Below are 72,089 nucleotides of genomic sequence, written 5' to 3'. Positions count from 1 at the left end.
ATTCATTGGATGTACCACCTGATATTATCGCAAGCCACTACTCTGCTCACCCAACCTGCATGGTGTGTTCGCAGAAGGGATACAAACCCAGATTAAGGAAAAAGTCTTTGCTGGGAAAATGCAAAAATTGACTTGGACTTGAAAATCAAATCCCACAATGTGTTTAATTTGACATATTACGTTTTTGGTCACTAAATTGGGTGATGTCTATTTGAAATTGTTGATTTTTGGGTCACTGAATAGGTGATTTTCAATAAATACACATTTGTTTAAAATTTTTGTTTGTTTATTTTTTTCCTCCCTCCCTCGTAGGTTTTGAAGTTTTGAGGTGACGTTAAACGTAGAATTAATTTTGAACAGCCTTATATTAAAAGGCTCTTCTCATGCCGCCTATAGAAATATTTTTCAATGAGGGTAAGAAATGCACCAATTTCTTTTCGCATAGGATGTCAGACATATCTGTGGTTAGATTTTCGGAGGCGTGGATTTAACTCAAATTCAACTTGAAGGGAAAACAGAACCGCCAGCTCATTGTTAAGGTGAATATATATATATATATATATATATATATATATATATATATATATATATATATATATATATATAATTTTTTAATTACGTACACTAAGTTGAAGAATGATGTAAAATATTTAGCTTAAGATTTGTGTTGCAAAAAAGAACAAGAGGCCCAAGGGCCACATTATTGCTTACATATTGATATGAGTATATTTCAATTAATTTGCAGCTGAGTGAATTCAAGAGAGTAGCTTCAAAGAGTTGACAAACCACCAAGAATAGCTTTTCACTGGGGACCAAGGAATATGCAATGCATATATCTACTTCTTGCAGGAGACATAAAAATGGAAGCCCCCAACATATTTTATTAAGAGGCATTGTCATTGCTCATTTTTTGTTACTGTGTTTGAGACTTGCCTGCCCAAAACAATTTCAACTTCTTGGATTCCTCCAACTATAATATTGAAGACAAGGAAAATAAGTTTGTCATGAGTCAAAATTATTTTGAAATTTGTGAACATATTTGAGGATTGTTTTCCTGGAATGAAGTTAAGGACATGCATGACATTTCCTTTAGAATAATTGTTTTTATCTTAATGCAAGTGAATTACAAGTGATGTTTGTTTATACAAGTTTCATTAGATATGGTTTTTGCTCAGTTTCAAGGAAATCTTTAAATGTATAACTATGTGCATTTAAGGAAATTGGATTGATAGAATAATATACTGGTATAAATTTCATAAGTTTATATTTTATCAGATGTCATTATTTTAATTCAGCAGAGAATATACAAGTATTTTGAATGTCTTGAACCTTTTTATGGTACATTTCACACTCCAAGTTCATAGTACTGCACAAAGATGAAAACAAGTACAAATTAACATACCTAACACAATACCTTTTGTGAAGTCGAGCACATGTTTTGGGATTTGAAGCTGGACACATGAAACTTATGGTATTGCACATACATTACTTATTCAATGCTCTTTTTTTACATTAAGTCAAGCACATATGTTTATGATTTTTTTTACATACATGAACACATTACATTAGATGTACTTTTATTTCTGTGAGACGTTGAGCACATTTGTTCATGATTTTTGACATATGGAACACACCCCGTTTTGATGTAGAGTATATTCTGTTTGAAGTCATGGCTTTTCATATAAATGCACACCGGTTTGCTCTTTGTATTACCTTAATTTCTGTGTGAAGTTGTCAGAGCACACATGTTCATGCTTTTTCACATACATCGACACACTAGTATTATTTTTATATACCTTAATTTCTGTGATATAAGTTGAACACACATGTTCATGTACTTATATCAGCATTCAATGGCTTTTATAGTAAATATCGCTGATATGCTTTAAAATGTTTGATATATGATTATGTGCATTGATCAATAAAATGTATAAGCTTCTGTTGGCATCAAAATTTACAAGAGTATTTTTTCTGGAGGTAAAAAGGAGGTAGTAGTGAAGTGTTTAGCTGTTAAACGCTTATGTGTTTAGAATCTAAACACTTCCATTATGTGTTTAGACATATTTAATTTCTAAGCACACAAGTGTTTAATTTCTAAACACTTTCTCATACGTGTTTAGAAATTTAACATGTTTAGGATCTAAACATGTAAAAAAAAAAAAAAAAAAAAAAGTGTGACAATAAAGTGTTTAAAAAGGTGTTTGAACTCTAAACACATTTTTTACAGTGTACTCTCAAGCAATGGTGACTTAACCAAGATGTCACTGGTATCACCAAATTGACACATTTTGATAGTGATTATGAAGTAATAAATTATTGAATTTCCTGCATTTTTCAAGAGAATAGCTAAAACTTCAGGATTCCTGACCAAAATTAGACTGAATTCTGAAATGACCATTTCAAAATGTGTAATCTCAAAGGTGACGTAAGATTAACAACAAAGTGGTCGCAGTTCAGGCGGACCGTAAGACTTGTCAGCTCTGAATAACTCCAATGATGGAAAGCAAAAATTTGACAAAATTTCCTAACAACAATTTAGCAAACCATCACCCAGTCCTACTGGAGGAAAATTACGTCCCATAACCTCTAAAGGATTCCGATTGATTCTGAAGAGTTTCAGCAGAAAATTCTAGAGTAATTTTGAAGTCTGAATTCCGTCAAAAAAGATCTAACTACAAGTCCCAAATACTTCCGTAAAAACTAAGGTAATGATAGCAGAATGGCACATTGCTAAATACCATTTTCGACGATTCCTAAGATAAAACAATAAACTGTAATGGATCAAACTTTTTAGACCAGAAATTCCTCATAAATTCGTCAAACTAATCCAAATGTTCCAAAGCCAGTGAGAATTAACCCAAACTCAGCTAAGAATTAAATTAAGACTGATTACTCGAGCCAAAATACGAACATTACCCAGCCCATTAACACCCCTAAGCCTCTACCCTCAAAGCACGCCTCCTCGGAGCAAGTCCTAAGCAGCACAGAGCGAGCGTCTCGAGATCCCCGGTTTAAGACGTAAAGGTTATAAAGCGTAGAACAATTGTTGAAAAAGTTGGATAACAAATTGAAACATGACACTTCCTGACGTGGTTTCTCGACTGCTGGAACCATCCAAACTCCAATATATGCCTATTGAATGAATTATGGAAAGAAAAGAAAAAATTCAACGCCGAATACATCTCAGACAAAACCAGTCAATTATTTACATGAAAATGGAATGGAGGGTGATTGACTTAAAGTTAACCAAACAATAACTTTTGGTTATGCTTGACATTGATAATAAACAACAACGAACCGATCAACAATCTGCAAGTCCGAACTGAAATTGAGATTGTGGACAATTATCGGAAACAAAAACTGCAATTAAATGCAACTAATTATATGGAACTAGGCTCTGTGCTATGGAAAGTGCTATTAAATATCCAAAGAATGACAAGGTGAGAAAATACTGCGACTCGTACTCTGTGATGCTGGTTCTAGCACAAACCTGAAACATGTGTACGAAATAGCATATAGCGCTCCACGTCACGTACGTTGTCGGAATCATCTGTAAACTACATAAATTAAAAAGAGGCAAACTGCTGAAATAGCAAGAATACCACGTAATTGCATAGGGATGTTAATAATAGTTAAGTACTATGAAGTTAATAACTCTGCATAAATTGACCGGTGAGGTCCTTGGTACCTAAAATTGTGATCGTGCTGTAGTAAAACCCGTGAACCCCTGTGGCCGTGAATAGCAATGCCTACCCTGAAACTTGGGCCTAATACTGCCTAGCAAGTAAACCTAACAAGATAATGCAGTGGTTGGCCACATTGCAAATTGAACCTCGGGGCAGGTTGAGGTCCGAGCCCCTGGTCTATGCAGTGCCGTCATTTTGGCACAATCAGGTATACCTGAACGTTACCCAGGTTCACCCGTGTATTACATGTAAATGAATAAATACAAAGTAACGCGACATAATGAACTGATTACAGAATGGGACGAATTAAGAGTAAGCAATCCTTGGAATTGGTAGCATGATCTGACTAGCTGGTGCCCTTTGCTTGACCGACTCGCTAGCCATGCCTATTGAAAGGTCATGAAACCTACGTTAACCAAGTACCTTGAATCATGAATGGCATTTTGGCCAAATAGATACAATCAAAATTGTGCCATAGGTTTGCCATTGGGATACATAATAATAGAGCACAGGCGATGCTAGATATATTAGGTGGTGTAGGACATGACCAGGATATGAATTTACATATGGCGGCTGCCAGAAGATACATACAGAAACTAAGTCTGAGTATGGTATCGCCCTACGGGCTATGTTGTGGGTGTGCTTTACGACAGCCGGTAGAATTTGAACTAAGTGAATATTAAGGAATATCAAATAAATGCAGCGACTCACCATGTTGACCTTGAGAAGGGATGGTAGCCTTCGTCAGGGATTAGACGACTATCGCCGCCTGAATAGGTACCTCCTGCCTTCAGGAGAGGACCAGCGTTGTCGTGCTTCACTGCCTGGTTGGTATCCCGTCCTTGTCTCGAGCTCCAGTCCCGTGGAGATCCGGATTAGAAAGGTCCGTGTGTGGTGGCACGATAAAAATCGCTCCCCGCAAAGCGGCCAAGCACAGGCCAAAATTTGGAAACCCATCGCCGACAGTGGTGACGATTCTATTCAGGTTGACCTTGAGAAAGGAGAGTAGCGTTCGCCTGGGATTAAACCTCCATTACCGGCTGAATGGGTACCTCCTGCCTTTATAAGGGGTGGTGGTGACCATAACGTTGCCATGCTTCACTGCCTTGCCCTCCTAGTCTCGGACTCAAGTCCCGTGGGGATTCAGGATAGAAAGGTCCACATCATCCATCGCAGTTGTAACAGGCCTTCAAATTAAACCGTGGGTCCGAGTCACAGCAGGCGGGGCGGTGGCATGATAAACATCGCTGAGGCTGAGGCTCACCGCTAAGCGGCCGAGAAAACGCCGAACTCAGGCCAAAGTTAGGCAACCCATCGCCGACAGTGGTGACGATTCCATTGTTGGAAGATATGTTTTACTGTATTGCTTATAGGAATTAGATAGGTCACAGTTCGTTATCTTCACCATGGACAAAACAAAACAAAAACCAATCGATCGGTATTGCTTCTATCTGTCCCTCCCCCCCCCCCTTTTTTTTTTTTGGTTTCATCCTGTTGCTGCACTGGTAAAGGATTGTTTGGCTGCGTATACGATTGCACGATGTTAATAAATTAGCTCGATGGCAATGGATTGTCATTAAGAAAATCATTTTTCACAATATGTGTTGAATCTAAGGTTTGGTGGCAGGGGACAGTTTCTTTGGTTTTAAAACATGTGGATAGGGGGTATACACCAAAGTCAGATTGTGACAGACTAATGAAAAATCATATTTCCCTTTTATGTCAATACTTGTATTTCATATTAGTGTAGTTAATAAATTATTACCCTACATTACATGTAATCTATAAATACTGGTGCTGATGCACAAAACATGCTCTGAGCAGGTTCCCCTTTTTTGCTTTGATTTTCTCTCATTTGGGCTAATCCACCACCCCCACACCATCACAGTACCAAACATGGGGATTTAGACACTGTGCACAATCAAGAACCCTATCTGCCCTTCTCATATGGGGCCATCCACCTTCCCTCACAGCTACAGACCTTTTGTTGGACCCTGCATGTTTTCACCGGAATTTCTTCAGCAACTGACCACGTGTCTTAGTTTCGTATTTGCACCCATCTATATGCTAGGAATCATGGTGACACCTACATGTTGTATATCAACATTTTTATTAAGCACTCAGCTACATTTGACATGCATCCTAATATTATTGTATACATTTTTACACATGTAATATCACTTCAGATTTGGGGTATTTCCATTTTTTGAAAAAGATAGTGCGAAACTGTCCCCTGCTACCTTTGAGCAGAATGAAAAGTTAACTCGTTCCCCGTTAGGCGGAATTGTAAGAGGCAAGATAGTTCGAACCAGGTTTATTTCGTAAACGGTACGAACTGTATTAGCCAATCTTAATTCATTGTGGACTATTTGATATGTATCAAATAATCTTGATTATTTAAAGCCTTTCATTAGCGTATGCACTTTTTGGGACATTGAAGTTTTAAGAATATATCTTCTTTTATACTATTGCTGAACTTTAGAATTTAGCTTAGATATTCAGAACAGAATAATTTTTCTAGATTTCATGGCCCTTTGGAGTAGTGATACTTTTTCACTAGTACTCAGGTGACCGATAAGGCCTGTGGTCCTCTTGTTATTAAGGTTTTCCACTTCAGGAATGATAGATCAGGAGATGTATGTGTAACACACAAGTTCTTTTCACCTTTTATTCACAGTTGTAGTGTAATGTGATCAATCAATGATGAATCAATGACAGTGCTCCTATAAATATAAATAAATAAAAACACATTATAATTTGTTCTAGTGACTTAACCAATGTACAAGATTTGCTTGACCTCAATCATATATACAAACATATTTCCTTTGCAAGGATTCATATGTAGTACATGTATTATAAACATGCATAATTAGCAACATGAACAAATAGCAATTGCAAATACGCAAAGTTCACAAACCTAAACAAGGCACGCAATATCCGGCCCAAAAAAATGGCCACCACGACAGGTCAAGGTCAACGTAATACACTAATCACCTACATTTAGACCTATTAATAAAATAAACACTGTAAATATACTGAAACACACATATAACTCAAACACCGTTGTGTCACCGAAGTACATGTATGTAAAACTCAATTATATTCTCCCATTAAGTATAAATAGAAAACATTAAGCTACAAACTAGTTCTCAATTCTATATGTCTGATTAAAGCAAATGCTAAATATTGAATTCTGCTTCCTAACAGCATTGTTTAGCAAAGAATCTCTTACAATACCTTGCACACGATATAGTGAATCTATGCACTCAAAATATTCACTGACAAATTATTGTGTACTTGAAAATGACAAATATATCACCAAAAACTTACACAACATCAGACACGTCTTTGTTGTTCTGTATCTCGTGCAAAAATACCGCCAATAGCAGGTTCTATTATTACACACACTGACCAATCACTGACCGTCTTCATAAGTGTGAAAAATATTACACGAAATTATTTTAACTCAACAAGAGATACTTTTACCCAAAATTAATAGAATATAATACTCTTCAAAGTCAATTATAATTAATTTTACAATAATAATCAGACACACAGAATACCAAAAATATCTACGTAGTTGCAGAGTCTCAATGGCGCAGAGGGTAATGCCTATCGTCCACCACTTCCGGTTTGCTAATGGCAAGGTGAGCACGGTGTATTTTGACTGTTCGAATACAACTGATTGTGTTTACTGTGTATAGTGAACCACTTGATTGTGTCTTCCATAGGAAGACTTAATGTATATACTTTTGTTTATTTTGCTTGTTTTGTGTATATTGTGCTGAAATAAGACAGTGTGAATAGTGATACGAACACGAGTGTGGATGGCTGCCACGTCAGGCGGCCGCCATTTTGGCGGATCCAAGAATTTGTTTGCTGACAGAAAATATTGTCGAGAAAATACTCTATTTGTGAATGTTAAAGATAATTCTTCTGTTAAACCTGAGAAAATTATCGAATTCATCCATGACAACTGTGGAGTTGGTAGTCTACTGGCATGTGTACCAAAATCAGGGAATTTGTACGAAATAACATTAGATGGGAAAGCCCCCCTACAGTACCTCTTAGAAGGGATAAAAATAGGCAACAACACTTTCGAATGTCATGAAGTAGTACCTAGCTCGATTGTGGTTAGTTTCATGCACCTGCCTGCTTATATCGATGACAATGAAATTGAGATGACATTAAGATCTATGGGAGTTGAACTTTTATCACCGATCAACAGAAGATACTATCCAGGTACGACAATAGCGGACGGCACGCGTTATGCAAAAGTCAGACTACCAGACAACATGACCTCGTTTCCCTACACAATAAAATTCCAAAAAGAGTACTACAGGTGTATCCATAATGGTCAATTAAAAGTGTGTTCGTTGTGCTATTCGAGTGAACATCTTTTCAGGGCATGTCCAGAATTCACCTGTTTTAAATGCAAGAAACAGGGACACTATGCAAAAGCATGTAAATCTACCAGATGTAAACAGTGTGAGGAATGGGAACACAGATGTTCGTGCCGGGTGAGTGACCACGGAGACAACGAAATGAGTGAAGGTGAAATAGATGCATGTGAGGTGAATAACGGGGACGACAATGATGTACACAGCGACGGAGACGCGGAGGCACCAGAAGGGGACCAGGAAATCGGTGAGCCGATAAAACAGGCCAAAGAAGATGAACAAGGTGTAGTGAAAAAAGACACAGATGAAACAGGGACCAGTGATCAGAATGAAAATGGTGATAACAAAGAAAAGGAAGAAACAACAACTGAAAACGAACCACCGGATATTACAGATACCGAAATGTGCGATTGTGAAGAGTCTTCAACCGTAGAATCGGAACTTGATACAGAAGTGACCGTGAAAAATGCCAAGAAGAGGAGAAGTAAAGTGAAAAATAAGAGCAAAGTAAAGAAGAACAAATAAAATGGAAAGCATCATTAACTTTTTCATTTTTACAATGGTTTTTATAACCTCGTGGAATTGTAACGGTTTGTGTGACGTTGATAAAATGAAAATGGTATTTAGCTTATTTGATGATAGAAAATATGACATTGTAGCTTTACAGGAAACCCATTGGAAAGACAATTTTATTGACAATTATAAACACTTATGGAATGGTGTTATATATTATGATAGTACAAATATGTCCTCCAAAGGTGTAGCATTTTTAGTTAAGAATAATATCAAAACAAACATAGAAAAGGTAAAAGGGTTTGATGGGAGGTATTTACATATCAAATACAAAGAAAATGATAACAATTATGACATAATAAATGTATATGCGCCAAATGATATAAAGGAAAGGGTATTGTTTTTTAATAATATTATGGAAATAATGCCACATTCTACAAGTTTAATTATTATGGGAGATTTTAATAATACTCTTGCAGACATAGATAGGTGTGGAAAAACTGCACACAAGTATGACCAGAGTTACAAAGCGTTGACAGATATGATGAATGAACACAATGTGGTTGATGTTTGGAGAAAAAGAAATGAAAGGAAAAAGATTTTTTCAAGAAAAGTTATTAGAGAAAATTTGCTTGTATAAAGTAGAATTGATTTTATCTTGATCACAAAAATTCTATGTGTTTATGTTAGAAATATTTTTTACGTGGAAACGACAATGAGTGATCACTCGATGATTGTTATGAATTTCAATACAGATGTGTCTGAAAGAGGTCCAGGTGTTTGGATACATAACAATTTACTTTTGAATGACGAATATTATGTAAACAAAGTTCAAGAAGTAATTGAAAACGAAAAACAGTGCATATTATTTGAGCAATCAATTTTGGTATGGTGGGATAATCTAAAGTACAAAATCAAAAAATTGTCACAAAGTTATAGTCAGAATAGAGCAAGAGAAAGAAACAGGGAGTATTACAGAATTCAAAATAGTTTACAAAGATTGTCAGAAAGAATTGCTGATGGCGACAGTATTAATATTGAAAATTATGAAAAGTTGAAAACAGATCTTAGTGAATTTGAAAATGAAAAATGTAGAGGTGCTATACTAAGATCTAAAGCAAAGTGGGCCAATGAATCGGATAAGTGTACGAAATTTTTCTTGAATTTAGAAAAGAGTAGACAAGAATCAAATACTATTAAAGAATTAGTGGATGAGAGTGGAGAAGTTATGGAAAATGCAGATTCTATTTTAAATCTGCAATATGATTTTTATTCCAAATTGTATTCATGTGTAACTATTGATTGTGATAGTAAAAACCAGTTGTTATCATTAGTTAATACAAAGCTTGATGTGAATGATGCAGAATTGTGTGATAAGTACATTGATGTTAATGAAATAGAACAAGCTGTGAAAGAAATGGCCAGGAATAAGAGTCCTGGTCCTGATGGATTGACTGTTGAATTTTATAGGAAGTTTTTACCTCATTTGAAAACTATATTGTACAAATTATTTTTAGAAATAGAAAAGCAAGAAACATTGTCACATTCTATGAAGATGGGTAACATAACGTTATTATACAAGAAGAAAGGTGATAAGAGGTTGTTAAAAAACTGGAGACCAATTAGTCTTTTAAATGTTGACTACAAAATAATAGCAAGAATAATGTCAAATAGACTCAAACAGGTGTTACCAAATGTTATTTCTAATGATCAAACATGTTGTATTGTTGGAAGAGATATTGCAGATACTTTAGTAAGCATAAGAGATATCATAGAAATGGTTGAAATGGATCAAATGGAAGGCTATATCGTAAAAATTGACCAAGAAAAGGCGTTTGATAGAGTTAGTCATGAATATTTATTAGATGTGTTACAAGTATATGGTTTTGGAGATTATTTTAGAAAATGGGTTAAAATATTTTATACAGATATCTATAGCAGTGTTAAAAACAATGGTCATTTGACAAAATATTTTCCAGTTCGAAACTCTGTTAGACAAGGTTGTCCAATATCTGCTTTGTTATATGTGTTATGTTCAGAACCTTTGAATTGTGCAATTAAATGTAACAAATTTATTAGAGGAATAGATATTCCTATGTGTGATAAAACAGCATTAGTTTTTCAACATGCAGATGATACAACGATCTCAGTATGTGATAAAAAGTCTATTTTTGAAATACTGAATGTTTTTGAATTATATGGAAGAGCGTCTGGTGCCAGAATCAATGTACAAAAATCTGAAGTTATGTGTATAGGGACAGGAAAATTGTTACTAGATGATAAAAAACTTCTCAATATAACAGAAACAAATGTCATGAAAGTTCTTGGAGTTTATTTTGGTAAAAACAAATTGGAATGTGAAAATCTGAACTGGAGAAGCAAAGTTCAAAATATCAAGCAAGTTCTTAATATGTGGAGACAAAGATTGTTGACAATACAAGGAAGAGTTAATGTTATTAATACATTACTTATGTCTAAATTATGGTATTCTTTGTCTGTAATTTCTATTCCATTTTGGGCTAGAGATTCGATTCAGAAAGAATGTATTAATTTTCTTTGGAGTTATGGTACACATTTAGTGTCATATAAGACAATTGTCGGAGAAAAAGAAAATGGAGGTTTAAAAATGGATGATATTTATTTGAAAATACTTTCTTTTCGATTAAAATTTTTAGCTAAGTATCTTTGCACAAGAAAACATCTTGCATGGAAATATTTTCTTCGCTATTTTTTATCAAGAATATGTGATTTGAAAGGAGGAGTGGAAATGTTTTTACTACAGTTGAACAAAAAAGATTTACAATGTTTACCTTTGTTCTATACAGAAATGTTTAGTGCTTGGTATGCTGTGAAGGATAATATTGAGTACAATGAAAGTACAAATGATGTGTTTAATTACTGTTTGTTTTTTAATCCCAAAATTGTCAATCAAAACAAGACACTATTGTGGAAACATTTCATAAAAGCGGGGATCACACATATCAGAGACATTTCATATGAAGTGATACCTGGATTTTTACCTGCATCTTTTATTGTAGAAATGATACATGAATGTGATACTGAAATTAGTGCAAAACGCATCAAAAATGATTACTCAACATTATTATCGATTATTCCAAAAGAATGGGAAAATGTTATTCAGCACAATGTTTATAAAAAAGAAGCATGTTTACCAATTTTTTCACTTTGTGTCGAAAATACAAAGTATGATTTTTCTTCATGCACTGTAAAAATATTTTACAAATTGTTGATTCAAAAAGTGTTTAATCCTCCAAAGTCAAACCAATATTGGTCAGAGAAATTTAAAACAAAAGATATAAAGATGCTTGACAATAGATGGATTGTACTTAAAGAAAGTGGAAAACCTCCTGATGTTGTGGAGCTTGATTTTAAAATTTTTCACAATGCAATTTTTACGTATGAAAAATTGTTTAAAATTGGTAAAACAGATTCAAACAAATGTCCACTTTGTTCGGTAGAACGTGAAGATTTAATACATATGTTTGTATATTGCACAGAAATACAAGATTTCAAAAGCGAGTTTATTATATATCATTTGGAAACATTGTTGAAAGATTGTGAAAATAGTGTATACAATGTTTTAGATTTTGATGAAATATTTATGACTGCTTTTCCAAATGTTATGAAAAATGTTAACACATTTTTTGTTAATTTTTTTCTGTCATTATGTAGATTCACAATTTACAGAAGGAGACAACTATTGTTGCAAACTAACAAAAGAATACATTTGACAAGTTTTTGCAAATATTTGCTTAGACATTATATTTATTACAATTACCATTATTTGTGTATTGAGAAAAACAACAGAAAGATGTTTTTTGAAAAGTTTTTGAGGAACAATCCGTTATTGAAAGAAACAGATGGGATATTACTGTTTATCTTTTAACATGGTTTTATTGTAAAATGTTAAACCAAATCTGAAACTGTGATATTCATTGTGATGACTGTGTAAATTGTATGTTGATCAATAAAAGATTAAAAAAAAAAAAAAAAAAAAAAAATGCCTATCGTCCATCACACGCGACCTTCTCTCGGCACCCGGTTCGAATCCCATCTGATACAACTTATTTCTTTTTTTTTTTTTTATAAAAAATGTTCTCCCCTTACATATGTATGCCTGAAATGAGTGAATGAAACAAACTTTAATTTTTTTTTCTTGTGAATTAAAACTTGCAAATGTGATTGGCTGAAACTTTAAATGCCTTTAACAATTTCTCTTTAAAAAAAACAGGATGAAATTTAGAATAGCAAAGGATAATGCATTCCTTCATTATGGTAATAATAAAAAAGAATGCATGTAGGTGTGCTGAATTAGTTTGGCGTAATACTTAAATTGCCATTATTTCTCTTTTTTCAGGGAAATTATTTAAGATTTAATGCATAAATATGTATTGCGAGTCACAATAAAAGAATATTATTGAGAACCTAAGTCAATACACATTGTATCAGATAAATCTGATTGCCTCATACTAATACGGTTATATTTGTGTTTTGCTTTGAAAAATAGGTAACAGTATGTAAAACATAAAAATTACATTTAGGGAATATCTGTAATGGTTCCAGTTACAATTAGCAATACTTTTTTAAACAGTATTCTGAATGACAACATCTTATTTCAAAGTGTAACTGCATATGGTCATGACACATTTAACACAAATGGGTTTACCTCATCTTTTTAATCAAGGTGGATTTTTACACTTATAATGAAACTAGGAAAGCAGACTCCATTTGTAATAATTTTAAGTGATAGTAATCATTATGACTGCAGCCCTGCTAGTAGGTCATTATTTTGATCCATGGAAAATTTTGTATTTGTGTAATAGTGTTTATTAATTGATTTAAATTAATAAATCTACACAAATTTGTATATAGATTTCAAATTAAACATTATCTGAATAACCACTACATTGAGATGTGTTTTATGCTCATCCAAGTAGAACAGGCAGTACCTGTTCTGATTTATTGAATTTTGCCTTAGGTCATTATAATTAAACTTTTGTAAATAGGTTTGAAAGTGTTCGAAGTTCCTATTGGTTTTAGTGTTGTTAGCTGGTGTTTTATTGGTCAGTTCTTTTTCCCTCCAAACGTTCTTGGTGGTGTTCAGTCATTCTTTGTCTAGTTGGTTTATAGAGAAGTTGGTGAAAATATATGACAGATATTTGACTGTTGACTGATCATTTCTTTAACAAGGTAAGCTTATTTTCTAACTTTAATATTATTTATAATTTGCAGTAAACGTAATAATTTGGTAGATTTAATTCCATAGCACTTGCACAGTGAGAAAGATATTTTGTGAGGCATAAATCAGTTAGCTTGAAATAAGTTAAATTTATGTGTTTCACAGATTTGGTATACTGTATTTTTAAATACATGCTTGATATTTTTATGATGCAAGTTTATTTATGTAAACTTCATAATTTACAGTCAATTTCCATGGACATTTTTGTTAAATGAGGGATTATTGCCACATCACTTATTCCCATAGAATGGTATGATGGTGTTCATGATATATTCTATGATTATAATGAATAATGTCTGTATAGTCATTATAGAAAATCATAAATATATAGTATCAGTGTTTTTAAGCTTTTATAATATCATATGGTAACATATATTTCAAAGAAGTAATTTGTGTAAATAAGTAATACTTTGATGTATATGATTGTAAATATAATTATTTGTTTGATATGTTTCAGAGTGTCATACACATACATATACATGTATATCTAAAGCTTAGATTCTGGCAATAAAATGGAGGTGATCGACATCTAAGAACCCATACAGGACTTTGTTGTTTAATTCGACAGAAACCCTGTTACATTTGTTACCTGATGAGAGGCAATTGCATACATATACATGCATGAACCTTACAAAATAAATCTTTATGATAACCATAATTATCAGGATGATATGGAATCAGTTATTTTTTTCTTATGTTGATGACTACTTTTGTTTATGTTGATAAAAAAAAAAATTTCTGTTGATGAATATTTTTGTTTTTGTTGATGAATACAATAAATGATAGAAACATGTTTATTGCTAATGCATTTGTTCTAATATTTAAGAAAATAGATACATAGACCTGTTGAAGCATTTAGAGATGTACATGTATATATATATATATATATATATATATATATATATATATATATAAAGCAGAAAGAACATGGTCTTTTACACAAGGTACATTATCTACATTCTGTTTGTAATTTGTAGTCTTTTAAGTGCTCCCTGGGCATCATTCTGAAGCCATGGATAAACATTTACATGTCCTTGACCATCTTCATCATCAGAATCCTCATTTATAATGTCATCCAACCTGTCATGCTGTATGTGTGAAGTATGCAAGTACAAACTACAGTTTTACACATATTCATTTCACTTTTGATGTTGAGATACTTTAATCTTCTAAAGAGCCTTTTTAATAATGCAAATGCACGCTCAATAACTTGTCTTTTTGAGGACAACTGCAAGTTGTAGCGCAATTGTTGGTGGTTCAAATGGCCAGTATCTCTGTAAGGCGTAAGGAGCCACTACTTCATAGGATACGCTGTATCTCCTAAAATATTGTACTGTCCATGTGCACATTTTTCAAATCCAGATTCCCAGAGAGTAGAATTTTTGAGTACTTTGGTATCATGTACCCTCCCGGGCCAGCCAACATTAATATCTGTAAACTGTAAGTCATGTTTACAAACTGCCTAAAGTATTATCGAGTGAAACTTCTGCCTATTGTAACATGAATTGGCATTCTGTGATGGTGCTTCAATTGGTATATGGCAACCATCAATGGCTCTAATCACACTAGGAACATTATATGCTCCCATGTCATCAAATTCCCTTGTAATGTTGGGAAAATCTGCTACATTTGGCCATTTTATGCAGTTGTTGAAAAAGGTATCAATCACAGTCCTTATAACATGCTTTTTGCTCTTAAGTAAACAATGTTCACTTACACCAAAGCGGTCACTTAGTTCACAAATAGTTTCTTGAGAAGCCAGATACCTTACAGTCATTAGAAGTTTTTTCTCTAATGGAATTGAGGGTCTTCCACCAGAAACAGTACGTGTTGGATGAAGAGCAAGATTTCTACACAAAAGTTCAAGAGTTTCTCTGTTTATCTTGAAAAAACGTTTAAAAGAGTCGGGCAGGTAGTTTCTGATTGTTGTCTCATAGTACCTCTTGCACTTAATGCGGTCATCTCTTGCATTGAAAAAAAAAGGATATTATGTTTAATAAAAAATCCAAAAGAACTTGTAAGGATATATACCCGATGATGTGCTTATTATACCAGAAGTTTTATTAACCTCTTACTCAAGAATTTTGAGGAATGTGAACTTCAGTTTAATGGTACATGTAAATTAACAAAATTCTTTACACAATTATTAATATTGTCCGGGTATGGTGACCCATGGCTCAACTGTCCTTGACACAAAGTCTGTAAAGATGTACATACGGAGGCACATTAGGGCCGCAGCAGGATCTTTTTTAGTTTGTTATAACGGATTAATAATTTGTTATAACAAACTAAAAATAGATAATGCTGCGGCTCTAATATGCTTCCGTATTAGCTGCAGATCTGTAACGTTATGGTTTTATATTCTTGTCTTTGACCATAACATATGGTCAAAGACAAGAATATAAAACCATAACGCTACAGATCTGCAGCTACTTCCGTATGTACATGTAGATGATTTAAAACAAGAGGCCCATGGGCCACATCGCTCACCTGAGTCACCTTGGCCCATATCTGAAGACTTTCCATATATATTTGCATGTAAAACCTTGGTCCCTATTATGGCCCAAACTACCCTTTGCAACCTTGAATCTACACTATGTCAGAAAGCTTTCATGTAAATGTCAACTTCTTTGGCCCAATGGTTCTTTTAAAGCTTTTTTCTATATTTGTATGTAAAACTTTGACCCCCCCCCCCCACTTGTGGCCCCATCCTACCCCCCGGGAACCATGATTTGAACAAACTTGAATCTGCACTATGTCAGAAAGTTTTCTTGTAAATATCAGCTTTTCTGACTCAGTGGTTATTGAGAAAAAGATTTTAACTATATATTTGTATGTAAAACTTTGATCCCCCTTGTGCCCCATCCTACCCCCGGAGCCCATGATTTGAACAAACTTGAATCTGCACTATGTCAGAAAGTTTTCATGTAAAAATCAGCTTTTCTGGCTCAGTGGTTCTTGAGAAGAAGATTTTTCCTATATATTTGTATGTAAAACTTTGATCCCCTATTGTGGCCCCATCCAACCCCCGGGGCCCATGATTTGAACAAACTTGAATCTGCAATATGTCAGGAAGCTTTCATGTAAATCTCAGCTTTTCTGGCTTAGTGGTTCTTGAGAAGAAGATTTTTAAAGTTTTTCCCTATATATTTGTGTGTAAAACTTTGACCCCCCCCTCCACTTGGGGCCCCATCTTATCCTCGGGGGCCATGATTTGAACAAACTTGAATCTGCACTATGTCAGGAAGCTTTCATGTAAATCTCAGCTTTTCTGGCTCAGTGGTTCTTGAGAAGATTTTTAAAGATTTTTCCTATATATTTGTATGTAAAACTTTGATCCCCTATTGTGGCCCCATCCAACCCGAGGGGCCCATGATTTGAACAAACTTGAATCTGCATTATGTCAGGAAGCTTTCATGTAAATCTCAGCTTTTCTGGCTTAGTGGTTCTTGAGAAGAAGATTTTTAAAGTTTTTCCCTATATATTTGTATGTAAAACTTTGATCCCCCCTTGTGGCCCCATCCTACCACCGGGGGCCATGATTTGAACAAACGTGAATCTGCAATATGTCAGGAAGCTTTCAGGTAAATTTCAGCTCTTCGGGCCCAGTGGTTCTTGAGAAGAAGATTTTTAAATGACCCCACCCTATTTTTGCATTTTTGTGATTATCTCCCCTTTGAAAGGGACATGGCCCTTCATTTGAACAAACTTGAAAGCCCTTCACCCAAGGATACTTTTGGCCAAGTTAGGTTGAAATTGGCCCAGTGGTTCTGGAGAAGAAGTCGAAAATGTGAAAAGTTTACAGACAGACGGACAGACAGACAGACGGACGCCGGACAAAATGTGATCAGAATAGCTCACTTGAACCTTCGGTTCAGGTGAGCTAAAAGAAATAAAATAGGTCTGTGTATACATGCATATACTTTTTTAAAAAACATTGTCGAAGTTTCTTCAAATATTCACTATGTTTGGGTTTAAAGTTCTTTTATAAATGGTGTCAACCTGTACTTGTAGAAATCATGAAAGATGAACCGGAATGCCCACGCAATAATTTGGCCAATACAATAGAAAACAACTAATATAGTTTGCCCCTTCGGTAACAAATTTTAATGGCTGTAAGCCTTTTTTCGGCTGTGCACCACCCCACCCCCAATCTGATGACTTCCCAACCGACTCTGGCCGATGGGGGGGGGGGGGGGGGGGGGGGGGGGGGGAGGGGGAGGGGGGACTGAATTTCAAAACCGCATGCAAATGTGTGTATTTTAATAACATTACAAAATATACTTTGTGTATATAACAGTACAGGGGTAGCCAGAAAAGTAATAAGTACATTTGCTGATCTAACATACATTACACAAGTCATGCTCCTGAAATGGCAAAAAATGTCGTCTAGGTCATCGTCTTCCTCGTAACTTGCGAGGAAATCATTCATCGCAGCTACACTACCAATAATGGCAGCCATCTTCCGGTTGAATTCTCACTTGTGTCAGCGAGACTAACCGGGTCATTATGTCATGTGATAAATGTGAACCGGGTCGTCGCCCGGATTTCTGAAACAAGTGCGCCCAGATACTTTCTAGGTAAAACAACTGTATTCCACATAAAATGATGAGGACGTTTTGTTTAGAGATGATGGGGTACATGTATCAACACCTTTAAGACTCGCTGTCTACAGTCGGGTTGTCTGATTGTTTACAGTTATGGAAATCTAAATATGGAGTGTGATAAGTAGTTTCAGTGCGTAATCCGCATATCAGTTGAACAAATATTGGTCACACTACTTTCAAATAAAATGGGGAGGAATGTAGTTATAGTCGATATTATTAAGATCGGGCTCGAAATTCCCGATAACCTAATCCGCAGATCAATAACTTGGGGAAGTCAGGTGTATACTTGTCACAGACCAGACCTCTGGAGATCAACATCTTAGATACCACACAACTAAACCGCTCGACAGCTTATGGTGAGTGATTATATATACACTAGCGGAAAAAGAAACGCAATGTCGGTTTTTTGTTGTTGATTTTTTGTTTTTTGGTAATATAACTTTAATTATATTTGACACTGAGTTACCTCCGTGCATTCTAAATATGTTCATCAATTAAAATTTAGCTGACCCTGACAACACTCGATGCTTTTAGCAGATTTTTCAAGAAAGCATGCATCCAGGGCTCTTCTGCGCCAAATGTGCTGGTAAATCATTACAAATCGAACATTGGAACAGTAGAAATCAGCTACACGATATTTCTTTACGAAGCGATTGTAGAGCGAAATGCCGCGATTGAATGAAGGGGTAGGGCCATTACTCTGACAATACTAGGACATTTGCAACTCCATGGAGCCCAGCAATATGGTGTACACGAGACAACAATATCCTGTTTAGTTGGGTGTCTCAGAGCCACAGGGAGATTTGGTGACCGTCCCAAAGAGCAGACGCCCGCGCGTTACGTCGCGATAGCAAGATAGAGACATACGTCTCTCGCACCTCCCTAACCGATTTCAGACAGAGACGGCACGCCAAGTTGTGGCAATTATGGTCTACCAGTGTGTCTAAGAATGACTAGGGATTGGCTGCGGGAGTTCCATTTAAGGCCACGACGTCCCAGCTGTGGTGCACAGGAAGGTTAGGAAGCGCGTCCACGTCCCATATAATGTCGCTTAAAGACCCATCTCATGACCCTACGGTTGGTGAAAATGTAGGCGGAGCCTAATCTAAACATGTTATTTACATGGAGTGGCCAGGGTCTACCAAGGTGTTAATTGCTATATCCCATGGCACTCAAAGAAATACACAGAGACAGAGGTGATCCAGACAGAACATGGTAGAAATCTACCTGTCCGTGCTTTTTTATAGTTTTGATATACACAGGACCTGTCTCAGGGACCTCTGTAGAGTTTCTGTGGTCATAGTGTTTGAATAATGGTTGTATTCCTAAGGGTAGCTGACACACATTCTACATTCACCCCCCCCTCTCTCTCTCTCTCTCTCTCTCTCTCTCTCTCTCTCTCTCTCTGTGTGTGTGTGTATGTGTCATTGACTCAATGAATATAAATATAGAGGTGTCATAAATTGATGACATAAATCATTTCAATAAGTTACAAGTTTTAGAAATTATTGTGCAAATTATTGTTTGATTTCTAATTGTGTAATTTATAATACATGTATATAGAGGGGGAAAATTACAATTATATTGAAATTGCATTGTTCAGGGTTTATTTTAAAAACAATTGAATTACGAGAAAATAGCAGCTCTGGACAGGTCAATGCTATCAAAACTCAGGTATACTGGGCTTCCTCAAGATCTAAAGAATGCCTGTAGATACTGGCTGTTATTGTTATCAAAACCTCTCTGGGGGTAGCTCCAGACCACAGTGTCTGCAGATGTCACTCCACCTGAGATCTATTGTTAAATGTTTGATTGACAGGCAGCTTATGATTTGGGGGTGTTAACTTAAAATTGGGTCTTTAACTCACACAGGCCCTTATTCAGAAATTGAATAATATCCCTCAAAGTACAATAACCCCCTTGATGGGATCAATGTTAAAGGACACATCTCATGTTTTCAAAGTATACAAACTTATCTGCATTTTGTCTTCCTTATGCTTATAGTAAATAATTCTCATAGTTCGTTCGCCGAAATATTACGATAATTAACCGCAATACGGACTTAAATCTAAGCCCCAATTTCAAAAAGTCTAGTTGATTAGTTGGGTAGTAACGTGGTACGTCACAAATGATGGCGCGTAAGATATCGAAGTATGTATGCATATCACAAGATTTGAATTCCATCGCTTTCAAACTCGAAAACTACATAAACCGTTTCGTTTAAAACAACATGTAAAGTAGTTTTAGGCAGGAAATGGATTAATTTTGCTGGAAAAATTTAAAAGTTTAGAGACATGCGATGTGTCCGTTAAGGAGAGTAAGAGCAGCGGAGTCAGGGGTGAGTATACACGCTACTGATCCGGAACAGGAAATGGTGTTAGGTACCCTCGTTTTAACGCTATTCACGCAAATACCGTCTATGATAAAAATCATCAAATAGTATTTAGTAATGATAAAATAATCGAGAAACCCAAACAATGAACTAATCATCAATGAATCATGTAAGATCATAACTATCGAAAATAAACTTGCATTTCTTCTTTCCGCTAGTATAGTTACATCACTAACTGGGTACTCTGCATGCAATAGGTGAAAGGTGAAGATATAACAATGATATCGATTTGCAAGGTTTACAACAGATTACTTCTTACTCCTCCTAGGCACCTGATCCCACCTCTGGTATATCCAAGGGTCCGCGTTTTCCCAACTCTCTATTTATATTGCTGATAGAGGTTAGGAGATTGATCACTGTTCGTTATCTTCGCTTTTCATTTGCTGATTTAGTGTAGATATTGTGCGGGGGAAGGGGTGTTTTGCTGTATTTTACATCTACAATTAACCTCGTTATACTTAGGAAGGGATCGTCCCGAAAATTCAACAAATGCCATTATTCGTGTCGTAAATCAGTTAAGTATTTCGATGATATTTTAAAGGAGGAATTGTGTGAACAAAATTTTTCTCAAATCAACAACATCAATACATGACTATTCAACACTTTACAAGACCATCCCTCAATATAAATTTAAGACTAGACTTTTTGACATCATAGATAGTTGCTTCTTCAACAAAAATAGAAAAAGAAAATATTCTTATTTAGTGATCAGTCTTGCAAAAACTTCTTTGTAAAATACCACTCTAATTCTACGCACAAGTACTTTGAAGTTAATATTAAAAAGATGCTGGAGTTCCTCATTGACAATATCTTCGTAGTCTTTGGTGATCAGATCTTCCAGTAGTCTGTTGGAATTCCCATGGGTACGAATTGTGAACCTTCATTAGCTGACCTGTTTTTATATTTTTATGATACAGAATTTATTCGAAAGAAGAAAACGTATTTTGCAGTGACCTTCAACTCGAGATTTACATATATCGACTACGTTTTATCTATTAACAATAATAGTTTTCATTCAGATGTTGAACTCAAAATAAAAGACACCACAGAGTCTTCCACATCTGCTTCGTATTTTGATATTTTATTGAATATAGATGTTAACGACAAACTAACATCTCGATTTGTATTCTATTTAGCAATATTCCACTATCACCTGCACTCGGTGCTTATGTCTCTCAACTGATTCGATACGCAAAAGCTTGTTCTGCATCAATCGCAAATACTCGGCTATTTCCGTAACCGCACATAAATCTTGTACGTAGATCGACGCCATCAGAGGCGGTTTCTATGTGTACTCTGTATGCAAATGTAACCATGACGTCACAGATGTATGTTACAATATGAAACAGGGGCTAAAACAAATACATCTTAGATACCATACATATCTAAGGTATTCTACCACTATCAATTTCCACTAATATATGTTTATTATTAGAGTGACTAAGACGTTAATGATACCAAAAACTAAATATGTGTATACAGGGATTCGATTCTCTAGCCATTTAACCTCATACACATACGCGCTCATGGCGAATAAATTCATCTATTTTATGAAATCTTTGCGCTGATCCACTTCCGAATCTTCTTAGCAGTTATGGAAAAGGACGAGCACGTGATCCGATTGGAATTTGCCACGATTCTACGTCACTTGTTTTCACATGTCAAACTTATGACGATCAGAATTAAAGCGCTTACGTTTTACTTGTGTGGTCACTTTCGAAAACCTTTTTTTCTATATTTCTCTCTCACTGAAATGTGACGATATCGAACAGTGATCAATCTCATAACTCCTAGAAAGCATACAAAATAGAGAGTAGGACAAACACGTACCCATGGATATACCAGAGATGGAATCAGATGCCTAGGAGGATTAAACATCCTCTGTAGACTGGTCACGCCTACGTGTATGTATTTACCTATATGAAAACAATAACAACATTTCATATTATAAGAAGAGTTTCTCCAGCTTGCTTCTACGGAAAAACTTAATGTTTTTCAACACGAATGATAAAAGTGACGTTAACTTTGGGCAATGACTGAAAATGTAAGGAGACGAATACAATTTACTCACTTTCAGAAACTATTTTAACATGCTATGTATGTATTTATGTCTCAGGCATCATCTTCCTGCTTGTTTTTAGAAATTTGTTAAATCTTCCTTCATTAGATAAGCCATACCATCCTGTTAGAGCCATGTGGCTGCATGGTATATCATTTTAAAGAATTGTGATAGACTACAGCATACTAATTATAATATACTGAGTTATAATCAGTGTAGTAAATCTGTGTCACTTTGACCTGAGTCATATACCAATTTTCATTTCAAAATATATAATTAGTCAATATTCTATAGTATATATCAAAGCATTTGTCTTGTCATAAGGAATGAAATGTGAAGAAAAAGAACACTGATCAATCTCATATATCCCATGAAGAACACAAAATTAAGATTAAGATTTTACGGATCCCGGGACACTCAGAGGTGTGAATATGTGCATAGAAGTAGTAAGCATCCCCTTTAGACCGGTCACACCCAATAATGTAAATGCATCAATCCAAAGGTTCAAATTTGGTCTTGGTAATTTGATGAAAGAGTACTATTCCAAAGTTACCATAAAAGGAACAGCTAATTTTCGTAGATCTATACGTTAAGGGAGAACTAACGCTTGAAAGCCTTTCAGTGAAATAGAGAGCATACAACACTCGAATATTAATGATGAAGCAACAATTGATTTTACTGATAATGTTAATCTTCGTATGTTCCTTCATGTTAAGAAGAAACTCTGGCATGCCGACCATTGATATTCAAATTGAATATTTACAAGCATTACTATACCTTTGTCTTAAAGCATTTCGAAAACTCGTTGCTTATTCATGTAGCTGGAAAGCTAAGGATCGTATTGATAACATGGTAATTAGTTAGAAGTTGCTTATTCATGTAGCTGGAAAGCTAAGGATCGTATTGATAATATGGTAATTAGTTAGAAGTTGCTTATTCATGTAGCTGGAAAGCTAAGGATCGTAGGGAAAAATAATCTTAGGCGGCAGTTAAACGCAGTCTGCAGAAACGAGACACTATATCGGTCAACAGGGGATGCTTACTCCTCCTAGGCACCTGATCCCACCTCTAATGTGTCCAGGGGTCCGTGTTGGCCCAACTATCTATTTTGTATTGGTTGTAAGAGTTATGAGATTGATCACTGTTCGTTATCTTCACCTTTCATTCTGGCTATTATCTACAAATCCATCCTGCTTGGTGCTACATGTAACGATCATCTGCCAATTAAACATGACCAACAAAATGATAGCTAGGTATTTCCCAAATTCTATGGCCGTTATAACAATTTATTTTACCAATACAACCTGTCATTGGGTCATATGCTGTCTGACGTGTTTCATACCAATCGTTAGACTGTTCTTTGCACACTGATTTTAGCTACAGATCACTCCGTTCATCTTATCAAGATCTAAGGATCACGGCGGGTGTGACCAGTTGACTGGGCATGCTTACTCCTCTTAGGCAACTGGTCCCATCTCTGATCGATCCAGAGTTCCGTATTTTCGCTACTCTTAATTTTGTATTCTTTATTGGAGTTTGAAATTGATCAACGTTCATCTTCACCTTTTCATATGAAAACAAACTCTGATAAAAAGACTCGCTCAAAAACATGTTTCAGTGGGAGGTTGACTTATATTTATTACGTAGTATAAAAATACAAAACATACATTAACTAATTAAACAATAACATAAAAAGAAAGCATCTACTTATATACAATTTCTACAAAAAAGATGAAGAAAACAGTCATGAAAATACTAATATTCTAACTGCTTCTTATGCATATCTTAGGTTTCACCTTAATTCTGTTTGAGAAATATAAGCATTATGAGGTGCTCTACATTGTATCCGCAGCCTTTGAACACGACTGAATATGGCGTACGTGCATTTTCTGGTTTTCATAAGCTTTCATAACGTTAGGAAGAATACAATGTTTTAGATAATCTTTACTTATGCTGAGATATTTACATGAAGCAACTTTTGATTGTTGATGGCCATGTTTGCTATGTTCAATTCTTTGATGATATCCACATACACAATAGAATTCAGGATGACAATGATAGCTTTGCTGAATTTGAAGGCTATCAAAATACGTCACAATAACCGACGTGTCATTTCATTCGGTCAACAATGCTACGGTCCATTGTGTGTTTACTTGGGAAAAAAGGTGCTTTCAAACATATTAGTTAATTTCACACTCGGCCTGCTGCAGTTCACCTAATCAAATAACGAACTGACTACCGTAATACTCAGTAAGGTATAGGTTTAAAGCGTCTGTTGTGACGTCAAACTCAGTACTTGTAGTTCATAGCGTGCACTGTAACGTCAAATTCAGTAATTTATAGTTCATAGCATCCACTGTTACGTCAATCTCAGTAATTTATAGGTTCAAATCGTGCACTTTGACATCAAACTCAATAATTTAACGTCAAATTCTGTAATTCATAGTTCAAAGCGTGCACTGTGACGTCAAATTCTGTACTTTATAGTTCAAAGCGTGCACTGTGACGTCAAATTCTGTAATTTACAGTTCAAAGCGTGCACTGTGACGTCAAACTCAGTAACTTATAAGTTTCAAGAAGCGTCTACTGTGACCCTGGAATGATTTTGTCGATTCATTAGTAATACATTTAGTATGATATTCTGTTGATGGCTTTCTCAGACTCGAATAACAGAACTCTGATGAACTCTTTTAACAGCTCGTTGCGACAGAGGGATCCTCTTGCCAAGCACTGAAGTCTAGGTCTGGAATCTCACTGCAATCAACTCGGGGATGGAATTCTCTGTGTAATGATAATCCATATATAAATAATTAGTAATAGCGTTACAAAAATACTGCTCTTATGCTTGTATTTTGCTTCATTCTTCGAATTATTTGAGTATGAAAAGAACCGATATATTCTAGCAATTTTAATTGTTCATGAACATATCGTCCAACCTTTCTTCGAAATTTGACAAGCATGCTTAAATCTGTGTCAAGAGTAAGAATTTTTATTTTGTAATTTGACCTTGTACATTGATAAATTCATTTTTAAAAATTCAATAGATACTAGATATTGTCATCTATTTGATAATACAAGTACATATCGGTCTGGTAGATAATAATTACAAATATATATATATATATATATATATATATATATATATATATATATATATATATATTAATATATTAAAATTCTTAACAAGAGGCCCATGGGCCACAACACTCACATAAGTCACCTTGGTCTTGCTGTTTAAATTTTAAAAGATTTTCCCCTCTTTATTCTCATTATGAATTCTGAATCGATGTCATGACCACACCCTACCCCCCGGGGGTCATGGCTGAACCGAATTGAATACATACAACATAGGGATTCTTCAATATCAATATATCTAAAATGGTGTCACTGTTCTGGAGGAAATTACTTTGTTCTATATTCATGTATACTGTAAAACTTTATTCCTAATTCTAGCCCCACCCTAAACCCAGGGTCCATAAAGTCAAAACGAATGAATCCACACATCCTGAAATATATGCATATTGATACGACTAATCATAGTCTTGCAGTTCTTGAGAAGAGGATTTATAAGATTGTTTTTCCCATACAGTATACTATGCAAGTCAGCTATATCTCCATTGATGATACTTTTCCTATAGAAACATATTGAATACTTTTTCTATTCATTCTCCAATGAAGTTAATTTTGATATGTTTTAAGAGATACTCGTGTACAGTTGCAATTGTTCAATGTTTACATCACACCTCACATGGTAACCCTATGGTATATGTACTGTTATCAAAATATACACATAAAAAACCGAATTATTTGTTTTTCGAGCATTTTCTCATACAACTTTTTAACATCAAGTTTTGGAAAAATCTTACATTTACTATCAAATTTCAACTGAATTACTCACACTATTAACAAAATAGTACAAATAACATCAAATGTTCATTACTGTAAAAATAAGGAAAGGGCAATAACTCTAAATTGAAAAATGACACAAACGTCTGCTAAATGGACTTGCTGAGTTATAGAAATTTTACAGAAAAATTAAAAATGGAAGGAAAATCCTGAGAACTTGGATATTTGGAAGAAATTGACGTAGAAATTTTTGATAGTGGGATGGCGGATCCTTTCTCTGATACAGATGACCTAGATAAAAGAAATCTGATTGAAGAAATGAGAAAAAAACTGAGAGAAGTAAATTCTGAAAATACTGTAGCGGCACGAATTAAGCTGATGCCTCCTCAGTGTTGATCCTCGCTTCAGAGAACATCATGTACCGGACCCCAGACTGAATTCCTGCAGTCCGAAGTAATTGACCAGCACAACATTGGTGTCAGAAGGAAATACTTATCCATATAACTTGGATATTCAGTAACTCTGCCAGAATGAAAGTTTCATGTTTTTCCCTAGTTCTTGGGTCATTAGTATTTTCATCATAGAAAACATTGAAAATCAACAATAAACGTTTTTTCTAAAAAAAAAAAAAAAATAAAAAAAAAAAAAAAAAAAAAATCTTTAATTCTCAAATTTAAATTTTTGGCAATAGTTTAATCATTTTGAGGTTTGTCATTTTGGCGTGTTTTCGTTTGTTGGTACGCAATCCCCACCATAATAAAAAAAATCCTTAGTCTCGCTTTTTTCTTAGTGTTTTGGCTATTAATTAACTACTTAATAATAATTTGTAAACAATTTTACTCATTTTTACGTTGGCCTCCTGACAAAGCGTCCAAATTTTGCAAAGTCTCATCTTTTTTTAATGGCATTGTCAAAACCAAAGATAGATACTGTAACTTCTTAAGGAGAAAAAACATCTTCCAGTCTTCACTGTACACCAGTTCTATTGTCTGATAGCAAAGGTTTTGCGATAAAATGGATAGATTTAGATTTGTTGAATATTGGTGTGAACCAGGCTGGCGTAGAGCCCCAGCTATTGATTACTGTACTTAGAAAAAAACTTTGAAGACAAATTGCAATAGAAAATATTTGTTCTATGTATGGCTGGGTACTTGTGATATCTCTGTAAAAGCAGGCCACTTCACAAGCGTTAGATCTTGGGATGATACTGTATTTATTGAATTCATTTTGTCCCAATATCGTAGACTGGTGAACATTGTAGGCCACTATCCCAACTGTAAGGTTACATTTATTGAATTGCCTTGTTATTCCGCACTTAATGTATAATACATGTACATCGAAAAGTCATGCTGACCCAGCCAATTTAAAGTGCACGACACAGAAATCTGTAGACAAATTGAAGAGCTAAATTCTGCAATCAAGGAAATCAACGCCAATTCTACCATTCAATTGTGACCTTAAACGCCGTCGCAAGGATACAAACAAAAAGAAAGTTGGTTCCCCTAGAGTGCGTGTTTCCTATATATTCGTTGCATTATATGATGGTAAACATGCAGACACACATTTAGCACTTATTTGGACAAAAAGATTTACAGACGATATTAATTGTAATTGTTTTAAAATGTCAAAGGATGACATCTTGGAGATTCACGTATCAGAAGAAGAGTTAAACTCACTCTAGGTTGCCAACATATTTCCAAATATGACAAACCTTTAAATTACGGCATCCATGGACAATCTCTTGATCCTTGAGGGAATCGGCGCTCAACGAGCTGTCGCCATTCTTAAACTTGGGGACAAAAAGGGTTATATCGCTCTCAAAGATGTGGAGGAAAACCTTCAAAACACTACTGCAACTCTACAAAAATTGCTAACAGAAGAAAAGATTTCCTTCGAAATTTCGCTTACACTGATTGATTCAATAAAAGAGATAAAAGATGAGGAACAAAGTATCGCATTAGACAATGTGTCGAAAGATTTACAATCAAGATAAAAGAAATCCATGAACACTATAAAGCAATGCAAAGAAATTATGATTCGGAAATGAAGAGGATGGCTTACATGATAGAACATATGGAAAGCAAGCCGACGGAGAGCAAATCGGACTTATTTGTAAAAGGGGAGTGTTTTGATAAACTAGCACTGCAAGGCATTTATGGAAGAGACAGTTCATCCAAAGTAGACATTCAAAGAGGTCTGAAGTCAGATACTTTTGATTCGGGACTGGTGGCCAGTGCTGAACTAACTAGAAGTGTTTCTGCTAACAGTAGCTTGACTAAGTCTGGCCCCACAAGCAGTGTAACACATACTTCAGCTACAAAATTTAACTCGAAAGGTGGAACCAATAGTGGCTTGAAATATTCTAGCCCAAATGGCTCCCACAATGATGGACCACCTAAGATGGCTATATTTCACGGATGCACTGAGTGATGCCCATTCAAAGTCCAGTTTGAAAGAATTGCAGACCAATATAGATGGACTGATGAACAGCGCCTTGAAAGACTAATTGAATCCTTATGAGACAAAGCAATAAAATTCTATTGCACATGTGCCAAACTAGTCCAAAATAACTAAAAGGACCTATGCAAGAAATTTAAGGCAAAATTTGGGCAAGAGGATTTGCCTCTTACTGTTCGAAGAAAGCTTCAAAATATGAAATAGGAGAACTAGTCGGTTGAGGAGCTTGCCGAACTTGTACCTGAAAGTGTCATAGATACAATAATCACAGATATCATTCAAATGGGCAACATTAACAGACATGGGCAAAGATCCAACAACCTTAGAAATTGCCCTACAGCATGTTAAGGCAGCTATTAACTACCAAAGACTTATTTTAGGAGCCCGTATGCCTGAAGTCATGAAAGTTCGGTTCAATGACACAGTGACAGCGAGGAAGAATCAGAATTTATTCTCGCACAATCCACCCTCAAACTCGAGTGGATAAGCTAACAGCAGATGTCGAAACTTTAAAGTTGGGTCTGGAAGCAGTAAATTTCAACATTGATAAGTTTATGAACTCACTCTCAAGCAGACAAAGATCTCCTCAGAGAACCATAGGTCAAGCAAAATCACCTTCCCCAGCTAGAGGAAGTTCCTGCTATAATTGTGAGGAAATGGGTCGCTTTGCATTAGACTGTAAACAACGGAAAAGGACAAGATCATCGTCATCCCAATCTAATGCATAGACCAACATTTGATATGAGACTCTGTAAGGCCATTGTCGACACAGCAGCACAGATTTTAGTCATGAATAAGAGGCTTGCCATTTCACTGAAACCACCATTAAATATTGGCAAAGAGGTGACCCTAAAGGTCGGCGAGAATAGTTTGATAAAAGCTCATTATTCCCATGATACAGTTCTCGAAATTAAAGGAGTTCTCTTCGAATGGCCTGTTATAGTAGCAGACAAATCATAATTGGCCTCGATTTCCTTTCTACTAATAAGGCACTTATTAGCCTTGCTGATCAAAGCATCAATATTCAAGGAATAAGAATTAAAGCATAGGTACTCAGAGCTGACAAAAAAAGCTATCAGTGTGGCTAGAGTCTTGCTACAGAAAAAAACCCTTGAGAACTCCACCCCATACTGCAGTACGCGTAGCTGGCAAATTAGATGCTACTGTGGAGGGAGGAGCCATGGTACAATCTTCACAGAGTACACTGTGGAATCATTATATTTCGTGATGGCTCAATTTTCGTGGAATTCGTGGGTATCCCTCACTCACGAATTTACATCCTTAACGAATAAAGACATTCCAGAGTTATCTTTATTACAAATATATAAACCCACGAAATTACGTCCCCATGAACCCGTAAAAATTCAACAATCCACGAAAATTGGCCCCACGAATTTAAATGCTTCTACAGTATAGGGTTTACTTTCCCCTTACTCCATCACAAACCAAGAGTTTGAGGATGTGCCTATCTTGTTGCAAAACTGTAACACCAATTGACGAAGTAATCGAAGACCACCTGGAGATTCAAAATAATATTCAGAGTAGTAAAACACTTACAGAACTATTTGATTATTTGTTAGACTTGTAAACTGAAGGAGATCTGTTGAAAACCTACCCAAGACCAAAGCGGATAAAGTCCAAGAATTGTTTCTCGAATTTCAGGTCGTTTTCGCGAGAAATGACATGGATATATGCCTTTTCAAGAGAATCACTCACAAGGTGAATGAATACTGGGGATGCTTAGCCAGTCCGTGCTAAACTAAAACGAACTCTATTAGGTTTCGAAAAAGAAGAAGAAGCATATTTGAAAAACTCAATAGATAATGGAGTTATAGTGCCATCAAAATCTGAATGGGTCTCTTCCCTTGTGTTTGTCCGCAAAAAGGGTGGCTCTGCATCAGGCACCCACACTTTGAAACTGTCAATCAACAGGCGGCAGGCGTTTCTTCAGCCCCAAATTCGAGTCAGATAGGCAGTTCTGTTTTTCAAAACTGTTCTTTTAATATACATATGTCCTAAACTGAGTTTTAATATACACATGTCCTAAACTGAGTATCATGCAATAAATCAGAGAAAACTGCAATTGCTGTTAATTTGTGCTGACGGCCGACATGCGTGTAAATTACTCCGCGGACCTGCAGCTGTTCACAAATGATTATTTCTATTTACAAATTATTTTCCTCATGGAGAAATTAATATAAAAACCGAATCGCAAACATTCTAATGAAAGTTTAATTTATATATTCAATCCTAGAGTAAAACTTTGATCTCTTATTGTAGCCCCATTCTTCCTCTGGGAAGAACACGAATCTTGACTATGTTAGGAAGCTTTCTCATACGTTTCACCTTTTCTGGCGCAGTGTTTTGAGAATCGAAGATTTTTAGTTACCCCATCCTATATTTTGCCTTTCTTAATTATTTCCTCTTGGAAAGGGGATGACCCTTCATTTGAACAAACGTGTATTCCCTTCCCCCAAGGGTACTCTGTGGCAAGTTTGAAATTCGCAGATTGGTTCTGGAGAGGAGGATGAAGTTCTGAAAAGTTTATGATGAAAAAGGACGCTGACAACAACGACAGATAACGAGCACTTTTTGGTCAGAAAAGCTCACTTGGATGTTTGGCTCAGGTGAGCTAAAAATGCATTATATATCAATGTTACTCACTCCGATGGAAGAAACATCACTCGCTGTTGAATTCTTTCGATGTTCAAATTACTACATATTATTTTAGCCAAGGACATTCGACGAATTGCACTCAGTTGTTCTGTAAAGTATATTAATTGTTAATTAATGATTGTTATCAATGATTGCTAATTATCACACCGGTACAAACTACTCAGATGTTCATATGACCCAGATCAAAATCATCAACAAAGTTAACCAATTAACAAAGCATCATATATGTATGCAATGTTAACCAACACAACATTGTGTATTCAATAAGAAGCAACGATAAACTGTGCTTGCACGTTCTGAAATTTACCACAAAAATCACAGTGAGTCGTATTCATAAAATTGCATGAGACTGGCTTGACGAGTGTAATCGTTATCAATATTTTCTTCTAAGAATAATTGTCTTACTGATCGTGAATCCTGTTCTTGGATCCGGATTTTCAAACCAGAATCGGTCTCCCTTTTTAAGTTCGCTAAACTGTAGACCAATGATGCATGCAAAGGTAGGCCCGACCTCTGTTCCAGCTTTCTTCCGCTCTGTTAACGCCCCGGTCAGAAGATCTATGTCAACTGGTGATCTGAAATGGTTCGTCATTATTTCAGAAATTAAGGTTACCATTCCCGATAGAAAAATGACAAGCTTCAGATCATTGAATTCGTTGATTAATACGAGAAAAACTAAAGCAGCGGAACTAAAACTGTTGAAATTGATAAACGCAATTTTGTTTATTATTTCAGAGTCAGTTTATATATGACATAATTAATTAACTGACTTCTGAAACTAAACACAGTACATACATGCAGGGCAGGTAAACGTTATAAGGCGTAGTAGTAACCTATTTGGCTTGCCACAACAAAACACGTGTAACTATCAAAAATCATTAAATCCCACACCACAGAATCATTTTAATTTCATGGAGATCAATGCAATTTCCGTAAACTTGAGAATTTTCTGTATTTGAATACGGGGCGTAACTCCGTAAATCAGTTCCCTGTCAAATTTGTTGAGAAGCCTAGTGGTTTGGGCGCTCGCTTCGCAACTGGAAGGTTCGCATCAAAACTTAAACGTACATCATAGATAGTGACGTTCCTTTGCTAAATATAACCTTAGAAACGGAGGAGATCGGCCGCGGTAACTCAGTGGTAGAGCGTGTGCTTCGTAACTGAGAGATCGTGAGTTAGAGCTCCGCTCGTGCCATGTCAAACCTAAGACGTTGAGATAAGTAGTTATTACTCCTTCGTCAAACGATTGACATTTAGAAGTGAGAATCACGGGTCTTTCGGATATGGCCTTCAAAACGAGGGCCCTGTGTTGCGACAGGCGTTGGCTTGATAAATAACCCTCACTCCTACATTCCTGAGCGTTAAACATAGATCTTACTTTGTGGTACTTTACCTACAGCAGGTGACGTCTCCTTATGAGTGAAAAATTCTCGACAGGACGTAAAACAATCAAACAATCGAAACGGTGCTCGTGTGTCACGGTAGACGTGATATACATACAAGCAAAAAAATAAACTGATAATGAATTATTATATCAATATTTTTCTATAGTCAATCAAAGTTTTTACTCTCGATCTCTACACGACCTGTACCTAAGTTTTTACGATGGGAAGCTTCCAGTGTTCACTTTGCTAATATGTTCCCTTCACTAACTTTTAAAAAAAGATATACCACCAAACTTAAACAAAATATTTAATATCGACGTTTTTTATGTAACTCACAAGTCCATGGTAAATAAAATCAAAATTTTCACCGCAATTAATGAAGCTATAGCGAGCCACGCTTTATGATTTGTGTTGCGGTTATTTCTGTGTAGGGCCCAAAACTTCAAACTACTCACAATATATGATTATTTAATATTGTAAAATATGTCACCAAATCCAAAAAAATTCATAACCACAAATAATGTTATCGATGTAGTGTGTACAGTGTGTATGTTATCTTACTTGTATATGTCCCTGAGTTTCTGTATCATTTCAGGCTCGTGGTCCAGCAGATTTTCGAACTTGTCTGCGATTGGTAGAGAACAGAACTTCCTCCAGGAATTGTAGGCCAGCAGTCCGTGGTCACGCCCTCTCTGTATATCTACAGCCGCCAGGTCTAAGCTACTGCCATTAAACTTCAAGTAGGAGTCCCTCACAGCAGGAACGTAAAATCTATAAATATATCACTTTGGTATGTAACGTTCCCCGCTCTCGGTAGGAGACGTTGTATCCCGTTCGTCAGTCACGTCATCAAAACCTAAAATCCAGGGGCGCGTTTTACAAAATAATTTACGACTTACGACAAACTTTACATACTGGAATTTTCCAGTTTATTGTAAGACCATTCACTCCAAATGCAAACTTTTTCTTAAAGAAAATGTTGGAAATTAATCATCAGAAAAGTTTAAATTCATTCATTTAAAGTAATAACTGTGTAATACAATCTAAACTTGCGACTTTGTCGTAAGTTGTTATGTAAAACGGGCCCCTGGTCCATAAATCAGGAGGCACTAGCATAAAGATCGTATCTGACATAAAGACCTTATATGACATAGAGACCTTATCTGACATAGAGACCATATCTGACATAGAGACTGTATGACATAGAGACTGTATCTGACATAGAGACTGTATCTGACATAGAGACCTTATCTGACATAGAGACTGTATCTGACATAGAGACCTTATCTAACATAGAGACCTTATCTGACATAGAGATTGTATCTGACATAGAGGTCGTATCTGACATAGAGACCATATATGAAATGCATTTTCCTTCGGGAATTTCCGTTGCCACTAAAGCAAACTCCCTCTTCCTTGCAGTAAGACCGGAAACTAATTTATTTTTTGCCTTATTTTACCTACAAAAACTTCTCTCATATCCCACAGTGATACAATTCATATAGTTGGCATTCGATTTTTTTCAAGCATGGAATGTAATTAGATATTTTTTCTGCAGTAATAAGAGATGATTGATATCCAGCAACATATTTGGAAAGGTTTCTGACTTTCCTATAGTCCAAATTCTAAAAATAAATAGCATTTAACAAAACATAAATTCTTCTGTGTTTATGAATGTAGAGATTTTCCCCCTCAAATTATGTTGTATACACCGTAAAACAAATCTGAAAATTAGTCGTGGTAAATTTTGAATTTAGTTTGATCTAAATACACTCTAAGTATATTATGAGCCCGATTCTTTAAATCAGCACTAATGGAAGCCCCCGGATGTAAAAACAAGTAAGTGTTGCACCACTGTGGAGCCGCTGGATAATTACTACACATAATGATTTATATACATTTAACAATGGTCTAGGTGATAACGGAAACATTAGGAAATTGACATCGCCTTCGAAGTGTACTTTAATTACTCCAAAGGTTCCATGACTAACCCGCTAATGATTAAGGATATATTCGTTACACCAGGAAATATTTATTTTGTTGGGTAGTCCGGTGATATATTACCACGTAAGTGTCCTGTCAGAGAGACTGGTGAACCTCCCCTACAGCTATTGCTACTGAAGAGCATTGAGTGGTAAACATGGATTTCAGGATTATTCTAATGGCAAGATAACAAAAGAAAATGACCTATTGGTTTCCGGTTGAGCATCATTAACCAACCATTCCATTATCTCTTCAATGCCTCTGCCGCCATGTTGTTGCGCATACCATGGTCTGTGAAACGTTCGTTCTAAATCGACGTAACGAGTTTCGTTATCGTAAAAGCCGAGCATACTGGGTATTTGGGTGTGGATGAATTTAATGGCTGCAGAAGCAAAGCTGTTCGAGATTCCTGGGTTAACATTCGGGTTATATGCAGAATAGTCATAACCATCGCTGTTGATAGTCAAGCCATATCTCCACATGCCTTCTTTTCCGAGAATAACCGGAAGGTATTCAGTATATGTTATTTGCTGGATCAGAGCCGCAATGATTTTCCTGGCCTCTTGGAAGACAAATTCCGGAAGCCATTGCGGGTTCGTGCACTGTAGATGGTCGACAAGTCGATTGTGTTCCCTGATAAATAATGTATACATCGAAGTAAGGGTAGGACTCAAATTCACCCTGTCATCACCTGCAGGAGAAAACATCTTTAATTACTTTTCCAATCTAAAATCATTGATATTATAGATACCATATTCATGATCTCTGGAAAAAAAACCCATTAGCAAATCTTTCTTAAGTTGGTGATGTTTATTTTAGTAGAAATTCTGCTTCTTGTATCTTTTAAAAAAATATCGGTGAATGTCTACATTTCACTGACTTCAATAAACCATGTGCTCTCTATTTTGTATTTCTTAGAGGAGTTATGAGATTGATCACTGTTCGTTATCTTCACCTTTCATGCTTTATATATCATAACGAACACAGATGTTCATGGTTATGAATGAACGAGGTAACCTTAGCTTTTATGTTGTCAACTTCCCATATTTATGCAGCAATATTCCATTACCACCTGCATATGGTGTTTATGTCTCTCAACTGATTCGGTACACGGGAGCATATTCTGCATAGGATAATTGTTTTAATCGAGGCAGGCTTCTGACAAGTAATTTGATGTTACATGACTTTAAACAGTCTCGTTTAAAGTCAGCATTTTACGAGATCTAGGGTTGTTATAATGATCTAACTTACAAATACAACCTGTCATTGGATCCAAGGCTGCCTAACGTTTATACCCATTGATAGGCATGCATTTCTTTGAATACCGATTTTTACTTCATAGTACGAAAGATGAAGGGCTCACAGTAGGTGTGACTGGTCAACAGGGGATGCTTACTCCTCCTATGCACCTGACCCCCACCTCTGGTGTGTCCAGGGGTCCGTATTTGTCATGCTCTATATTTTGTGTTCTTTATGGTAATGATGAGATTTATAACCGTTCATTATATTCACCTTTTTTATTGTACAAAGTAGTTCAGATTCGAAAGTATAACCAAAAGATACACCTGGCCATTTTTCACTATCAGGTTCCAAATATATTATGAGACTATAGGATAGAAAACTATTGATGAGTGGGGGTAATGAAAGTAGAACAAATCTCAAGGGTATATCATTTAGTAAAACATTGAATAACGCGGACGAACGCATTGGTCAATAATCATTTGTCAAGGAAAACAGAGACAGTAAGTGTCGGATTTTTACTTAGACTTTAGTAGGTCATGGTTTTCCCTGAATAGATGATTTGCAAAAATTCTTTAATCGTTCTAATGTTCTTTACCTGTCAAAACAGTGTTTATGACTCACCGATAATGATTCCATTATCACTAAATATTTCATAGGATACAAAGTTTCTCATATTACCGTGCAAATGGTGCAACGAGAACCAAATGTTACTGACATCTTCAAAGAGCAAATAACTTCACTTTTGCAAACTGTCGTGGATTCAGTTAATTTCTTCTGGGCCAAATATCAATGACTTGCTTAATTTAAACACTCGATGAGGACTTGGTATTCAGTATTTGTGTCTATTTATTTAGTTATGCCTGAAATTTGATGATTAAAAAGTTGAGACGCCTTTATTATTATGCGTCATTGTTCTCTTACAACTGAATGGTTCCGTCCTGGGACTTCAGCACAGCTGTAGTTTCTTCTTGTTAATAGTCTATAGCTATTATACATGTATTTACATTCACTGAAACAAACATTCACTGAATCATTTTTCTTATATTTCTTTTGAAATTGTCATTGCTTTCATCAAAGACAATGAATACATGTTTGTTGCAAACTAGTTCGAGTTGGATTTTAGTACCATCTGTCCGTGTAATCATTACCAAATAAGGAGCGTTGTCAAGGTCTAAGGTTTTAGTTGGCTGTTCCGTTTTAAAAAGTAACGATATGATTTTTCAGTACTTAAATTTAGTTTATATTTTTAAAAAACAAATTCATAAATTTTTTTATATCTTTCTTTGTTGTTTTATCGGGTGATAAAAGTAGCAATCATTGCAGAAAATAAAATTTCATAACTCTCGACGCGGGTTAAGAATTTTTCTGCAGTGCTAGCTGCCTTCATCACCCGATAAAACAACCAAGAAAAACATTTTATTGCTTGAACGTTACAGATCTATAACAAATGTAGTTCTTCTCCTTTGTACATGTACGTCACGACATCAACAAAGGGAATCAGTCTGGTTTTTGTTAACAATCCGGGATATTTTGTTGATTGTCAGGTTTTCATATACATAGGTCAATCTATTGGAATGTGAACATTATAGAAACCCGTTCATATCAAACAGAAAATTAAAAGTTGCACATTATGAGATTATTCACCGTTCGTCATCTTCACTTTTTTTTTTACATAACTGTCGATGTGTAAAACGATGCCGTTGAATTTCAACGACAAAATGAGAACACATTTCACAATACACCAGATATTGCTGCCCTTGGCAATACCCATGTCAAATGTTGATTTTTCTATGCAGTACAATATGCTTTCACTAATTTGGAAGTGGTGCATGTATTAAATAATCATAAAGAAAACGTACCAGATTTCTGACAGTAGTCAAAACCTTTCTCTAGAATGCAGTTTTCTACGGCGGGGTCAGGGGAGGGAATCATGTTCTGTCCGTTTACTTTCAGTTTCCCTGTAAATTAGATCTCCACAATATAAACTAAGACAAAAAGATATTATTATTAATAATAATATACAATTATATAGCGCTTTATCTAATTAAGACAATTACTCTAAAGCGATTTACATGTAAAACAATAAAATCAAACTAAAGCAAAGAACAATAAATACATAGAAAAAGGCATAAAACAATACTGAAACTGAGGTGGGCTTTTGTTTTTGTTAATTTTTTTAAAATAGCTGTATACCTTAACACCCAATTACAGATTAAATGCAAGTATATGCAAGATATATGTTAAGTTTGTTTTTAGGAACAGCTAATGAACCCTCGACACGAAGATCCAACGGGAACAGTTCCATAAAGTTGATGAAGAAACATCAAATCGTCTTTTGCCATACAGTTTAGCATTCTCTACCCAGAGTTCCGTGCGCTCCTCCCATTACATGTGTGTAGGTGAAGCTTGCGTAACGCGCCCTCTGGTGAGAGAATGACAGTAGTACGAGCGCGTGGCTTTAGAAGGTATAACGAATGCGCAGAACGAAGTGTTCGCTGTGGATGGTAGACTTGAACTAGTATTAAAAAACCAGTAACAAAACCCTGAATAACGACTTCAGAGCAACGTTCACGACCATCCAATGAGACATGATACTCTATCTGTCAAGTACGAATTATTTCTAGTCTAGGGAAGAAGAACAAAAAACATTGGGCAATCATAACGGGGGTAGCAGTGGTAAATAAAATATACCCTGAAACATGGACACACGTCACAAATTAAACGAAGAACATTAATTTAAAAAGTGCATCAACTGATTTTTTAAAACACCCGGAATGCTGTTATGAATTATGCTCCTACACATAGTGAACCAATGAACTGTTAAAAAAAAGGCAGTCCCGACAACACGGGCATTCCCCTATATCTTCTCATCAAACATTTTAAATCCACCATAAATGTTTGAAAAATATCTACTGAATCCGTTCTCTATTTCCCTTTGCGCTATATTAACAGCATTTATGGATTATGGAATTTATTTATTTCAGACATTAATTTGGTCGTGATTGGAGCCTGGAATTGATAACTGATTCCATGAGGATGTTAGATGTTCGGCAGTAATGGGCATTTTCATTTCCTCTCCTCTGATTCTAAATATCACACACGCGGACTATCCTCATACATTTAACCTACCCTCCTTTCCGTCATTATGTTTCATTTAAAAACAAAACAAAAAGAAATATCAATGTTTTCATCTAAACACTGCGTAATCCTTGTCAATTAGATGCGTACCAAAAGTCATAGATTCCGTTCATCAAGCTACTGTAAAAATAAACGCTAAGCAAAATCAAATACGCAAAGGTTAAAAGACATCTTTTTGTATTTGACTTGTTTCAAATATCAACTGGGAAATTTCATTTTCATGTGTGAAAATGTCTGATGATACCTCGTTTAAAGTCCACAGCTGAATGTCTAACGCCTAATTATCGCTCCTGCCGAGGTGGTCTGCATACATTCACTTGTAAAAAATCGTGCATAGGTTTAAGAACCTTGCACAAATGTAAAAACGTCTATATAGATGTAAAAACTCGTGTAAAGATGTAATAACTCATGCACAGGTGTTCGAACTCGTGCACATGTGTGTAACAGGAAGGGAGAAAATGCAACGGACCAGACCGGGATTCGAACCCGGGCCCCCTGAATCTCTAGTCAGGTGCTCTACCAACTGAGCTATATGGCCACCGGCGATCGAACCCGACTGACCGCTTCTTTCCGCCCTCCTTTTAAAATGTATCAACACTTGAAGACATCAACCTAGGATCTTTATCCCCTGGCAGGCATTTTCACCTGTCAGTTCCAGGGGCTGGTCTACGGCACCAAATGTAACAGGAAGGAAGAAAATGTAGCGGTCAGCCGGATTCGATCGCCGGTGGCCAGTTAGCTCAGTTGGTAGAGTACCTGACTAGAGATTCAGGGGGACCGGGTTCGAAACCCGGTCTGGTTCGTTGCATTTTCTTCCTTCCTGTTACAGGTGTAAAAAAACGTCTGTACCAGTTTATAACAAAAATGTCCATAGATGTACGAACTAGTGGACAGGAGTATGAACTCATGTACCGGTGTATGTACTCATGTACCGGTGTATGTACTCATGTACCGGTGTATGTACATGTGTAAAAAAAAAAAACTAACGTAAAGGTGTAAGAATTTCTGTATAGTTGTGCGAGCCAGTGTCTGGGTAAAGGAACTCGTGTACCGGTGTATACAGGTGTATGAACTCGTGTACAGGTGTATGAACTCGTGTACAGGTGTATGAACTCGTGTACCAGTGTATGAACTCGTGTACCGGTGTATGAACTCGTGTACCGATGAATGAATTCGTGTACTGGGGTATGAACTCGTGTACAAGTGTATGAACTCGTGTACCGGTGTATGAACTCGTGTTTAGGTGTATGAACTCGTGTACAGGTGTATGAACTCGTGTACAGGTGTATGAACTCGTGTACCAGTGTATGAACTCGTGTACCGGTGTATGAACTCGTGTACCGATGAATGAATTCGTGTACTGGGGTATGAACTCGTGTACAAGTGTATGAACTCGTGTACCGGTGTATGAACTCGTGTTTAGGTGTATAAACTCGTGTACAGGTGTATGAACTCATGTACCGGTGTATGAACTCGTGTACAGGTGTATGAACTCGTGTACAGGTGTATGAACTCGTGTACCAGTGTATGAACTCGTGTACCGGTGTATGAACTCGTGTACCGGTGAATGAATTCGTGTACTGGGGTATGAACTCGTGTACAAGTGTATGAACTCGTGTACCGGTGTATGAACTCGTGTTTAGGTGTATAAACTCGTGTACAGGTGTATGAACTCGTGTACAGGTGTATGAACTCGTGTACCGGTGTATGAACTCGTGTACCGGTGTATGTACTCATGTATCGGTGTATGTACATGTGTAAAAAAAAACTAACGTAAAGGTGGAAGAATTTCTGTATAGTTGTGCGAGCCAGTGTCTGGGTAAAGGAACTCGTGTACCGGTGTATACAGGTGTATGAACTCGTGTACAGGTGTATGAACTCGTGTACAGGTGTATGAACTCGTGTACCAGTGTATGAACTCGTGTACCGGTGTATGAACTCGTGTACCGGTGAATGAATTCGTGTACTGGGGTATGAACTCGTGTACAGGTGTATGAACTCGTATACCGGTGTATGAACTCGTGTTTAGGTGTATGAACTCGTGTACCGGTGTATGAACTCGTGTACCGGTGTATGAACTCGTGTACAGGTGTATGAACTCGTGTACCGGTGTATGAACTCGTGTACCGGTGTATGAACTCGTGTACAGGTGTATGAACTCATGTACCGGTGTATGAACTCGTATACAGGTGTATGAACTCGTGTACAGGTATATGAACTCTTGATATAGGAATACGTACACAGTTATAAGCCTCGGTTTTCTTACCATTACTGGGATCCACTAATTGCTTAAGTGTATCCGTATCTGTCCCATACAGATGTGAGCCATCGATGTAAGCCGTAGCCTGGTTCAGCTGTTCTCTCTTTGCTGAAATGATGTGCAAGGTACCATTAAAATCAATAGATGTAATGTAACGAATTATGATTTACTGGTACCATTAAAACCAAAACATGTAATGTAACGAATTATGATTTACTGGTACCATTAAAACCAAAACATGTAACATAATGTATGTAATATAATGAATTGATTTACTGACAATTTCTTTGTGTATTCATTTATACATTTCGATGTTATCCTTTTTTAAAAGAATATAATAGACTAAGTATATACAATACACTTTTTGTGAGCTTCAGAGTCTAAGGTTGTGACAAAGAGCATAGTTTGGTTGAAACGTAAATCTGCGAACAATTAAGTTGCATTCTCTCGCTTTCAGATTTTTATTCGTTGATCATTTAGTGCATCAACTTCTCCACGAAAACCATGAAAAAATTGTGTTCAACGAATAAAGATAAAACACGTTCTTACTTAAGAAATATTGAGACAATCGTTTCACTTGTGATAAAATGCAATACATTCCACATACATTAACGTGTGAATTATAGAATTAGAATGCACTCACTCGTGTAGCACATAGGACCAACACCTGGTGCTGAACGCGCGACCGGAATACAGTCAGTCTTGTAGAACGGGTCAGTCTGAGGGACTTTTATAGAGAAACATTCACGGCTGAAAAAGATATGTCACTTTAAAGTATAAAAATGACAGCAATTAATTGAAAGGGTAAAAATGGCAGTACTTAATTTGATTGAAGATTGATTGAATATTGTTTAACGTCCCGCTCGAGAATTTTTCACTCATAAGCCCTGCAAAATTTAGGCCTATGCTCGGCGCTTACGGCCTTTGAGCAGGGAGGGATCTTCATCGTGCCACACCTGCTGTGACACAGGACCTCGGTGTTTGCGATCTCATCCGAAGGACCGCCCCATTTAATCGCCTCTTACGACAAGCAAGGCATACTGAGGACCTATTCTAACCCGGATCCCCACGGGATGTATTTAATTTGAAATTTTGAAGAAAGGGAAAGGTTCACTTAGGGTCTTAATTGGCCCTGTGAATTAAAAAAACCACACCTCAATTTGAAGATTTTTCACTTTTCAGCATAGACTTTGGGTCAGCCGAACATTTCTTTGTATTGGAAATTGACAGAACCATAATAGACATCAGAACTTAGTTTTTGTTTTGCTTACTAGTTTCTGTGTGTTCCACAGCAGTCCAGAGTCTCACCGTTCTTGTCTGAAAATCAATCAATACAACTGAAATATATCTATAGATTATGTATCTTAATCACAGGCACCTGAAGTATGGATGGCTTGTATATATCTAATGTACATACCTCACCTCTTTCCAGAATGAAATTATTTTATACAGAACCAAAAATGTATCCAAAATATGTTACTCCCCCACCGATCACCCTCACGAGTCGTTCTGATTAGTCAGTTTGTACCTTCTGTAAGCTTTAGAGATGACCACTTGTTCTGATTAGTCAGTTTGTACCTTCTGTAAGCTTTAGAGATGACCACTTGTGATATACTAACATCACAGGGGCTCGGTTGTCAGATATTGAAGTTTTGTATTATTTGTTCTTGAATAATATGTAAATAAAATCCACCACCCAAACCCGCTCTTTTTGTCGTTTTATAAAAGGTATATCATATGTACATTAAAAAGGAACTTTTTTAATGTACATATGACATACCTTTTTTAAAACGACAAAAAGAGCGGGTTTGGGTGGTGGATTTTATTTATATATTATTCAAGAACAAATAATACAAAACTTCAATATCTGACAAACAAGCCCCTGTGACTAATATTTGTATATGTAAAGGTGTGCAACAAATCATGTAAACAGACAGGGGGCTGCCTGCTTCGAGACCGATTCACAGGGTATAAACCAACTTTATCGAAGAAATTTCTGCAAATATCTCGTCAGGGTAATGTAGTTCTACTTATGTCTTTTGTCTAAATCCATGCCATCCGTTTTATTTGCCGTATTCTGCCATTTATCTCATCGTACCCAAGCTTTTATGTCCATTGACAGCCTTAAAGGAGGTCGAGACATCACTTTGCGTCTCGCGTTATCGGATTGGCTTGCACTTGCGTCATTTTTCTAAAATGTACTTCAGATAAGCATTTCAGCTGAAATAATTTCGATTGAATATCATCTTCAAATAATTAATTCTGTAAAGTTATGTATCAAAACTAGCTTTTTACAAAGAAATAATCTGAGTTGATATTCCTATTAGTTATTTTCGTGTTTAAAACCATGCTCCTTTGACAAATCTTAAAAAGCTCTTTCATATATTTTTGTTCATTGCTAAGAAAAATGCCGAGGTGGTTGGATGATTGAAGAGCCAATCAGATAACGTGAGACTCAAAGTGATGTCAAAATTTCCTCTAAGGTTGTCAATGGGCGTAAAAGCTCAGGTACGATGAAATAAATGGCAGAATACGACAAATAAAACGGATGGCATGGTGTTCAGACGAAAAACACAAGTAGATCTGCATTAGTCTGACGACATATTTGCAGAAATTCCTTTGATAAAGTTGGTTTATACACCGTGAATCGATCTCGAAGTAGGTAGCCCCCTGTTTGTTTACATGATTTGTACACACCTTTACATATATTAGTATATCACAAGTGATCATCTCTAAAGCTTACAGAAGGTACAAACTGACTATTCAGAACGACTCGTGAGGGTGATCGGTGGGGAAATAACATATTTTGAATACATTTTTGGTTCTGTATAAAATAATTTCATTCTAGAGGGGGGGGGGGGGTTGTTCCGTGCATAAGATCTATACAAGCTATCCACACTTCAGATGCCTGTGATTTTAATGTCTAATAATGTTTTACCTATCTTTCTTTCAGCAAATATTCAGATCAAACAAATGCATAATTCATGGAATTAGAAATTCAGCATTGGACCTTCAATACAAATACAATGTTGCAAACTTATATCTATAATCAGCATAATCTTCTCGTGCAGAATAATGCACGTGTATCCATTTCATCGAGTGCAGTCATATTGTGATCTCAGTCACATCTGCGCGTGCAAAACATTAAAATATCAATCCGTTACCATAAATAGCATGTAGAACGTGCAGAGCGTGCGTACCCCTGTAAACAGGAACTGACAAAATGTCATGCTCCAAAAACTGTCCCCATTGCATCACCATGACGCTGAGGACTGGGTCCATTTCCATGACGTCACCCTCTCTGTGTATATAATTACTTATCTCCCTGGCGCTAGGAAGTGGTTCCCCTGTAATGTCCAGCGAGATTGCCATTTCTACCCCTAAAAATAGAAACAATTAAAGCACATGTAAGTAATAGTTCCATGCCCTTTCTTCTGTTGAGCACCTACATGTATGTTTCATGATACCAGGCAGTCGCTGACAACAGGTACAAGATACATAATGTATGTATAAGATGAAAATATGTGGTTCGTATGGTAAAAAAAACTCTGTAAAATCCCTATTTTTGTGGAGGTAAAATTTTCAATTCGCCAGAAAACCAGCTTATTTGCGGGGATTTGATTTTGCGACAGGGACGGTTGTTCCTGATTTTTTTAATTTCTTTTTTTTTTTTCGTTGAGGATTTAAATTCGTTTTTAGGTTTAACAAAATTGCTCCAATGACGATGAAAATGCGCCGTGCTTTGACAAAAGACCGTAAATATATTTGAAATGAAAACATGAATTGACAATTTCCTTCGTCATTTTATTAATTCTTCATTCATTATTCCCCTGGTTCTATTTGTAATTTATCAAACTGCGAAATCCAAATGACAATTTCGACCTTGTCATACATTTAATTCTCGAGAAAATTAAAGCTGCCATCTGAGAATATAACCTGTCAAATTGTACATTATACATTCATCTTGAAAAACAAATTCTTAAGGAAAAATATGTTAACGTTTCCTTTGAGATTTTATCAATTAGCAATATCCTATGGAAATTTATTTTGATTTTCCACTTAAAAAATTTGCTATCGTTAGATACAATATTTGTATGAATATTCAGAAATTCTAAATAGAAATGACCAATTACTGTGAAAATCCTTTTTTAAAACGCCAAGATATTTTTCAGCTCTTGTAAGAAACTTAATTCCCGTTACCTAGTATAGCATACACATACAATTTTTTATATATTCGTATAGGAAGTTTGATTTTCCTGGTCTAAATGAGGGTACAATAGTTTTTTCTGAGAACTAACGAAATGGCGGGAACAACTTTGCCACATGTTGAGCGGATTTATCCCAGAATGCATTACGTCATCGGACATTGAAGACTGACCATCGTGGTACCCGGGAGAGAGATATCGGCGTAGCACCTGGCCTGACATTCCCCAGGTAGGATACACCATGTTATTGCAGGAGCCGTCCAATGAACGATATTGGTCATCACTACACTGTCCGTGCGATAACCCCAGTTGACAGTCTGTCTCTGTGAACTTTAGATGTAGCGGGATTAGGAACTCATCATTTTCAATCAGATCTGCGGAAGTTGTATTTTCTCTGCAAAACGTTTTAAAAATGAGCATCGGAATGATCAACTCTCTCTAAATTTTCTATATAAAAACAACCCTAATGTGTGGTCTATCTTTCAAACAAATCTTTACCTTTCAATCATTTACGACAGTGTCGTAAAACAGTTCCTGGACTTTAAAATATTTCAGTTTTCCAGTCAGTCTATCAATTTTATGTTTATTTCAAACGTCTGCAGAAATTATCTTCTTCAAAGTAATTTCTATTAGATTCATTTTTCAGTAGTGATTTTACAGCGCCTCTGCACTTGTCGATTTACAAGGCCATGCAAATTCGTTGACACTTATGAGTATAAAAAAGGTGATCCGAATTCGTCAAACTGAGTATAAATAAAACATTAATATATCTTCTATATTTGTTCTTTGATGTGACTAGGGTCTATATTTTTGTAATATGAATTACGTTATTAATTTTGGGCTTTGTAGCGTTATATTATTGATTTCATGATAAGTTTAACAATATTAGAGTCATCATATACTTATACAGGGAAATCAAGAGGATGATCCATGAATAAAAGAAAGTTACCTACATCTCATTTAAGATTGTGCTTTGTCTATAAATATCTAAAATAATGCTTAATGGGATTGCGCGTAGTCTATAAATATCTAAGAGTTTGCACGCTGTCTATAAATATCTAAGAGTTTGTGCACTGTCTAATTGTGCGTTGTCTATAATCATCTAAGAGTTTGTGCACTGTCTATAAATATCTAAGAGTGTGTACGCTGTCTATAAATATCTAAGAGTTTGAGCGTTGTCTATAAATATCCAGGAGTTTGAACGTTATCTATAAATATCTAAGACTTTGCGCGCTGTCTATAAATATCTAACACTTTGTGCGCTGTCTGTAAATATCTAAGAGTTTGTACGCTGTCTATAAATATCTAAGAGTTTGAGCGTTGTCTATAAATATCCAAGAGTTTGAACGTTATCTATAAATATCTAAGACTTTGCGCGCTGTCTATAAATACCTAACACTTTGTGCGCTGTCTGTAAATATCTAAGAGTTTGGGCGTTGTCTACAAATATCTAGGACTTTGCACGCTGTCTATAAACATCTAACAGTTTGTGCGCTGTCTATTGATATCTAAGAGTTTGCGCGCTGTCTATAAATATCTAAGAGTTTGAGCGCTGTCTATTTCTGCACTGTCTATATATATCTAAGAGTTTGCGGATGTCTTTATATATTTAAGAGTTAGAGCTCTGTCTATAAATATCCAAGACTTTGCACGCTGCCTATAAACATCTAACAGTTTGTACGCTGTCTATTAATATTTAAGAGTGTGTGTACTGTCTATTTGTGCGCTGTCTATAATCATCTGAAAGTTTGTGTACTGTCTATAAATATCTAAGACTTTGAGCGTTGTCTATAAATATCAAAGATTTTGTGTACTGTCTATAAATATCTAAGAGTCTGTATGCTGTCTATAAATATCTAAGAGTTTGAGCGTTGTCTATAAATATCTAAGAGTTTGTGCGCTATCTATAAATATCTAAGACTTTGAGCACCGTCTATAAATACTTAAGAGTTTGCGCGCTGTCTATCAATATCTCAGATTTTGAACGTTGTCCATAAATATCTAAGACTTTGCGCTCTGTCTATAAATTTCTAAGAGTTTAAACGTTGTCTATAAATATTTAAGACTTTGCACTCTATCTATGAATATCTAACAGTTTGCATGTATTCTATAAATATCTAAGAGTTTGTGAACTGTCTATTTGTGTGCTGTCTATAATCATCTAAGAGTATGAGCGTTGTCTATGGATATCTAAGAGTTTGAGCGTTATCTATAAGTACTTAAGAGTTAGCATGCTATTCATAAATATCTAAGAGTTTGCGCACTGTCTATAAATACCTAAGAGTTTGTGAGTTGTCTATTTGTACGCTGTCTATAAGTATCTAAGAATTTGCGCGCTGTCTATAAATATATAAGACTTTGCGCATTGTTTATAAATATCTAAGAGTTTGCATGTATTCTATAAATATTTAAGAGTTTGTGCGCTGTCTATGAATATCGAAGACTTTGAGCACTGTTTATAAATATTTATGAGATTGCGCGCTGTCTATAAATATCTAAGAGTTTGCACGTTATCTATAAATATCTAAGAATTTGTGCGTTGTCTATTTGTGAGCGTTATCTATAAATATCTAAGAGTTTGCTTGCTGTCTATAAATATCTAAGTCTTTGACCACTGTTTATAAATTTCTAAGAGTTTGCGCGCTGTCTATAAATATCTAAGAGTTTGTGCACTGTCTATAAATATCTAAGAGTTTGTGCACTGTCTATAAATATCTAAGAGTTTGTGCGTTGTCTATTTCTGTGCTGTCTATAATCATCTAAGAGTTTGTGCACTGTCTATAAATATCTAAGAGTTTGAGCTTTGTGTTTGAATATCTAAGAATTTGAGCGTTGCCTATAAATACTTAGGAGTTTGCGTGCTATTCATAGATATCTAAGAGTTTGCGCGCTGTCTATAAATACATAAGAGTTTGTGCACTGTCTATTTGTACGCTGTCTATAAGTATCTAAGAGTTTGCGCGCTGTCTATAAATATAGAAGACTTTGCGTGTTGTCTATAAATATCTAACAGTTTGCACGAATTCTATAAATATATAAGAGTATGTGCGCTATCTATAAATATCTGAGACTTTGAGCACTGTTTATAAATATCTTAGAGTTTGTGCATTGTCTATTTGTGCGCTGTCTATAGATATCAAAGAGTTTGAGCGTTGTCTATAAATATCTAAGAGTTTGTGCGCTGTCTATAAATATCGAAGAGTTTGCTTGCTGTCTATAAATATCTAAGACTTTGACCACTGTTTATAAATTTCTAAGAGTTTGCGCGCTGTCTATAAATAGCTAAGAGTTTGTGCGCTGTCTATAATCATCTAAGCGTTTTTGTACTCTCTATAAATATCTAAGAGTTCGCGCGCTTTCTATAAATATCTAAGAGTTTGTACGCTGTCTATTTGTCAGCTGTCTCTAATGATCTAAGAGTTTGCGCGCTGTCTATAAATATCTAAGACTTTGTGCGCTGTCTATTTGTGCACTGTCTATAAATATCTAAGGGTATGCGCGCTGTCTATAGATTTCTAAGACTTTGAGCATTGTCTATGAATATCTAAGAGTTAGCGCTGTCTATAAATACCTAAGAGTTTCTGCACTGTTTATTAGTGTGCTGTCTATAAATATCTAAGAGTCTGTCTATAATCACCTATAAGAGTTTGCGCGCTGTCTATAAATATCTAAGAGTTTGCACACTGTCTATAAATATCTAAAAGTTTGTGCGTTGTCTATAAATATCTAAGAGTTTGAGCATTGTCTATAAATACCTAAAATATTCTGCGCTGTATATAAATATCTAAGAGTTTGCGCACTGTCTATCAATATCTCAGAGTTTGAGCGTTGTCCATTAATATCTAAGACTTTGCGCTCTGTCCATAAATTTCTAAGAGTTTACACGCTGTCTATAAATATCTAAGAGTCTGTGCGTTGTCTATTTGTGTGCTGTCTATAATCATCTAAGAGTTTGTGCACTGTCTATAAATATCTAAGAGTTTGAGCGTTATCTATAAGTACTTAAAAGTTTGCGTGCTATTCATAAACATCTAAGAGTTTGCGCACTGTCTATAAATACCTAAGAGTTTATGCATTCTATTTGTAGGCTCTTTATAAGTATCTAAGATTTTGCGCGCTGTCTATAAATATATAAGAATTTGCGCTTTGTCTATAAATATCTAACAGTTTGCACACATTCTATAAATATTTAAGAGTTTGAGCACTGTCTATAAATATCTAAGACTTTGACCACTGTTTATAAATTTCTAAGAGTTTGCGCGCTGTCTATAAATATCTAAGAGTTTGAGCACTGTCTATAAATACCTAAGAGTTTGTGTGTTGTCTATTTGTGAGCTGTCTATAAATATCAAAGAGTTTGTGCGCTGTTTATAAATATCTAAGAGTTTGCTTGCTGTCTATAAATATCTAAGACTTTGACCACTGTCTATAAATATCTAAGAGTTTGCGCGCTGCCTATAAATATCTAAGAGTTTGCGCGCTGTCTATAAATATCTAAGAGTTTGCGCGCTGTCTATAAATATCTAAGAGTTTGCGCACTGTCTATAGATAACTAAGAGTTTGCGCGCTGTCTATAAATATCTAAGACTTTGACCACTGTTTATAAATTCCTAATAGTTTGCGCGCTGTCTATAAATATCTAAGAGTTTGTGCACTGTCTATTTGTGAGCTGTCTATAATCATCTAAGCGTTTTGGTACTCTCTATAAATATCTAAGAGTTCACGCGCTTTCTATAAATACGTGCATCTAAGAGTTCGCGCGCTATCTACAAATATCTAAGAATTTGTACGCTGTCTGTTTGTCAGCTGTCTATAATGATCTAAGAGTTTGCGCGCTGTCTATAAATATCTAAGACTTTGTGCGCTGTCTATTTGTGCACTGTCTATAAATATCTAAGGGTATGCTCGCTGTCTATTGATTTCTAAGACTTTGAGCATTGTCTATGAATATCTAAGAGTTAGCGCTGTCTATAAATACCTAAGAGTTTCTGCACTGTTTATTAGTGTGCTGTCTATAAATATCTAAGAGTCTGTCTATAATCACCTATAAGAGTTTGTGCACTGTCTATTTGCGCGCTGTCTATAAATATCTAACAGTTTGCACACTGTCTATAAATATGTAAAAGTTTGTGCGTTGTCTATAAATATCTAAGAGTTTGCGCGCTGTCTATAAATATCTAAGAGTTTGCACACTGTCTATAAATATCTAAAAGTTTGTGCGTTGTCTATAAATATCTAAGAGTTTGAGCGTTGTCTATAAATATCTAAAATATTGTGCGCTGTATATAAATATCTAAGAGTTTGCACGCTGTCTATCAATATCTAAGAGTTTGAGCGTTGGCTATAAATATCTAAAATATTGTGCGCTGTATATAAATATCTAAGAGTTTGCACGCTGTCTATCAATATCTCAGAGTTTGAGCGTTGTCCATTAATATATAAGACTTTGAGCTCTGTCCATAAATTTCTAAGAGTTTGCGCGCTGTCTATAAATATCTAAGAGTATGTGCGTTGTCTATTTGTGTGCTGTCTATAATCATCTAAGAGTTTGTGCACTGTCTATAAATATCTAAGAGTTTGAGCGTTGTCTATGGATATCTAAGAGTTTGAGCGTTATCTATAAGTACTTAAGAGTTCGCGTGCTATTCATAAATATCTAAGAGTTTGCGCACTGTCTATAAATACCTAAGAGTTTGTGCATTCTATTTGTACGCTGTCTATAAGTACATGTATCTAAGAGTTTGCACGCTGTCTATAAATATATAAGACTTTGCGCATTGCCTATAAATATCTAACAGTTTGCACGCATTCTATAAATATTTAAGAGTTTGTGCGCTGTCTATAAATATCTAAGAGTTTGTGTGCTGTTTATAAATATCTAAGACTTTGAACACTGTCTATAAATATCTAAGAGTTTGCGTGCTGTCTATGAATATCTAAGAATTTGTGCACTGTCTATTTGTGAACTGTCTATAATCATCTAAGAGTTTGTGTAATGTCTATAAATATCTAAGAGTTTGCGCGCTGTCTATAAATATCTAAGAGTCTGTGCGTTATTTATTTGTGTACTGTCTATAAATATCTAAGAGTTTACACGCTGTCTATAAATACCTAAGAGTTTGTGCGCTGTCTACTTGTACGCTGTTTATAAGTATCTAAGAGTTTGCGCGCTGTCTATAAATATATAAGACTTTGCGTGTTGTCTATAAATATCTAATAGTTTGCACGCATTATATAAATATCTAAGAGTTTGTGTACTGTCTATAAATATCTAAGAGTTTGCACACTGTCTATAAATATCTAAGAGTTTGCGCGCTATTTATAATTATCTAAGAGTTTGCACGCTGTCTATTGATATCTAAGAGCTTTAGCGTTGTGTATAAATACCAAAGAGTTTGTGCGTTGTCTATAAATATGTAAGAGTTTGATCATTGTCTATAAATATCTAAGAGTTTGAGTGTTGTCTATAAATATTTAAGACTTTGCGCGCTATCTATAAATATCTAAGAGTTTGCACGCTGTCTATAGATATCTATGAGTTTGCACGCTGTCTATAGATATCTAAGAGCTTTAGCGTTGTCTATAAATATCTAAGAGTTTGTGCGTTGTCTATAAATATGTAAGAGTTTGAGCGTTGTCTATAAATATCGAAGAGTTTGAGCGTTGTCTATAAATATTTAAGACCATGTGAGCTATCTATAAATATCTAAGAGTTTGCACACTGTCTATAAATATCTAAGAGTTTGAGCGTTGTCTATAAACATCTCAGAGTTTGTGCGCTGTCTATAAATATATGAGTTTGTGCACTGTCTATAAATATCTAAAATAATGCTTAAAGTGTTTGGAAACAAGCTTTTCAAAATGAGGACACTATTTATGAAAAAGAAGTTTTTAAAAACTTACTCGTAGGCAATTTCTTCTATGACGTCATGAATGAAGTCATATTGCCGCGTTTGGCGTAAAGTGTGTAGGAGGGTACTTGGCAAAGGAATTTCGGCGTGAAAGTCGATAGATTTCTTTACTTCAAAAACAGCTGTAACAAGAATAACAAAATGAAAAACACCTGAGAAGTATACTTATCTGGTATTCAACAAGGTTAATCCTTTTAAGTCATCTACATGTGTATGCATTGTGGTTTTTATCAGAATCAGTTCCACGCTTATTTTGCTGTTCGTGGATGAGAAAGACGATGGCGTTCAATGATCAACAAAGAAGATTTCATACTTAAGGTTGATTGATCCTCATATGATGTCATTGGATTTTGCAAAAATCTTTATTGAATTAAACTTTGTGCATGATAGAAATACATCTTTCAGAGGAATTTTATTCACTGAATAAAATAAAAAAATTGTTAAGCTATTGATACTGAAAAAGTTTATATTTTCCATAGATAATCAATTATTTATAATTTTAAAATGTTATCAAGGGCAATAACTCCTATGCTGGTATTTCTTCTACTGCATGTATGTTTTACATGATTTCCCCAATATTCACAATTAATTTATACATATTTATGAATTAGTAGGGTTTTTTTTAAACTGTTGACAATTAAGATTTGTCATTTCAGCAAATTTTTATCTATCTTAATTATTCTGTATAACGAAAATATGTGATTTTCTTATGTTAACATGTGCTTCTGTTTTTGTGATTTTCTTATGTTAACATGTGCTTCTGTTTTTGTGATTTTCTTATGTAAACATGTGCTTCTGTTTTTGTGATTTTCTTATGTTAACATGTGCTTCTTTTTTTGTATGTCTGATATCTTTAAAAATGTGGAAACATACACATTTTCTTTGGTTATTTATTAAATCTAACTATTTTGAGTTGAAATTAATGCAGTTTTCCCACTTTCAACCATTAATATTTATAAGTCACATGAGGATCGATCCACCTTAAGGAGAAGGGAAAAGGTTGTCAACGGATTCATGCATCATTAAAACCGTTTTCTTTAACAAAACCAGATATTCTTTGCTCATTATAATTAATGAAACCACAGTAAGATATCAAGGCTGCTGTTAGAAATTATCTCAACAGAGTTATGAAATATATTTCATTTTGAAGCAAGAAACTCACTTAAGTTTTCGTATTCGGGCTGGCTTTTGATGACGTTGTAGATGTCCTCTATAACGGATACGTTTACACTTTCAGAGAACAGAAAAAGATGGAAAGATATCACCAGGACGATTCCTCTTCTGGGTCCTAGTATCATTTTGAAGAACTCTGTATAACAAATATTCTATTAATAATTCAGTGTACAGTGTTGACAAGTCTGATTTGCACTTATATCAAGGATGTATACATACGGCCGTGTAGGTCTTTTGTTAATTACTTTATTAAACACTATTTGGATTCTATGAACAAGTACTCTGAAGTTGATATAAAAAAGATGCTAGAACGTCTCATTTATAGTATCTACGTAGTCTTTGTTGATCAAGTCTTCCAACAATCTGTTGGAATTCGCATGGGCACGAATTGTGCCCCTTTATTAACTGACATCTTTTTTGTATTCTTATGAGACAGAATTTATTCGAAAGCTTCTACATCAGAAGAAAAAACCTTGTGTGGTCTTTAGCAAGGGATTCGGCTACGTTTTATCTATTAAAGATACTCAATATGGCACTTTCGAGATACAGATCTACTCTGACTTTTATCGCGCGTTGAACGTAATTTGTAGGGCATGTCACTTCCTGATTACAATATAACAACTAAGTAAACAAACATGGGATACTTCAATTGTTATCAAATCCCTGCATTAAAATGCTATCTTTAAATGTAAAAAATCACTACAACCGTTCTATAGGAAAATGCATTACACTAGATAATGTGAATTGGCGAGGGAAATAAATCTAGAGGATATCGGTAAAACTTCACGCCTTGCATCCAATGATACGCATCTAAATGCGCCTTTTCCCTTCCATCTAATTTACTCCAAGGTGTAAAGCACCAAATATGACTTGGATAGTTATCTTGGGACTTCGCATAGATGTTTACGGACCGTCTGCTAGCGAAATACCATTTGTATCGATGTCAACTCTGCCCTACCATTGGTTACTATCACATGACCGTGGTGTATAAACGCCAAATATAATCGGTCGTCCCAGCACATCCCGAAAATTCCTTATTGCATTGAAATGTCGAATCTATATAGCCCGGTTTCTCTGTGAACTCGAAATAAAAGGTACCATAGAATACTCCTAATTTGTCTCAGATTTTATTATTCTATTGGACATGGATGTCAACGGCAAACTGCATTTCAGCTTCTCATCTTCCCATATTTATGTGGCAATATTCCATTATCACCTGCATATGGTACCGATATTGCTCAATTGATTCGATACACCAGAGCTTGTTCTGCGTACGATCAAGTTTTAAATCGAGGCAGGCTACTGACAAACAAGTTGATGTTACAGGAATATCAACAATTTCGTTTAAATTCAGCATTTTGCAAATTCTACAGTAGTTATAATAATCTAATTTGCAAAATAAACCTGTTCTTAGGTCGAATGCCTGTCTTATATGTTTCATACTAATTGTTAGGCCGTTCTTTGCATACTTATTTTGACTACAAATTACTCCGTTTACCTGATCAAGATGCAGGCCTCACGGCCTATGTGACTGGTCAACAGGGGATGCTTACTTTAAGTCACCTGATCCCACTTCTGGTATGACATGGGGTCCGTGTTTACTCTTTTCTTAATTTTGTATTCTTTTCAGGAGTTATGAGATTTGCAACTGTTCGTTATCTTCACTATTTTATTTAAGAATGTAAAATACAATGCCTGTTGAGAAATGATAAATCAATCATATCCGAACAAGGTAGGCCACAAAAGCTTTATAAAACTTACCGGAAAGTAAAAAATAAACCCTTACATTTTGATACGTATTTCTTTCATAACAATTATATGGTCATTACATCGAGATTGGTACGCAGTCTTTGCTGAGGGAAAGGGGATCGGATTGAGATGCTTGTTGTATGCCGCACAGAAACATTACAATGCAATAGATAGTTTTGGGGGTGAAAAAATCAAGATTGTATGGCAGCAGTATTGAAAGCGAAGTTGGCGTGGGATTATTTTTGCCGTGTAAGCACATTTAGACAACATACGTATATTCTATTAACAAAAACGTGATGTTAAGTGAAAATTTAATATCACTGACACGGGGGAATAACTTCTGACGTGTAAATGCTGAACGACAAGCAGAGTTAATTACATATCCTTCACGCCTGCTCGTTCATTAGATAACCCTTGTCCAACAATATCAAACATTATGACGTGTGGTCCCATTTGAACATCTCATTAACAGATAGTGTTGCCGCTTTATGGTATAGACTTCACAATTGTAAATTATTTAACATAAGATAGTGTTCACAATATCTACAAATAGATGTGTTTTTTATATGATTACGACTACGCTAATCTATTTTAATCAAATGAGATAAAGAAAATCATAAGCAGCGCGCAATTTTCTTAAAGCATTAGAATTGAAATTTCAGTCTTTGTACCAGTGCATTTGTTACGAACATGAACATCATATTCTCAGAAAATTGATAAAAAAAATTGTAGGTGGTGTTTTAGGGTTCAGTCAAAGTTTTAGTGTTTCAGACGGTGTTTTAGTGTTATGAGTCATGTTTCAGTGTTGCGCGCGGTGTTTTAGTGTTACAGGTCATGTTTCAGTGTTGCTCGCGGTGTTTTAGTGACACATGTCATGTTTCAGTGTTGCGTGCGGTATTTTAGTGTTACAGGTCGTGTTTCAGTGTTGTGCGCGGTGTTTTAGTGTTACGGGTCGTGTTTCAGTGTTGTGCGCGGTGTTTTAGTGTTACAGGTCGTGTTTCAGTGTTGTGCGCGGTGTTTTAGTGTTACAGGTCGTGTTTCAGTGTTGTGCGCGGTGTTTTAGTGTTACAGGTCGTGTTTCAGTGCTGCGCGCGGTGTTTTAGTGTTACGGGTCGTGTTTCAGTGTTGCGTGCGGTGTTTTAGTGTTACGGGTCGTGTTTCAGTGCTGTGCGCGGTGTTTTAGTGTTACGGGTCGTGTTTCAGTGTTGCGTGCGGTGTTTTAGTGTTACAGGTCGTGTTTCAGTGTTCCGCGCGGTGTTTTAGTGTTACGGGTCGTATTTCAGTGTTGCGTGCGGTATTTTAGTGTTACGGGTCGTGTTTCAGTGTTGTGCGCGGTGTTTTAGTGTCATGGGTCGTGTTTCAGTGTTGTGCGCGGTGTTTTAGTGTTACGGGTCGTGTTTCAGTGTTGCGCGCGGTGTTTTAGTGTTACGGGTCGTGTTTCAGTGTTCCGCGCGGTGTTTTGCAACATTCAGATTTTGACTTAAACTTACGATGTTTCATAATCCCAGGGCCTTGTCGTATTTTAGTTGTTCGGATGGTGTTTAGTAGCCCAGGTCGTGTTTAGTAGCCCAGATAGTGTTTTAGAGTCCAGGTCGTGTTTAGTAGTCCAGGTCGTTTTTAGTAGCCCAGGTGGTGTTTAGTAGTCCATGTCGTGTTTAGTAGTCCAGGTGGTGTTTTAGAGTCCAGGTCGTGTTTAGTAGTCCAGATCTTGTTTAGTAGCCCAGGTGGTGTTTTACAGTCCAGATCGTGTTTTAGAGTCCAGGTTGTGTTTAGTAGTCCAGGTCATATTTAGTAGCCCAGGTCATTTTTAGTAGCCCAGGTCGTGTTTAGTAGTCCAGGTCGTTTTTAGTAGCCCAGGTCGTGTTTAGTAGTCCAGGTCGTTTTTAGTAGTTCAGGTCGTGTTTAGTAGCCCAGGTCATATTTAGTAGCCCAGGTCATTTTTAGTAGCCCAGGTCGTGTTTAGTAGTCCAGGTCGTTTTTAGTAGTCCAGGTCGTGTTTAGTAGCCCAGGTCGTGTTTAGTAGTCCAGGTAGTTTTTAGTAGTCCATGTCATATTTAGAAGCCCAGGTCGTTTTAGTAGCCCAGGTCGTGTTTAGTAGTCCAGGTCGTGTTTAGGGTCCAGGACGTGTTAGTAGTCCAGGTCATGTTTATTAGTACTGGTCTTGTTTAGTATTCCAGGTCGTTTTTAGTAGTCCATGTCGTATTTAGTAGCCCAGGTCGTTTTTAGTAGCCCAGGTCGTGTTTAGTAGTCCAGGTCGTGTTTAGTAGCACAGGTCGTGTTTAGTAGTCCAGGTCGTGTTTATTAGTACTGGTCTTGTTTAGTATTCCAGGTCGTTTTTAGTAGTCCATGTCGTATTTAGTAGCCCAGGTCGTTTTTAGTAGCCCAGGTCGTGTTTAGTAGTCCAGGTCGTGTTTAGTAGTGCAGGTCGTGTTTAGTAGTCCAGGTCGTGTTTAGTAGTCCATTTTTTGTTTAGTAGTCCAGGTCGTGTTTAGTAGTACAGGTCGTGTTTTAGGGTCCAGGTCGTATTTAGTAGTCCAGGTCGTGTTTAATAGTCCAGGTCGTGTTTTAGAGTCCAGGTTGTGTTTAGTAGTGCAGGTCGTGTTTAGTAGTCCATATTGTGTTTAGTAGTCCAGGTCATGTTTAGTAGTCCAGGTCTTGTTTAGTAGTGCAGGTCGTGTTTAGTAGTGCAGGTCGTGTTTAGTAGTCCAGATCGTGTTTAGTAGTGCAGGTCGTGTTTAGTAGTCCAGGTCGTGTTTAGTAGTCCAATTTGTGTTTAGTAGTCCAGGTCGTGTTTAGTGGTCCAGGTCGTGTTTAGTAGTCCAGGTCTTGTTTAGTAGTCCAGGTCTTGTTTAGTAGTCCAGATCGTGTTTAGAAGTCCAGGTCGTGTTTAGTAGTCCAGGTCATGTTTAGTAGTCCAGGTCGTGTTTAGTAGTCTAGATCTTGTTTAGTAGTCCAGGTCGTGTTTAGAAGTCCAGGTCGTGTTTAGTAGTCCAGGTCGTGTTTAGTAGTCCAGGTCGTGTTTAGAAGTCCAGGTCGTGTTTAGTAGTCCAGGTCGTGTTTAGTAGTGCAGGTCGTGTTTAGTAGTCTAGATCTTGTTTAGTAGTCCAGGTCGTGTTTAGTAGTCCAGATCTTGTTTAGTAGTCCAGGTCGTGTTTAGTAGTCCAGGTCGTTTTTAGTAGTCCAGGTCGTTTTTGGTAGTCCAGGTCGTCTTAGTGGTTTTAGTAGTTTTTAGCGATTATGGGCGTAATTTCTTGTTTTATATCGGAGTTGTGTTTTAGCAGTTCATGCCGTGTTTTAGTTATCCAGACCGTATTTTAGTAGTCCAGGCCTATTTTAGATCCAGACCGTATATCAGCAAAATGTTTTGAATAATACATTTTAAAAGAACAGACACATAGAAACACAATGTATACTTACAGATAAATAGTAGCCTTTTCATTTGACTAGTATTGTGAACGAGTCAAAGCTTTATATAAATCACTTAATTTGAATATTTAACTTAAATGATATTCATAATGATGTGAGAAGTGTATGTATTTCTGCAGATAATGGAAATTTTCATTCAAAATATCATTTAGTGACGCTTTCCTGGCACCTGATTAGCAATGATAAGACGAAATTCGACGACATATACTGAATTACGGATAATTTATTTCGGAGGAAGAATGACAGTTTTATTCAATCTATGACGTCATAGTACAAATGCATGAACTGCGACCGATCAAACATTTCTACAATTTCTTGGAGACTAGCTTATAAATTAGAATTCCATACATGATTAAATTTCTTTTATTTGAATGCTAGTACTTAGAGAGAATCGATCATTTCTTTTCTGTCCACTCTAAAAGCTTGATCATTTGTCAGAGAGAAGAAGTTGTGTCCCTTTGTAGAAGTTTTGTCCCTTTTTAGAAGTTGTGTCCCTTTGTAGAAGTGGTGTCCCTTTACAGGTGTCATCTTCCTACATGTGTATGCCTTGCCTAAAATTATCCCTATCATTTTCAATCCTTTTCAATGAGTAGTACATGATTCACATCTCAAACTAAAGAGTTTTACCTAAACCAAATCACCTATTACACTCCAAATCTAAGCTCCATGGTTGGGTAACTCTACTACTGGTATTTGATCTATAATTATTAAGCCAATAATCAACAATGATTGGTGGTAATCAAGGACAGGTCGACGTGCTCTCTGAACACGGTGTTTCCACTTATTTAGTTTACACTGAATATTAAAAAAACAAACACAGTAAATGTTTCAGTGGCCTAGAGAGATCAGATAATTATGTGGATAGAGTGTGTCTACTTCACTATCAGGCAATAAATGTATAATAAAACAACGTACAAGACCGTATTTACAACGTACAACAACGTATTTACAAAGTACAACAACGTATTTACAACGTACAAGACCGTATTTACAACGTACATGAACTAATATACAACGTACAAGACCGTATTTACAACGTATTTACAACGTACAACAACGTATTTACAACGTACAAGACCGTATTTACAACGTACATGAACTAATATACAACGTACAAGACCGTATTTACAACGTACAACAACGTATTTACAACGTACAAGACCGTATTTACAACGTACAACAACGCATTTACAACGTACAAGAACGTATTTACAACGTACAACAGCGTATTTACAACGTACAACAACGTATTTACAAGTAGTACTAGTGAGTTGTGAAATAGTACATTGGATGAGTAGTACTAGTGAGTTGTGAAATGTACATTGGATGAGTAATACTAGTGAGTTGTGAACTAGTATATTTGATAAGTATTTCTAGTGAGTTGTGAACTAATACATTGGATGAGTAGTACTAGTGAGTTGTGAACTAATACATTGGATGAGTAGTACTAGTGAGTTGTGAAATGTACATTGGATGAGTAATACTAGTGAGTTGTGAACTAGTATATTTGATAAGTATTTCTAGTGAGTTGTGAACTAGTACATTGGATGAGTAGTACTAGTGAGTTGTGAACTAATACATTGGATGAGTAGTACTAGTGAGTTGTGAAATGTACATTGGATGAGTAATACTAGTGAGTTGTGAACTAGTATATTTGATAAGTATTTCTAGTGAGTTGTGAACTAGTACATTGGATGAGTAGTACTAGTGAGTTGTGAACTAGTAGATAATTACCACTGATCTCCCTCTTCCCGATTGTCCTCTTGACGCTTGCACTTTGTCAAAGAGACCGGTCTCGCTTCAGCAAAGTTTAACAGATAATGCCACAAATTATTATTTGTATTACCGAACCACTGGTACAGAAGGGCATGTTTAAATCTGTCCAATTTCTTTTACACCAATTGTCATTTATGGTGTTTAGTCACTTTCCCACTTTCTATAAATTAATTATTTCTTAAATAATTTATGTAAATCTTATTATCGTGTATTAGCACGTATACATGAGATTGTAATTTTAATTGTAACTATTAATGTGACAACAGCCCTACATCTGTACTTTTTAGGGTTTCCCCCCAAAAAGATGAATTCCTTTTAAAAAGTATGAATTGTTGGATCGTATCATTTGCATAAATTATTTGCGTGAAATAATTATTTTTTAATTACAGTGGCAAAATATAGAATCCTTGAAAGTAAAGAGAACGATTTGAGAGCATGAAAATAAGGCATTAAGTACACCCCTTTCAATCCCTCTAAAATATATTTTACCTAGCCATACCAGCAATATATGAATTTGGACAGAAATAATGTACTAGGAGAAGAGAAAAGCGTACGGTGTTTAATTAACATCAGTGATAGCGTATGAAGAATTAACGAAGCAAATCACTTTAGTGCTTTAACTGTCGTGTTTATCGTAATTAACATGATGACTGGTCTAATCAGAAATGCATCGCAAATGTTACAATATTTTTTTTGCCATCAAGTCTTCTTTTTTTTTTCATTCGCCGTGGTCTGTTTTGTTTCCGGAACCATTAAGAATATTCATCGTGACCACATTTAATCACAATGTGTTCCCCACAACTGAAGTAAATATTTATGATTTTGGACATGAATCTTAAAGATTAGTGTATAGCTCAGGAAACTGGGAGGAGATAAAAAGAAAAAGGAGAAAAGAAAAGACTTTATCAAAAAGACATGTATCAGATCCGCCAAGTTTCCACGATGAAATAGTCTTATAGCACCCACGCAATAGTCAAACCAAAACCTTAGAGAGTAAGATTTATTTTATCTCCTTAAAATGTGGCATTCTATTATGAATAACTCTAATCAAGACAATGCTCAAACTAGCTGAGAGTCCAAACCCTCGCATCACATCCCAATTGTGAAGCAACAAGAAAGACCATCGTTAGGGGAAATTTCCTTGACAGCATACTGTAACATAAAATATTGCTTTCCAGAAATTTCATTCCCGTCACATCGAACTCCTACAAGTTTTACAATGTTTATCTTAGATATCCTCATCGAGTCTCTGTTTTGCCTTTTAACAGCATTGCTGTATCGGGATGAGTACCAAAGCCCCGGATGCGTAACCCGAACGTACATATTGTAGTTTACCCCCAAGATTGAGCAGAGGTATGAATGTCTAGGTGTTGCGTGATTGGTTAAAATCAAAAAAATTCTTTCAAATTGCCATGGTACATGTAGGGGTATGTTTGAAATGAAGGGTGTAATTCACTGCAGATCGCTATGTGTTGTAAAAAAAAAAAAAGGGGGGGGTACGACCAATAAAAGCAATGGGCCCTTTAAAATGTTTGTGGGTTTTTTTAATTGGCACTTGGAGGAATGAACTTTCTAATTTTAGCGGTCATTTGTCTAAATTTGATATAGTAAATTAGTGAGAGGACCAAAGGTTAGTACTGAGGTATATGCGAGTCTTCACCCTAATTATACTATTGAATTATAGAGTTGGACGGTGTTCTACAGATAATTCCTCCCTATAACCTGGTCCTGATATTATCTGCTGGACCCATTTCTTAATGTCCACTTCTATCTCTTTGTTTCCCCAAACAACATCGCTGAGTGTCTTAAAAGACCGAATTAAAATGAAAGCTTCCGACATTCGCATACTACCCGAGTTCAAACATCTGTCGCCCAAAGGCAACTTAACTGCATCAAACGAATGAGAGTCGAGGATTCTAGCGGTCAGGAAATAAATTCAACAGAAAATGTATCAACTAAGATGAGGATGAAAAGGTCCTGATCAAATACAAGTTGTTTTGATCTGAAATGAAGATTTACTGGATCTAGAGCTATGGTCCAAGATAAGGTCAAAGTGGAGTTACATGTACTCGGTCTAAGTATTGGTGTGTGAACTTTGTACGAATATCAACCTTATGAACAAAGAAGTGTTTACAACAAAATTAAATTATCAATTGAAATAAAATTAATTAAATGTTATTTATAAATTGCTGAGTTAAATTACATACCCTGATGCACAATTCACTTTTTATCCTCGAAGACATCAAAATTAAAATACTTGATGAAAACGTGAAGATAACGATAATTATGTATTACTGGGGCTATTTGAAGGGCGGTGAATTGAATAAGAGTTTCTCTTTTTAGAAACAAACAAAACACATTGAATCAAAACCTGAATAAGAGTTTCCTTATTAAGAAACAAACAAAACACATTGAATCAAAAACTGAATAAGAGTTTCTCTTTTTTGAAACAAACAATCAGAACCAGCATACACGATTATCAAACACAGCTTGACTGATTATCAAACACAGCTTGACTGATTATCAAACACAGCTTGACTGTTTATCAAACACAGCTTGACTGATTATCAAACACAGCTTGGCTGATTATCAAACACAGCTTGGCTGTTTATCAAACACACCTTGACTGATTATCAAACACAGCTTGACTGATTATCAAACACAGCTTCACTGATTATCAAACACAGCTTCACTGATTATCAAACACAGCTTCACTGATTATCAAACACAGCTTGCCTGATTATCAAGCACAGCTTGCCTGTTTATCAAACACAGCTAGTCTGATTATCAAGACAGCTTGACTGCTTTTCAGGCTTGGATGTTTATCAAACACAGCTTGACTGATTTTCAAACATACCTTGGCTGTTTCGCTTTATTAAATGCACTTCATTCTTCACAATCGCTGTCAAGAAACATCAATTAAACTTGGATTAATTGAACAGGCTATCTAATAAACCCCTAGGGAAATCCTAAGAGTAAATTGAACGACGACATTCGATCTTTCTCACATTTGGCTTCAACTCGAATCACTATTATTCTGCATGTCTTCTAATAAATTTCAGTATTTGGAATGTATGTTTTCCATCAAATTTCTAAATTAGAATAAATTGAACAGATTTCGTAAATTCTCAAATTTACTTGCAAATTCTATTCATTGGAATGTGATGGCTATGCATAATGTGAACTTTTTATGGAAACGATTATCAGAGATGTTTATGTAATGATGAAAATTTATGTCTGGCGCGTGTGTACGGAAATTAGGAAAAACATGACTTAGAGGAAATTATTTTTAAAATTCAAATACTTGTGAAAATGCAATGATGTTTTAGCTCCATTGAAGAAATATGTACTTGTATATTCCAAATCAGTAGCAAGAGAAACTGAAGAATGATTAGTCTTTTTGGTGTTTTAATTCCAACTGCTACATACAATATACGTTCTTTATCTCGTACAAACGCAATAAAATAAACAAATTATAGGTTACATTTATTTGGCGTTTATCGTTCTATATATCAAACGATTGAGGCTTATAAAGAATTGCGACATATCACGAAATACTCTAGATAAATATATTACGTCTATTTTCACGGGTGGAAATTCCAACAGAAATGAAAGTACAAAGAAAATTTCATTTTTAAAAATGCGTGAGGGTGTTACATGTATCTGCATTGGAACGCTCGCTCCAGCAAACTTTTCATGAAGTATGGCGGCGTGAACAGTCGGAGTTCATACCCTCATTTATTTTCAAAACTGGTGGGTTTTTTTTTTTAATTTAAAAACATCTCAACTTTACATGACGTAATGATTTTTAATGATGTACTGATTAATGTGTCTGATAGCACGTGGATGAATTTTCTCTTCTTTCAGACATTTTTCTTATAATGAACGAAATGTTGATACATGTGTGTCGTAACACGTGATAAAGCGAACGATCAGTTACTCTGAGGAGAAAAATAAGAAGAGACGGTGTTAAATCACGTGATCCCAATCCTCGTTGCGCAACCAGGTCAGCGACAAGCCATCGGTTCAATCAGTTTCAGGCAACAGCAATTGTTAAATGTTTGTCAGGTGAAGGAAATTACTCTTAGCAACAAGAAAATCTAAATATACGACCTGTTGATTACAGAAATAGTTTATTCAAATATGGACAGATCGGGATTTCATTGAACCATGGCTCACCCACGTTATAAAAGAAATATAAGATATCGTCAATTTTGAGAGTACAGTAATTTCTTCATTGTTCATCGAAAGTTTTTGACTTATGTAAGAAAACCTAAGGTATAAATAATCAAGACGTGATTTTGCGGACGGGGGACAAAATCCGTTATTAAACTTTATTTTATAAACGCGTTTTCTCACAAACAAAAACACTCAAGTTCTCTATACTTTACTGTTGTGAAAACTTCGGTACTTTGACCATAGCAAAAAATTTCTTAGTAATTATTAAAGTTACTATTGTAAACATTTAGATAGCTTACTTTACCTTGGGAAAAATCCTGACTTGTATTGATTAAACATCTTGGATAATGAAACGATAAGTTTAGAGATATTTTATCCTGGTAGAATTGATATTTACATGGAAAACTGTGAATTCCTGATTTTCAAAAAAGTTATATAGCAGAAACTTTAATAATTAAATATATGTTTATGTATAGTTGAATGTTTTTGGATAGGTACTGTAGATTGAGCGTATCCATGAACAGCATTTATTTTTTTTTAAATCTGTCTGATCTGACATTGACAACATTACAACCTCCTTCTCACCAAGCTACACGTGAGACAATGGGAGTGACAGCTCGGTGGGGACCTGTCATCATTGACCGGTCGCGGTAGCTCAATAGTAGAGCCAGGAATGTGACTGAATTCCTCAGAAATCAGAGGAAAACTGGTCAAAAAAGTAGGAAAACACCTCACCCTACCTGGAAAAAAAATTATATTCTGTCACTTCAAATCAAGTCAAGAGTGTTTCATTTTTTAGAAAATTGAGCCAATTAGAGAATTTCCTCTGAAAAGAGGAAAAATCGTACTCCTGAAGAGCGTTCGCTCTGTAACCGGGAGGTTTAAAGGGGGGATTAAAGGACCGTATGAACGGAGGTCCCGTGTTGTGGTAGGTTTTGGCATGTTAAAGAACCCTCCCTGCTATGGCCCTGAGCGCTAAGCATAGGTCTAAATTTGTGGTACTTCTCCTATATTTCAGTATGAATGAAAAATTGTTGACGGGACATAAAACAATCATATAGAACAATTCGCTGTACAAACTAACCACATGATTCAATTCGCTGTACAAACTAAGCATATGATTCAATTCGCTGTACAAACTAACCATATTCCTGATTTAATTCGCTGTACAAACTAACCATCTTTCAATCTACTTTTTTTTTGTCCTGGACACGGCAATAGGAATAAAGAGAAATTATTAGACTGTAACGATATCCAAGCTTATCATGAACGATGGGGCTATGACCTCCATTAATTTATGCAAGTTAAGTTTTAAAGATGATTTGTGATGAGATCAGGTAGCATAAAAACTATTCAAAAAATAGATTATAAAACACCAATTATTTTTCTGATAATAAAAACAAACTGAATAGAACAAATGAATATTTTAACATTATGAATATTTCGATCTTTTGAAAGAGAAAAATAATGCACATTGTCAAGAAAATCAAACACTGATACCAAAGATAGAAACAAAGAATTAATGCGAGAGGAACGAAAAACGCAGACGTCAGTTCTACCAGACAGCTTTAATCCTGACAGAAGATGAAAGTTGTATAAATATAAACTCAATATTAAGACACTACGTACTGTCATAAGCATATAGAATCTGATATAGAACCTAGAAATATTAAACCCCTGCGCGATTTCAATGACATAGCGCAAAGTTTGATTAACATTTTCCCTCCTACTTGTATTTCATAATCTGCAGCTTGCGGTGTAAATACATGACTGTACTTTACGAAACATAACACATATCATCGAAGACTTAGCTATGTTGCACATTTTAGCATAGGCAACTTACGGCATATACAAAATGTATTTAATGACTTGAGGCTTGTGGCATATACATGCAGTCCACGATTATAACAGCATATCAAATACAACTATTTTGTAATTTGCATTTTGATTGGCTAAAGTCTCAATATACCTGGCGAATTGCCAATACGAAGCTAAAGTGACCAGGGTTAAAATGTAAATATGTTAAAAGAGTATTTTATAGAATTTAAATAGTTTCATTGTTATTGATATCTGTATTAATATAGGGAGGTGACCATTCTACATTGATCCAGTGCCTTTTTATGGGATTCGAAACTGTGACTGTGAGATGTATGAGAGTTTGACTTCTAGGCGGGCAATTCTACTTTCACTTTAAACGGTAAGTTGAAAAGAGCATGCTGCATCTTTGATGTAAAATATCTCGAAAAGGAATCAAGGACCCTATTGCAAATTTGGCCTTGTTGGAAAGGTTAGGAATTTTGCTGAAAGTTGATATCTGTCATTATACTGGGGAAATTTTTTTTTTGAATTAGGAGGGGTTGAAAATGGGTATATTTTCCTCATTTTTGTTGCTTTTTTACTTCCAGGATGGCAGGTGCCTGAGTGTATCTCGACCCATTTCCAGGCTAGCATTAGATGTCATGATGGACCTTTAAAATCTTTCACATGTGTGCTTTCAAGAACCATATACATTATTTTTGAAAATTGGTTGCCATGGTAATAAAATCTGAAAATTAAAACATGGGCGTCTGAAGGCGAATTTTCCTCCATTTCCTGGTAGTTTGTGACCTAATGCACTGATGTTTGATGCAGTTAAACCAATCGTAACTACTAGGCTACTTCTGTAACCGCAAATAAACCCCGTATATAGATCAACGCCATCAGAGTCTGTTGCTATGTGTACAGATAAGTAACACTATGACGTCACAGACATAACAAGAAACTTTGGGGGCTGAAAACATTATAGATAGCTAAGATTTTCTACCACTATCAATTTATATCTAGAAGAAGTAGATAAGATTTTAATGATACCAAAACTGAATCTGTTGTGAGAATTATTCTTACAAATAACACATTATACAGGAATTCGCTTCTAGCCTTTTAACCTCATCCACATGCGCGCGCATCCAGCGAATAATATGTATCAATTATCAGTTTGTGACGTCATAATAAAAGAACGCAAAAATATAACGTTCAGCGTAGATATTTTGGACCGATTTCATTCAGCAAAAAGAAAAAAGAAAAGAAAAATCAACGAAATAAGACGTAACGTTAAACGATATGCATGTATTGCATTAAATGGGATTAACTTCCGGTATTTCCCCATCTGCTGATTTAACGCCCGCAAATGACAAATGTTTAGATGGTTATTCCGTAATCCAACGACTAGAGGCGTCTGACGTGTAGTTTACTATTGGTAACTTACGCCATACACAATCTAAAGACTTGATGCTTGTGGCATATAGTTTACGATATGTTGCTGACGGTTTAATTTTGAACAACAACAATGCAGGGAAGAATTTCGAGAAGTGAATTCTTCGTGGATTGAGACATATAATCATGATCAAGGGACATCATGGTCAAAACAGTACATGATCAGTTTTATTGTCCGTAGAGAATTTTTCAAAGTCTATGCCACGATTATAGTAAAACTGAACCTCGCACAAATTTTAATAATGTATATTCTGCATTCATGAATAAGGCAATCTCATCGTCATTTTTGTACTTACTTTTAACCAAAAATATTATTGAGGGGTTTTTTTTTTGGGGGGGGGGGTGTTGTTGTTGTAAAAACTTCTAACAAAAACATATCATTGTCATTTTTGTACTATTTTTTAACAAACAAAAAAAAAGCTCGTCATTTTTGTAGTATATTTTAACTAAACATATATCATCGTCGTTTTTGTACTAATTTTGAGTCCCCCTAAAATCTCATTGTCTTTTTTGTATTGACTTTGAACCACTCAGCACGCACTCTACAAAGTAACACCACAGTAAGCTTTGGGTGTCTAATGAAACAGGGATGCTTTTATACTGCAATGTCTTTTTTAACACTTTTTGTGGACAATACTTGTAAAGCTAAATTAATCAATGACTACTTACGTTAGATACCCTGCAGATGTTAAGCTCCCAGCACAGTGAAGTGTAATAATTATATTTAGATAGAAAGAATGCAAAACAGGATGCTAATTAAATAATTTATTCAGAGACAAAGAAACAATGTCATATCTTAAGGTTCGCTGCGTATTAGTTGACTCCTGCGGTTTGAAAGTTCAAAAGCTCCTCGTACGTGATGCAAGGTGAAAATCAAATTGACAAGTTTCATGTACAGTATGTCAAAATAACAAGATTGCCTTCACTACGAATCAGAGTTTATTTTGATGATTACATGTATATATTTTTGAGAACACCAAAATGTTATTAGGAATCACAACTTAATTTGATCACTCTTTTATACAACTAGTTTCTATATCTATAATGATCAGGTTTAGTGTTTTCATGTTTCTCTATCAGTAACCATCAGTTTTAGTGTTTTCATGTTTCTGTATCAATCAGTTTTAGCGTTTTTATATATGTGTAACGATCAGTTTTAGTGTTTTCAAGTTTCTGTATCAGTAACGATCAGATTTAGTGTTTTCATGTTTCTGTAACAATCAGCTTTAGTGTTTTCATGTTTCTATAATAATCAGTTTTTAATTAGTGTTTTCATATTTCTGTAACAATCAGTTTTAGCGTTTTCATGTTTCTATAACAATCAGTTTTAGTGTTTTCATGTTTCAATATCAGCAACGGTGAGGTTTAGTGTTTTTAAGTTTCTGTAACAATCAGTTTTAGTGTTTTCATGTTTCTGTAACAATCAGCTTTAGTGTTTTCATGTTTCTGTATCGGTAACAATCAGTTTTAGTGTTTTCATATTTCTGTATTACATGAAATATATCAGTTTTTAATTAGTGTTTTCATGTTTCTGTAACAATCAGTTTTAGCGTTTTCATGTTTCTATAACAATCAGTTTTACTGTTTTCATGTTTCAATATCAGCAACGGTGAGGTTTAGTGTTTTTAAGTTTCTGTAACAATCAGTTTTAGTGTTTTCATGTTTCTTTAACAATCATTTTTAGTGTTTTCATGTTTCTGTAACAATCAGTTTTAGTGTTTTCATGTTTCTGTATCGGTAACAATCAGTTTTAGTGTTTTCATATTTCTGTATTACATGTAATATATCAGTTTTAGTTGTATTGTAACATTGATAATATCAGCTTAAAATGAATCATGCCATTAAGATACCACTATAGTCTCCTCTTATAAACAAATCAGGGCTCTTATTCACAAAATATCTTACGACTAAGATCAAAATTTATGAACACTGTAATTTTCTTATTTTTCATTTCTTGTAGACTTTCTTAATTAATATGTAAAGTACGTTAATGGTTTAAAAAACTTTAATACATACGTAGGGCTTTGTGATCAGAATATGATTATCAGACAGAATTATTTTTTTCAGCTTTTTCATTTACCACATGTAATACAGAAACTTGAAAATACTAAAACTGATCGTTACTGATATAGAAATATAAAAACGTTCACACTGATTGTCACTGATAGAGAAATATGACATCACTCAAACTGATTGTCACTGATAGAGAAACATGACATCACTCAAACTGATTGTCACTGATAGAGAAATATGACATCACTCAAACTGATTGTCACTGATAGAGAAACATGACATCACTCAAACTGATTGTCACTGATAGAGAAACATGACATCACTCAAACTGATTGTCACTGATAGAGAAACATGACATCACTCAAACTGATTGTCACTGATAGAGAAACATGAAATCAATAAAACTGATTGTCACTGATAGAGAAACATGACATCACTCAAACTGATTGTCACTGATAGAGAAACATGACATCACTCAAACTGATTGTCACTGATAGAGAAACATGAAATCAATAAAACTGATTGTCACTGATAGAGAAACATGACATCACTCAACCTGATTGTCACTGATAGAGAAACATGACATCACTCAAACTGATTGTCACTGATAGAGAAACATGAAATCAATAAAACTGATTGTCACTGATAGAGAAACATGAAATCAATAAAACTGATTGTTACTGATAGAGAAACATGAAATCATTAAACCTGATTGTCACTGATAGAGAAACATGACATCACTCAAACTGATTGTCACTGATAGAGAAACATGACATCACTCAAACTGATTGTCACTGATAGAGAAACATGACATCACTCAAACTGATTGTCACTGATAGAGAAACATGACATCACTCAAACTGATTGTCACTGATAGAGAAACATGACATCATTAAACCTGATTGTCACTGATAGAGAAACATGAAATCAATAAAACTGATTGTTACTGATAGAGAAACATGAAATCATTAAACCTGATTGTCACTGATAGAGAAACACGAACTCACTAAACCTGATTATCACTAATAGAGAAACATGACATCACTAAACCTGATTGTTCTTTCCTGGAAACCATGGAGAATATCATGTATCCTAGTGTACTTTAAGTAGGACTCCACAGATATTTCTGCTCCATTTTCTTCAATCTAATTAAGATTACATCATTTCATTTCCATTTGTAGCTTGGTGCACATAAATCAATTTGGCTTAAATGGGTTGAATTTGAAATTCAGTCAGTTAAACATAACCCAGACAAGACCCTCCGCAACATAAAAGTGAAGGTATTTCTATGACTATTGAGTTGCAGACCAGTTCCTAGTTAGTGCATCTATCCTTAGCTGCTGTCATTTCCTGGACGCTGTGTAGAAAATGATCTTGTAGTTTGTGATAGAGACTTCATCACAAATCGCGGTTTAGTTGAGTATTGTACATATAATTTGTATACATTAATTTTATCTTGGACGAAATTTCCAACAGAAAAAATTCGGTGCTTGGCTGATTT

The 72,089-nt window shown here is 35.5% G+C and overlaps 2 protein-coding genes and 1 long non-coding RNA gene across 3 annotated transcripts; 1 reads left to right on the top strand and 2 right to left on the bottom strand.

The window, feature by feature from the left end:
• The first annotated feature begins 13,857 nt into the window (after nucleotides 1–13,857).
• On the top strand, nucleotides 13,858–14,399 carry LOC130050253 (uncharacterized). Its single transcript, XR_008798700.1, has 2 exons — nucleotides 13,858–14,109; nucleotides 14,317–14,399. It is a non-coding gene; the product is annotated as an uncharacterized LOC130050253 (long non-coding RNA).
• A 662-nt stretch (nucleotides 14,400–15,061) lies between these two features.
• LOC125658643 (uncharacterized) lies at nucleotides 15,062–18,321 on the bottom strand. The gene is made up of 4 exons (XM_056150811.1): nucleotides 18,209–18,321; nucleotides 15,577–15,823; nucleotides 15,250–15,290; nucleotides 15,062–15,179 (listed from the first exon to the last, which is right to left on the bottom strand). The coding sequence occupies exons 1-4, from the start codon at nucleotides 18,319–18,321 to the stop codon at nucleotides 15,062–15,064; spliced, it is 519 nt and encodes a 172-aa protein (XP_056006786.1).
• A 6,219-nt stretch (nucleotides 18,322–24,540) lies between these two features.
• LOC125657574 (peroxidase-like) lies at nucleotides 24,541–54,323 on the bottom strand. Its single transcript, XM_048888238.2, has 13 exons — nucleotides 54,183–54,323; nucleotides 53,013–53,142; nucleotides 46,283–46,503; nucleotides 45,105–45,284; nucleotides 43,176–43,221; nucleotides 42,548–42,654; nucleotides 41,911–42,012; nucleotides 38,366–38,464; nucleotides 35,469–35,955; nucleotides 33,843–34,052; nucleotides 32,302–32,471; nucleotides 31,885–31,984; nucleotides 24,541–25,698 (listed from the first exon to the last, which is right to left on the bottom strand). The coding sequence occupies exons 1-13, from the start codon at nucleotides 54,316–54,318 to the stop codon at nucleotides 25,608–25,610; spliced, it is 2,079 nt and encodes a 692-aa protein (XP_048744195.2). The 5' UTR covers nucleotides 54,319–54,323; the 3' UTR covers nucleotides 24,541–25,607.
• Nucleotides 54,324–72,089: the final 17,766 nt, after the last annotated feature.

This window comes from Ostrea edulis, chromosome 9 (assembly GCF_947568905.1).
Source record: "Ostrea edulis chromosome 9, xbOstEdul1.1, whole genome shotgun sequence".
NCBI classification, from domain to species: Eukaryota; Metazoa; Mollusca; class Bivalvia; order Ostreida; family Ostreidae; genus Ostrea; species Ostrea edulis.
The sequence above is the reverse complement of the archived record's forward strand: the minus strand, read 5'-3'. Positions and strand labels throughout refer to the sequence as shown.

Excerpts from the sequence above, each read along its gene's own strand:
- LOC125658643 (XM_056150811.1), bottom strand. The coding sequence starts at position 18,321 with ATGGCTGCCATTATTGGTAGTGTAGCTGCGATGAATGATTTCCTCGCA. Across the intron at positions 15,824-18,208 it reads AGGAGCATGACTTGTGTAAT|AGATGACCGCATTAAGTGCA; the intron begins GTATGTTAGATC and ends TTTCAATGCAAG. Across the intron at positions 15,291-15,576 it reads AACTAAGTGACCGCTTTGGT|ATATTAATGTTGGCTGGCCC; the intron begins GTAAGTGAACAT and ends TACAGTTTACAG.
- LOC125657574 (XM_048888238.2), bottom strand. The coding sequence starts at position 54,318 with ATGATACTAGGACCCAGAAGAGGAATCGTCCTGGTGATATCTTTCCAT. Across the intron at positions 38,465-41,910 it reads ATTAGTGGATCCCAGTAATG|GGAAACTGAAAGTAAACGGA; the intron begins GTAAGAAAACCG and ends TCTAATTTACAG. Across the intron at positions 32,472-33,842 it reads AAACTCAGGGACATATACAA|ATCACCAGTTGACATAGATC; the intron begins GTAAGATAACAT and ends GAACCATTTCAG.